Genomic DNA, 72,089 nt, shown 5'->3' on the forward strand with positions numbered 1-72,089 from the left:
GAGAAGTCCAATTCTACTGGAGAAAACATTGCTGGCTAAAATGCCTGGCTAAAAATCACATTGCCTAGTTGCAGCTCAGGTTGTTCGAGTAAAATATGTCAACGAGGGGAGGCCTGCTGGGGATATCTCAGAAGGTTTGTTTTCCTGTGATGGACAATATTCTTTCCTCCTTTAGCTCTTTTTGCTCTTCCTTATTTCCTTATTTCTTATAACTTGGATGAGATAGCTGGAGCTCTGGCAGCTATTTTGTGAGAATGAGGATGAGAGGGCTACCCTAGGATGACAGAGCAATAAGCTAGAACGAGCTTAAGTCAATGACAACATTGTGAAGCCACGGTATAGCTCCAGACTTCTCATTACCTCTTTCTTACTTAAGCCATGATTGTTTAGATTTTCTGCTACTTATAACAGCATTTTATCCCTAATCATACATACCACCACTGCCTATAAGAGCTAGAGCCACCACCACCTATCTCCGTGAAGCCCACAGGCAGTGAGCCAGATGAGCAGCTAGTGACTGGCCCCAAAGGAGGGTCACAGCTTCTCCATAGCAACAACAGAAGGAGAAAGTCCCCCCTCCCTGTCCCCATTCTTACCCCAACACTGAAGGGAAAGGCGGAGAGTGTGAATACAGACACCCCACCCTTGTCACCCAATGACTGCTCCACGCCAAGCCTCAAGAGACTTAAATCTGGCCGTGGGACAGTGTGTGGAATAAGTGTTTAAACCACTTTTCAATAACTGAAAATGACCGTTTTAATAAACAGAAGTAATTGTCAAGTTTTGGAGTCAGGTTGAAATGGTAAGGGAGCCACTACCCAGTGCAAAAAAGGGCTTGGATTCAGCAGAATTAGAGACAGTTTGGAAAACAACATTATTTCAATTCTGTACCCCTATAGAGTTAAAGTATCTCAATAAACTGCTTATAACATACATCTGCTTAATTTCAGTTCTCTTAGATCCACCCCCACATCTCCATGTACTGATACGGAAAGATTTCTAGATCTAAGTTAAAGATCCTAATTTAGATTCTTAGATCCTAAGTTAAAGGAAAAAGGAGGAAAGTACAACACAGCATGCACAACAGGCTACCTTTGGAAAATAAAAGGGGGCAAACAGGAATTGCCCTGGGAACATGTACCAGGTTATCTACAGGGTAGATGGCAATGGAGGAAGAGCAAGATTTCTTAGGAGATATTTCCTTATGTGGATTTGATTCTTGAATCGCGAATGTATTCCCTACTAAAAATTTAAAATTCAAAATGTTAGTGTCACAGAGTATTCAACTTTCTTACAGAAAATACATTTAGTTCAACAGATGACAAAAAATAGCAGACCGCAAAATTCTCCTTTCCATCCACTTCCAATAATGAAATCAGTGTTTGTTTGCTGCTTTTTTAAGACAAATCTCCCAGTTTTGTAAAATAGGGGAGTATTTTTTGTTTTACGAAACTGAGAGATTTAGGTGAGCTGCGAGTTAGTAGAAACATCCGGAACCATGTAAGGGAGCTTTAGCTTTTGTGTGAAGGAAGGAAAACAGTTTGTGACTTTAGCTGAAACAAATTATAATTAATATATTACTGTATATAATCTATTACTATAGTGTATATTATATTAATATAAAATATATTAGCATATTTATATATTAATATGTTAGTATAGACATATATTAAGTTAATACATGTAATATAATATATTAATACCTATATCACATATTATATATTGATATAAAATAGTATATTTTGATAACATATACTGTTACATATACATATGACTGTATATAATTTTATGTTAGTTTATTTTTCAAACTTCTTGTGACCAGATTTTCTATACCTAAGAGAAATTTTCTGTAACTAAGAGAGCTTTAGCTGCAGAAATATAACACTAGTGAGAAATCTAACAAGTTTGTTTATTTAAGGCAAAGTTTGGCAAACTATAGCCCATGGGCCCAATCCAGCCAGCTGCCTACTTTTTTACAGCCAGTAAGCTAAGAATGGTTTTGACATTTTTGAGTGGTTATGTTTTAAATGGTTATATAAATATCTACATAATGTCCTTGCTATGGCCTCTTGGCCTCCAAGTCTGAAGATGGGAAAACATTGCTCTGGGTTGGGTGTTTCTATTGTGCTAATGCCTCATTTGGTACCCAAAGCCCTGAAGCAGCAAGATTGAGTTGGGTCTCGTTCCAGCTGCCAGACGCGGAGAAGGCCTAGCATGCATAGCTCAGTATGTCACTGGCCCATGAATGTGACTCTTAAATACAGAAAAAGTGACACGTCAGCTCATTGCAGTGGGGTTCTGCGGCTTGCAAAAGATCTCTGTATTGTATATGTATCTTAGTAATTGGAACTTGGACTCATTACGTCTTTTTTAGCAATGACATTGTAGCAGCATGGACCCATCCATCATTGTGTCATCCTTATGAAAATGGTCTCCACTGGTCAGCTTGTCATAGTTAATTAGTCTTCCAATGTATGAATAGTCAGAAGCAAAGCGACTTTGAGGTTTTTTTTGACAATTTTAACAGTGAACTCCAGAGATATCTGATCTTTCCTGCCTTTTAATTAGAGCCTTTTCATTTGAGAAGGAGAGTGTCCTTGTGGTTAGAAGTACAGCCAGTCTAGTTCTGCTTCCCATTTTCAGTTCTGTAGGCGACTCATAGCAACCACAGGCAAGTCGGTGACTCTCTGAGTCCTCAAATATGTGCAGTCCAGGAAGTTCTAGAATAAAATGCGGTTAACTGATTGCTACTCAAATGTAGATATTGTTGAGATCTTAGTGAGACAGGGGTAGTATGTTAGATACCACTATGAAATCTCTAAACTTAGTAAGTAGTTTAAAAAAGATGAACAACCATTTGTTTAGCTCAAGATTCTGTAAGTCATTAATTTAGTGTGGGCACAGCTTGCTCCGTCAGGCACCCGCAGTCAGTGGTGTTGGTGTGTTGGGTGGGTGGGTGGCTGTGTTCATCTTGGCTGGGCTCTCTTATGTCTCGGGCCTTGGTTGGGACAATGGGCTATGCCTCTCTGGTCCATATAGCTTCTTCTCCTCCAGCAGGCTAGCCCAAGCAGAGACAGGGGTCTCGAAAGAGAGTGAATATGTGTAAGAACTCTTAAAGCCTAGGTTTGGAACTGGCAAAATATCACTGCACCATATTTTAGTGGTCAAAGCAGGTCACAAGGCCAGCCTGGAACCAAAGGGGAGGGAAACAGAGTCTACCTCTTGATGGAAGGGGCTTCAGAGTCACGTTTCAAGGGCATGGTTGCAGGAAGAAGAAGGGTTGTGGTTATTTTGCCATCTACCTCTGGAAGCTAATATATGAAGGAACACATGCAAGGTGTGAACTGGCCCTGCTACCATACCAGGTCGGGGGAAGAGGCCATGACCGTGAAGTCTAGATGCTAAGCTGTGAGAGAGGGACTGATCAGGGGAATTCAGTGACCTCAACTACAGCAGGGATATCGATGATGCTGCTGTTTGTCCCTGGGTCTCCTCTGTGGCAGAAGAAAGTGAGGGAGCCTCCAGGAGAGAAGTTAGACCTGCAGAGGATGAGTAGGTCTGTGAGCAGCACCATGGGGGGTTTTGGTTAATGCAGTGAAGAAAGAGGGTATTTTTCCACATACGTTGGGAAACCAGGAGTGAACACAGGCTCTGAGTTCGACAGGCTAGTGGAGAGGAAAGAAAACTTCTGCACAGAGGAAGGAAATCCCCTGAACCAACAGGCTGAGGTTTGATGCTGTGAGCACAGCCTTCCAAGGCAGACACACTTGACTTCTAGTTGTGGTGTGACACCTTATTAACTGTGTGACTTTGGGCAAATCACTTAACCTCTCTAAGGCTCAATCTCCATATCTGTAAGATAAGGATAATAATATATGCCTCAGAGGACTGTAGGGGTGACTAAAGTAGATAATCCATGTAACTTGTCTAAAGAGATACCTGGCAGGGTAACAGCTATCCATGAGTGTCCATTGTTATTAACCTTCTTACCTTTTGTTGCTATTGATTTTTCATGCATGGCCCACAATTCTACTTTGCAGTACTGGCCACACTGATGAGCTCTCCTAACACACATTAAGATAAATGAATTGTCCCTTCATACCATGTTCCTTTCCCAAATGTTTGTATCTGTTCATTCAGCACCACCATTTAGCCACCCAAAGAATCTGTGTTTCCTTCCTTCTTTCAGACCTCATATCCGGTCATCAAACTATGAAATATCTCTCACCCTGTACTTCCCATTCCATTCCCCCACTACCTGCAGAATCTGAGTTCTCACTTGACGCTCTGAGTACCACTTCAGAGTTCTTACAAGTTTCCCTGCCTCCGGGCTCTCTATGCTTTCATCCATTCTGCATCTTGTTGCAAAATTGATCTTCCAAAAAACAATCCCTTGCTCAAAGCCGTCAATGGTGCCTCCGTGCTTACCAGCTGACATCCAAACATGAAGTCTGACATTCAAAGCTCTCCACAACCTGACCCAGGCCTTGTTACTAGACTAATCTTCCAAGACTCCAGGCAAGGTCATTTGGCTTTACAAATTTTTCGTATCTCTATTTTGTGTTCCCAATAACAGTGTGAGCCTGTAGAGCAGAGGTTGGCAAACCATAGCCTGAGGACCAATTCTGTATGATCCACAAAGCCTAAAATGTTTACTACCTGACACTTCATGGAAAAGTTTATTGACTCTTGCTCCTGGGGGTAGAAGCATGTCATAAATAACTTTGTTCTTCCTACAGAACCCTGTACCCTTCAATGAACATTTATCGACCTCTAACTATCCTATTACTCATTCCTGTACGTTTGTTTCCTTCATAAAGGGCCTTCGTCTCTTCTGCCTACCTGGGTGAACCTTTTTAATCTTCTGGGGCCCACATCAAATCCTCTGGAAATTCTGACTCTTGCTCAATTCTGAATCCCAACAGCACTAAACCACACATCCTGTGCTCATCTTCTGCTTCCAGTTAGTTCTTTGCATCAGAGTAGGTCATGAACCTAATTGATACCTGTTGCTTAGCTACCAACTGGTTATCATCCACCCTTCAGTACTCGGTAGATATTGTCTGGCCTGGGAAGTGTTCTCTGGTTCTGTCATTCTTCTCCCCTACAACTGAGTTAGGAACCCTTCTTTGTACTCCTCCAGCGGCCTGGACTTTCCATCATGGCCCTTGTCTTTATGTACTGTGATTGTTGATTTACTTCTAGGATTCTCCAATTGGACTGTGACGTCCTTGAGGACAGGCTGGTGTCTAATTCACCGATATATTCCCAGCACCTGGCATGGTGCTAAAGACACTCAGTTCACATTTTTGAAAAAAATAATGGATCGATGTAATCAATAGTTGCTGATTAACTACATGCCTGATTAAAATATTTGTACTATTCCTCATGGCACCCTATTTACCTGCTTCAGTTCTCTAACTAGTCTATTATATATAGTCTAGTTATACACAGTAACTAGACTTAGTTATAATAACAACCTTTCCTTAGTTGTATATCTATGGCTAGTTTGTATCTCTCAGTATTAGTCAATGCCTATCAACTTTTATATGACTGAGGTTATCTGGCAAAACTGGGGGCAACCTGGGAGAAACCAAGCTAGGAGATCCGGTCTTTGGCAAGAGAGACATGTGCCTTTTTTCAATCCCAATTTCTCTCCTGGACTGTGGGCTACTAAAACAAATAGCAGCTCTCCCTCTTTATGAATTAAGCATTTCAAGGACAGCCTGGCTGTGAAATAAAACGATCCAGACAAATTATTGCACACTCATAGCCAGATTTCTGAATCAAGCCTGAGCCTGCCTAGAGCTCCACGTTCACCTAGCATAAAATAATACCAAATGTTTGGACTTGGAAACCATTTGCCAAATGTTGGGATAATATAACAAAACACACACACACATTATCAGAGACAGAAAATGGCATCCTGGAAACAGCTTAACCCACTGCAAATGAGAAGTAAGAGCCTTATTCAGCAGAAAAGTTCTTTCCCACTCTCGGGTTTGCCCTGGAGCTGTTTGCTGCTTGAACCTCTCTCATCTACTGGCGGTTTTTCCTGGGAGCACATCATATGTTGCAATTGCATGTCACTTAGCTGTCCATGATCAGTTTCTCAAACGCGAATATGTTAGAGACAGGTTGTGAATTGGCCAGCCACGTTAGCCCCGATCTCCTCGCAGTAAAATGGATGCAGAATGACCACATTTTCCCTTCTCTCTATGTACTGGTGGCTTCCACAGGAACCCTCTGGAAATGAAGCATAGAAAGAAGTTCACCTGACCGGACAGAGAATAGACATTTGGCATTTTAAAAAGCCTTTTAAATGTCTAGGTAGATGGTATACTACCCTGTAGCCTTTTCAAAATCTGTAAGACATGCTGTGAATGCCGTTGTCTAAAAGCACCAGCCCTGGAAAACCCTCTGGGTGTCCGGGTGAGGAAGGCAGCAACCTCACCACTTCTGGAAAGAAAAGGTTCCCACTTGCTTCGGGAAAAATCTCTTTCTACCAGATGACAGGACAAGGAAACGCTAGCAGAGTGTTTTGCTCATAATTTTTATCCGATCAATCACGTGTAATAAGCAATGCAGTTTGGCCACAAAAACAGTATGCAAGATGGGAGATTGAGTGCTTCAAGGGCTGGCAGGAAAGGGCACATTTCTTCAGGACGACATCAAAAGTCACTTGTTGCCTTGAGTGAGTGGTCAGAATTGCAAGTTCAGTGCCAATGGATGCTTTCATGTAAAGCCCCATGGCCTGAAGACAGCTCTCAAGTTGAGGCTCAATTGCCACGTGCACCTGAGACATCCCAAGGGGCCCAGCAAAGAGGGAGAGCAGTCCAGTATTCTCTGGGGCTGTGGTACCTAAGTCCAGAAGAGAAGGGTCATGAGGAATGTGGTGGTTGGACCCACAGAGGTCTGAACATTTGCTTTTGTTTTCCCTTCCCAAAGTTTATACCCAAGTTGCACTTGTTACCACTCTTTTTTGAGGAAAGGCAATCCAGAGCCCACAAGCCACGGAGAAGAGTCAGAGGAAAAAAAGAATGTGCCCACCCAAGTTGGCAGGCACCTGGGCCTCTTCAGCAACTTGAGGTCTGACCTCCCCTCTCAGCTGGGGAAAGCAGCGGAGATAAGATAGGGCTGACCCTAAGGCCTCATCAGCTCCCTTGACCTTGGCAGACGGCAGACATGCAGACGTGGTCCTTGTCTGCATGGGGGCGAGGGGTGGGAGGAGCAGGGGGAGTGGAGGAGAGCAGCCTTGCTTTTCTGCTGGAGACCAGCAAGGGCAATTCAGTAAACAAAGCAAAGTAAAGCAAATGACAACAGCAAAACAAAGTGTGAAAGGGAGGAGGGTGGATTTCTGTGGAGTTTCTGGCAGGTTGAGGTGCTGCCTTGCCCAGAAAAAGGCTGTAAGCTGCTGGTGTTTCCATGATGCCAAACAGGTGGGGACTGTCACAGCAGAGGCTGCAGACTTCCCTGAGCCTTGGGCGATTGGCCCTGCTCATCACGGTCCTCTTCAGTCATTAGCATTGCCTCGTTAGCTTCAGCAGACCTCTGGCTTCAAAAGTGGGAGTTAGCCTGAATCACGGATGTTGGAGAGAACAGAAGATGGGCAGTGTGGAGAAACACCTAGGGAAATGCACCTGAGAATCCCACTGCCATCCTCCCCAAGCCTGAATCTGTCTCCTTGCTCAATCATGTAAGGGAATGTTCCACCTACTTCATCGTTTGGCTTTGAGAACTTCCTGTCCTGTTTTCTTTGAGAACACTCCAGGCTTCCTCTTGTTCTTTTGTTGTTCGTATCTCCCCTAATTTCCCAGGCATTCCCATACCTCAATGCTTCTCAGAACGTGGTTCCCTAGCCCTAAGCTGCCGTGAGAATCCTGACTGGAAGCTTCCTGCTCATCCATTTGAGGACCCGTTACTTCAGTGGACTGTTCTGAAGAAAAAAAGAGAAAGCAACAGGGTTTACTGCTCATCAGTGTAGAGTTACAGAGCAATTCCAATCAGCCTGTGGTGTGGCACAGTTCTTCCTATGGGTGGCTGTGCAGCAAAGCAAGACTCTCCATGGAGACAGCTGCAAGGGATGAGGAGGAGGCCAAGGGAATCCAAGACCTTCCTGACTTCCTTTGCCTTTTTTTAGCTTCTCAGAGGCTTTTAGGGAGAAGTCCTGTCCCTGCTTTTCAGATAATTCAGTAGCTGTTCTTAGATGGCCACCTTAAAATAAAAAAGAAAGGTGATGGTTCTCCACTTTTATGTAGTGTTTTACAGTTCTGAGAGCACTTTTTATCTCCCTACCTAAACTGTGTCACTTTAGGCCTAGGATGGAAATTAACAGGAGGAATCACAAAACTTGGTTATTCCAATCACAAATTTCGGGTGAGAATGTTTGTCTTGTCCTGGTCGGAGCTAATGTTGACCTCTCTGTTAGCATATTTTGGATCAGATTCCAGTGCACCTTTTTGCCTGTAGAAATGAATGAACTCTGTGCTATTAGCCTGTTGCAACCATTGGCTTGCTCCCCACACCAACCCTAACCCCTGTCAGTTCCCATTGAAACTGGTGATTTCACGGAATTCTGCACCCAAATGTGACATGCACTTCTTTCTTCTCTCTCTCTCCTGTTGCCCCCTTAGCTCTCTTCTCTTTCTTTCCCTCCTTTTTGTTCTCTTCCCTTTCCTTTCCATTTTCTTCCCTTTCTCTCTCTGTTTCTGTCTGTCTTCCTCTCTGCTAGATATTGTTTCCTGTCAATCAGCATTCATCAGCAATTGCACGTATACCCTTCTTCGTATATCAGGGGCTGGAAACCTGGAGTTCATATTTCTCAGGCTTCCTTGATTCCAGGAAGGCAGAAAATAGGGTCTTCTTCCTCTGGCAGAAAGAGGTATGGCAAAGATATGGGCTGCACTGGATATGAGTTTTTGTAGCAGACTCCATATTCTACTGTCAGTCACAATTTCAGGGCCAAGAGGCAGCTATGAAGCCAGCAGAGTTTTCCTGCAGTTTTCTGACCCTGGGATATTAGTATATCCCAACTTCATAATCTCTGGATCATGAGATTACAAGTTACAGGTTTCAGGTTACAGTGGTGTAACCTGAAAACTAGTGGCACCTCCTCTAAATTACCTTCCTGTAGCACAGCCAATAATTTTGCTGACATTTTATCCTCTTCTTGCATTGCTTAAAAGTCAGACTTTATGCATAAAATACTTAGAGTAATGGTTCTCAAAGACTGGCCCTGGACCAGCATTATCATCATCATCATCATCATCCGAGAACCTGTTAGAAATGTACATTCTTGGGCCCCATACCAGACCTACTGAATCAAAAGCCCTAGGGATGGTGCCAAGCAATCCAGGTTAACAAACCCTACAGGCAATTCTGATGTAAACTAGAGTTTGAGAACCACTGACCTATTGAGATGTTTATTTTCTTATCATAAACCGTGACTGATATACACACACCTTCTCAATGTGTGCTGCTTTTTGTGTAATTATAAAATACTATGTTTCATGCAGAAAATTTAGAAAACTACAAAAAGTGTGAATAAGAAACCAACCCCCACAAAATCTCACACTGAAAGTTAACTGGGCCAGGCATGATGGCTCACGCCTGTAATCCCAGCACTTTGGGAGGCCGAGGCAGGTGGATCACGAGGTCAGGAGTTCAAGACCAGCCTGGTCAAGATGGTAAAACTCCGTCTCTACTAAAACTACAAAAATGAGCCTGGTGCAGTGGCAGGTGCCTGTATTCCCAGCTACTTGGGAGGCTGAGGCAAGAGAATTGCTTGAACCTGAGCAACAGAGGTTGTAGTGAGCCAAGATTGTGCCACTGCACTCCAGCCTGGGCAACAGAGTAAGACTCTGTCTCAAAAAATAGAAAATTAACTATTATTACCCTTATTTTGCTTCTAGTCATTTCTCCATGTGTACACATTTATACATATAGTTACATAACTGGTTCATCAGTTTTTAATCTGATTTTCCCTCCACATAACATTATATTAGGAGCATTTCTCTGTGCCATTATATACTCTTATTTAAAATTTACTTAATGTTCCATGTTATGTAAGTACCATAATTAATTACCGACTCTTCCAATGATAAATGTTCATGTTATTTCTGGGGTTTGCTGGTATAAGTGAATGCTACACTAGATATCCTTATATAAAATATTTCTCCAATCCTTATTGCTCCATTAGCATCAAAGGATAAATGAGGATATGGAAGAGAAGAGAGATTTAGGCAGGACAGTGCTGGACCCTTTCAGAGCAGTGGCTCCTTGTGTGTAGGGGTAAGCAGAGACCTCATGAAACTTACCAGTTAGGAATCAAGGTGGGAAAGAAGAGAGGAACTTAAGAAAGGTGCTTTCTATTTCTGAGCTTAAATAACGGTTGTGAGAGTAGAGGCATCTCAGAAGGAAGGACAAACAAAATGAAGCAAAGCAAGTGATTCTTCTTTTGACACCCTAGATATTCACCCAAAAGGTAGTAGCATTTGAGGCCAGTCTACACTTGTTGTTTACGAAGACACAAAGACTTCAGTTTTTTCCCCCCCGATTCAAGACATCAGCCTGGGGAGACTGAGTCCATTCTCATGTTATGGTGGCATTTCCATCTATGATAGATGGGCTGAGGTCACCCCAAAAAGTCCAGGCCTTGTTGTGCTAAATCCCTATCAACCTCAATGGGGACGGCACCAGGATTAAGAAGCCAAAGAAGGGACCCAGAGCCAGCAAATGAGACATGCCGTTTTATTGGGAGCTTACATACAGGGGAGAGAGTGCAGTGGTGGAGATCTGTGCAGAAGAACCACATCCACTTGCAAAAAGCATGCAGTTTATACAGTATTTTCACTTTGGACCCTCCCCCTAAAACCTCCACCTGGCAATTTTCATTTAACCCCAAACTCAGGGCCTGAATCCCCTGTAAGGCCAGTGTTTCATAGGCTGGGCTGGGGGCTCAGATGTTTTTCATAGATAAGGAATTAATTTCTTAACACACATTCAGGTGCATCTGCCATACAGGGTCACTCTCAGGGTATGCTGAAGTCACTACTGTCAGGTGAATTTATTGTACGCTCCACCCCAAAATGCTCTTAAATGGCCCTCATGTTCTTATCATCTATTTTTCTGCAATTTCCCTGGGGCCAGGCACGCAGAGGAACACTGTGGCCAGATGCCACGCTGCAATACAAACTACAGAAACAAAAAGTCCTTCCGTGTGCTGAGAGTTGATCCTGGATGCCCATAGCAGTCCCACTGTGGAGGAGAGGGGCTGGCTCTCCACAGACCCAACAATCTGTTTTGTTCTGGAGAGAGGCCACCATCTATGCCCAGTTGGTGAAGAGGTTTGCTGCACATCATCTATGGGCAGAAGATGAGATGTTTAGTGGGTACAAAAAAGGGCAAGTCATAACCATTTAACAAGACACAGGAAGTCGTGTCATTGAGAGAGCACTGCCCTTGGCAAGGACCTGGTACCTGGTTTACAATATCAATGGGTTGGCTCCCCTCTGCGACTTGTGGTGGGAGGCGGGAGCAAGACACCAGGGCACCCAATGTTTCACAGTAAGAGGGTAATCGTCCCCTTGCCCAAGGAAGGACCAGGACTCACCATTCTAGAAGTACAAGAGGGAATAGGGTGCAAAATAGGTGTGACCTGTGTATCCTGTTCCAGTCCCTTCCCCCATGGAGTGGGAAAAGTGAACCTTCATGGGCTAATTTGTCATTTCTAGAGCCACATAATGATGTGCTCCCTAGACGGTAGGTCCTGAGGCAAGGGCAATAGCAGGTTGTCTCCAATTCCAGGCTAGTGCAAAGTCATGTTAGGAATGGGGTCCTGTCCCTCCTGTATGAGGGAATCCATGGAGGTCCAGCAGCCTCTGTCAAAGACTGCTTCAGCTCAGGTGACAAGGCCAAGCACTGAATGGAGCTCAGTGCTCAAGGGGCTACCAGTCAATGTGCTCCCCTGTTGGAGGCATGCATGCCATGTGGCCACAGTCTGCATCCAGGGATTCCCAGACCTCAGTCTCTGGAAGGTATCCTGTAGCCAACCTGCCACGGGATACTGGGCAAGCACCAGCACTGGGACCCCCTCTGCAATGTCCTCCACCTGTTGCAAGGCACAATATGCAGTGCAGAGCCACTGCTCCATGACGCTATCATCCACCTTCAGCCTCCTGCCATAATTGGGACCCGAATCCTAAAGGCACATATTCATTTCCTTGCCCTTGCCACAGGCCCTGCATAAACCCCTCAGGGTAACCAGCTATATCCAATTCACAAGGCTGTACCTGCACAAGAGTCCCCGCATCCTGTGTTTCACTGCAACTTTAGTTTATTCAAAGGCCTCATCCTTCCTTGTGGACCCATCCCAGTGGGCCCCCTTTTTGACTAAGTGGTATGGGGGCCTAAGACATTGGGCCTAATGGGGAATAAAAGACCATAGAAGGCCTAGGTAGGTTTGCAGCTGCTTTGGTGTGCTACGACATGGGTAGACCTGCACCCTATCCATAACGGCAGATGGAATGACTTTAGTCTTCCCCAACAAGATGACATCCAAGTATTTGACTGCCAAGCCTAGACCCTGGACTTTGTCTGTACTAACCCTATTGAGACAGCAGAGTGTGGGCTGTAGTTTGTAAACTGGAAAAAGACTCAGAAGTTAACTATCTCTGGGGCAGATGGTAAAGGTCCATTATTCTCTTTCCCAGGTGAATGCAAATTGGCCTTGACACTCTGGGGCAATGGGAATGCTTAAGAAGGCACTGGCTAAATCGATAACAAAATGGTACATGCCAAGTACCTCTCCTACCCTCATCTGTAGGGAGATGATACTCAGAGGAGGAACAGCTGCATACGCTCTGGGAGGACCACCTTATTTAGTTTCCAGTAATCCACTGCCATTCTCCATGTCCATCAGGCTTCCACACAAGCCATACAGTGATACTGTATGGGCTGTGCACTGGCCTTATAATGCCTACCCAGGCCAACTCCTCAATAGTCTTGTGATTATATCACATCCCTCTGCCCCAAGGCAGGTGGTATTGCTTCAGGGCTACTTTTTGCTGCGGGGTTGGCAACTGTGCTGGTGCCCATTTCATGTTCCCCTGATCACATGCTTCACCGCCCCAACTTTCAGTCGGAGTTCCCTGGCAGTTGTTTGGGGGCTCATAAAATATCCATTTCCAAGATGTATTCTGGGATGGGAGCTATGTATATTAATAGGGTTTTGGTGGCAGTCTCTCAACTGGTAATACTAGTTTAACCTGTCTGACTTTCATGGCTCCCCGGCCCCATAACCATCTATTGTTATCACAGGCCCTTGGAACACATGAATGTTACCAAATGTATTAGTCCATTCTCACATTGCTATAAAAAAATACCTGAGACTGGGTAATTTATGAGGAAAAGAGGTTTAACTGGCTCATGGTTCTGCAAGCAGTATAGGAAGCATAGAAGCTTCTGCTTCTGAGGAGGCCTCAGGAAACTTCCAATCATGGCAGAAGGCAAATGGGGAGTGAGATGTCTCACATGGCAGGTGCAGGAGCAAGAGGAGAGGGGCAGGTGCCATACACTTTTAGACAACACGATCCCATGAGAACTCAACGATGGCAAGGACAGTACCAAGAGGATGGTGCTAAACCATTCATGAGAAATCCACTTCCATGATCCAATAACCTCCCCCCAGGCCCCACCTACAACATTGAGGATTACATTTCAACATGAGATTTGGTGGGGACATAGATCCAAACTATATCACTATATATGAGAGTGCATTGGCACCAGTATCCATGAGGCATGCACAGTTTGTTATTTTTAGGTGACCAAAATATAGCTCTACATGTGGCCTCTGGTCCCTGGACAGCCTGGTCATCATTGCTTTCATTGGGATCCTGGGGCTTTGGCCTGCATCCTAGTTAAAGAGGTTGGTGCTTGCCATCTCTCTGTAGGAGGGGCAGTGGGATGCACCTGAGGCTCCTTAGTGGAGCTGTTCCAACTTGAGCTTCTGCCCCAGTCTGACCAGAACAGCATTAGACTTTTTATCTGTTTTCACAGCAGATGTCCCTGCCACTAAGAGGTTGTGCCACATTTGTTGGTGGGTCACTGTGATGGGCCCCATTGCTGTTTCCTTTCCTTTCATGGGTGAAGGGTGTGTACCCTTCACCCATGTAGCACCCCACCCCTGCCACCATTTCCTCCAAGTCAGTGTCTGCTTGGGCCACAAGAGACACTGGCTGTTCTACCAAGGGGCTCAGGATAGACACTAGTGTGCCATACCATTGGCAGGTGCCAACTATAAGATGGTGTCTTTCATGTTAGCACTGAAAAGCTCATTGTTGGGACCTCCGTAATGCCCAGCATAGACAGCATGCTTCATCCTTAATTCCTAGAGAATGTCCTGCAATTCTTCCACAGTCTGTCATTGCAGAGGAGATGTGGGGACATCTCCCATACTTGGCAAAGCTGCCTTGCAGCCTACAAAATCACCCAGCCAATGGCACAGCCTGATCCGCATTACCAGCACCACAGAGGTGCTGCCTCGAGACCCAGTGGTCTATAATGGATGCCATTTCACTCACGGAGTATACAACACCCTCTGCCCCCATGTCCCAGAGACAGAGAAGCCACTCCACAGTCACCTCTCTCCCTTTCTGCCTGAATCTATTTTCCAGTTCCACCAGTTCTACAGCTGTGTGGTCCCACATGGTGGTGCACTGTGGTCTTCCAGGCAGAGGCAAGTCTTGCAGGGCTACCTGCTATGGGCACACTTGGTTTGCTTTTATCTTGGTGGTGACCATCAGATGCACAGAGGGGATGGGAACCTCTAAAAGTTCATCCCAGTCTTCACTCTCCTCCCCACTAGAGCTCTCCACAGGGTCTCAGGCCTTAGGGTCTCAGGAGGATTTAGTCATGATAGCTCAGACTCATTGATGTGGCAGCTGGTGACTGTTCAAATGGGTTACCTGACAATCCGGGGTCTCCATCTTGTCATCCTGTGCCTGCAGGCAGGACAGTAAGATCCCCAATGTTTCAGCCTGAGCTAACCTGGCATCTCTTTCCAGTTGCGGTTCATCCTGTAACTGACAAACACTTGCCCGTAATGTGAACTGAGCTTCAGTGGCTACTCTGCAGAGCAACCAGCCAATTGCAGCTGCCACCACTTGGGCATCTAACCCTTGTTTAGTCAGATCCATCTCCTGCAACAACTCTTCCAGATCCTTCAGAATTTTGGGGCATCCCTGTGCTCACATGTTGAACCCCATCCATCATGGATAGTGGCTTTCAGGTCCCACATAGATGTGGACAGCCAGTGCAGAATTTCTGCTGTGGATTCCCCTTCCCTGATCCCATAATGTTGGTGCTCACAGGATTTTCTCCAGCCTTCTGGATAACTCACCAATTGTGCTGAATCCCTATCAACTCCAATGAGGACGGCACCAGGTTCAAGAGGCCAAATTAGACACCCAGAGACAGCAACTAAGATATGGGGTTATTGGGGGTTTACATGCAGGGGAGAGAGTCCAGTGGTGGCAGGCTGGCAGGAGAACTGCTAGTCCAGTGGTGGTGGGCTGGACTGAAGAACCACACAGCCCAGCAACCTGGACAGGAGAACTGCATGGCTCAGTGACAGAAAGCTGGGCAGAAGAACCACAACCACTTGCAAAAAGCATGCAGTTTATATAGCATTTTCACTTAGCACCCTTCCCCTAACATTCTCCACCTGGCAATCTTCGTCCAACCCAAAACTCAGAGCCTTGATTCTCTGTACAGTCCATGTTCCGCAGGATGGGCTGGGGGCTCAACTGTTCCTCATAGATAAGGAATGAATCCCCTCCAAACACACATTCAGGTGTGTTAGCCATACGGGGTCATTCTTAGGGTATGCGCAAGTCATTGCTGTCAGAGGTGTTTACCATACATGTCTGGGCACATTATAAGTGTTTCAGCAATACTTGCTGACTGAATAAAAATAAATTAAAAAACATAGATGGATAGATTATTTCTGAAAACCCAGGCATATATAATATTATCTCAAATGCCCCAGATTTAGTGATTCCCTATAAAATCCCATGCCTAGAAATGGATCCACTTCCCAGCCTGCATGGCACAAATAGGCATTCTTCCCTCTTCTGCTCTTGCCAATTAATCAACAAATATTTATTAAGGATCTGCCACATGTCTAGCACTATTCTTGTGCAGGAAATAACAAAGTTCTCCCTGCCTTCAAGGAGCTTATAGTTTATTTTTTACTTTTTATTTTTAATTGACAAAAAAAATTGTGCATATTTAAGGGATAGAATGTGATGATGTGATGTTTTGATCAATGTATACACTGTATGAGAAAGAGTCAGTCAAGCCAATTAATATATCCATTTTCTCACCAACTTATTTTTTGTGGTGAGAATGTTAAAAATATATTCTTTTAGCAGTTTTGAAACATGTAATACATTATTATTAATTGTGGTCACCACGCAGTGCAATAGATCACTAAAACTTGTTACTCCAGCCTGAGACTTTGTACCCTTTGATCAACATCTTTTTCCATCTCTATTCCTCTCCCCTAGCCTCCGGTAACCACCTTTCTACTCTCTGTTTCTTCATGAAATATCTTTTTCTATCCTTTCACTCTAAAACTTGTTACTCCAGCCTGAGACTTTGTACCCTTTGATCAACATCTTTTTCCATCTCTATTCCTCTCCCCTAGCCTCCGGTAACCACCTTTCTACTCTCTGTTTCTTCATGAAATATCTTTTTCTATCCTTTCACTTTCAGTCTATTTGTATCCCTAGAGGTGAGATGAGTTTTTCTGGGCAGCATAGAGTTGGGCCTTGTATTCTGATACATTCAGCCACTCAATATCTTTTGATTGGATAATTTAATCCACTTACAGTCAAAGTAGTTATTGACATGTAAGAGCTTATGATTGCCATTTTGTTAAATTTTTTCTGGTTAATTTGTAGATCTTTTGTTTTTCTCTTCCCTTGTGGTTTGACGATTTTCTGTAGTGGTATGCCTTAAATTCTTTTTAACTTTTGTGTATTTACTAAAGGTTTTGCTTTGTGGTTACCATGAGACTAACATAAAACATCTTGTACTAATAACAGGTTATTTGAAGCTGATAATAATTTTGATCACTTGCACAAATTTTCCACTTTTACTCCCTCCTAATTTGTTTTTGGTCACACATTTTGTGTCTTTTATAATTTGTGTCCCTGAACAAATTACTGTAGCTATAGTTGTTTTTAATAGTTGTCTTTTAACCTTCATCCTAGAGACATAATTTATTTTCAGATGACCATTATAGTATGAGTGTTCTGAGTTTGACCATATATTTACTTTTACCAATGAGTTTTATATTTTTATATATTTTTATGTTGCTACTTAGCAACTCCCCCCCTTTTAAGTCTGAGAAAGTGATTATCTCCTTTTTGTTTTTGCAGAGTGCGATTTCCAAGTATAGTATTCTTGGTTGGCAGGCTTATTCATTTTCTAATCTTTCAGCTTTTTGAATATATCATCCCATTCCTTTCTGGCCTGCAGGATTTCTGCTGAAAACCCTCAGAGAGTCTTGTTAGAGTCTCCTTATATGTGACTGTCATGTGTGTCCGTGTGAAGAGACCACCAAACAGGCTTTGTGTGAGCAACAAGGCTGTGTATTTCACCTGGGTGCAGGTCGGCTGAGTCCGAAAAAGGAGTCAGGGAAGGGAGATAGGGGTGGGGCCATTTTATAGGATTTGAGTAGGTAGTGGAAAATTACAGTCAAAGGGGGTGGTTCTCTGGCTGTTAGGGCGGGGGTGGGTCACAAGGTGCTCAGTGGGGGAGCTTCTGAGCCAGGAGGAATTTCACAAGGTAATGTCATCAGTTAAGGCAGGAATTGGCCATTTTCACTTTCTTTTGTGATTCTTCAGTTACTTCAGGCCATCTGGATGTATACATGCAGGCTTGGGCTCAGAAGCCTGACAGTAACTGTCACTTTTCTCTTGCAGCTTTCAATATTCTCTCTTTGTCTTTATGTGTCTTGATGTGAGTCTCTTTGGACTCATACTATTAGGTGTATGTTGAGTTTACTGGATTTAGGTTTTTATTTCCTTCCCCAGAAGTAGGAAGTTTTTGCCATTATTTGTTTGAATATGTACTCTGTCCCTTTCTCTTTCTCCTCATCTTTTGATACTCTGATAATGCACATGTCATTCCACCTGATGATGTCCCATAGTCCCTTAGGTCGTCTTCACTTGTTTTCATTATTTTTTCTCCTCATATTGTATGATTTTCTATAACCCATCTTTATGTTCACTACTTCTTTATTCTGCTTGATCTAGTCATTGTTAAAGCCTTCTATTGAATTTTTGAATTCAGTTATTCTTCAGCTCGATTATTTTGGTTTGTTTGCTGCTTCTGCTTCTGCTTCTTTTCCTCTTCTTCTTCTTCTTCTTCTTCTTCTTCTTCTTCTTCTTCTTCTTCTTCTTCCTCTTCTTCTTCTTCAACATTTTTCTAACTCTCTGTTGAAGTTGTCAGTTTTTTCACACATTGTTCTTACCCTAGTGAACATCTTTATGACTGTCCTTTTGAATTCCGTGTCAGGTAAATCACATATCTCCATTCCATTGAGTCAGTTTCTGGAGATTTATCTTGTTCTTTTATAACATGTTTTCTTCATTTTCCTGTTTTTTCATTTTCCTTCACTCTCTGCATTGGTCTCTGCACATTAGATTAAAAAAACGACTTTCCCTAATCTTGTTATACTGCTCTCTTGTGGGAGCTGCTCCTGCCCCATTTGCCTGGCCAGACATTCCAGGTGCCTCTAACTGTTTGTGCATGTCCCCAACCTGATGTTTTTGTTCTTAGTGGCTTCCAAGAAACTAAAGTGTCAGGTGGGCGTGGTGGCACACACCTGTAGTCCTAGCTACTCGCAGGGCTGAGGTGGGAGGATCACCTGAGCCCAGGAGGTTGAGGTTGCAGTGGGCGATGATCATGATCATGCCACTGCATTCCAGCTTGGGTGACAGCATGAGACCCTGTTTTTTTTTTTTTTTTTAAAAAAAAGGGGGGAATTAATGTATCAAGTTGTGCTATTGTCTTAAGAGAGGTGGGATAGAAGCCAGTCTTTTGAGATGCAGATGGAGACATTTGGGTGTTAGATGTGTGTTCTAGTTCCTTCTTCCTTTGCAGAGAAACTGAGAGCTAGAGTTTATCTCCACTCATTCTACTCTACATCAGGGAAAGAGTCTGAAGCAGATGCTTGTACTCTTGATCAGACTACTCACTTTGAGACGACTGCTGAACATTTATAAGTTTAAAAGTCACCTTTTTGTTCTCAGTGGTCTAGGAGACTTGGGAGTGCAGAGTCTGTCAACTCCCATAGTGAGGTGATTTAGGAACTAGTCCTTCAGGTGAAAGCTGTAAAAGTTGGGGCATGCAGAAATTGCTTCCACGGTCTGCAGATTTGAATTCATTTCTGGAGCAAGCCAGGGAAGAAGGTGTGGGGAGTTTCCACTCTCCTGTTTGAGCAAGCAGAAGTTTCACACCTTCCTAGCAAGGGGAGACTTCTGGTCTTATCACTGAAACAAGCCAGAGAGGAAGGTGCAGGGAGTACTCACACCCTCTTTCAGGCATGGAGAGGTCCCCCAACATCCGCCCAATGACAGATTCCAAGACTTCAACTTTAGAGTAAGCCAGGGAAGATGGCACAGGGAGTGCTGTCATTCTTGCCAGTACAGTTCTCCAAACTCTTTCTACAGAGAGATAGCAGGGCTGGGATTTTCACTGGAGCAAGCTGGGGAAGCAAGTGCAGAAAGTGCTCACTCTCCTGTTCAAGAAAGAAGTCTCAGACCCTCCTTGCAGAGGGAGCATCCTGGCCTGGAGTTATATGCAGTAAGCCAGGGAAGAAGCCACCAGGGAATGCTAACTTTCCCTTTCGGGCATGGAGAGGTTCAACAGCCTCCCTTTAACAGAGATTGTAGAGATTTGCAGCTTATTTTTTTTGAAGACAGACAATAGATATCTATAGTTCTATGAGAAAATTAAAAGAGTTTAGCTTGACACGCAATGACCAGGTTTAACCAAACTCAGATCTGGCTGCTTGCTGCTTGGAAGCCAAAACACGAGAAGCAAGATGGAATGGAGGAAAGCAGTTTTATTCAAATGCTAGCCATTGAAAAGAATGGCTGGACTTAGGTCTCAAAGAACCATCTCAAATTTTTAGACTGAGTGAAGGGGGTTGAGAAGGGAAACTTGGTATGCAAAGCATGTGGGAGTGGTGCAGGATGGAGGCTGGCGTATCTTGCTCCAGTGGCTATCTTGAGTTGTTGTCCACCTGAAGTGTGGACTGGAACCATTTTGACAATGGTTGGGTTGTAGATTAACCACCTTGGGGCAATTTCTAGTTGAGGGAGACTTCCGCAACTGGATCTCTATGCCTGCTTTATTTCAAGATTAGCCCCTGGAACTTCTAAGCAAGTGCATCATTAGACAAGCAAATATGGTGCAAGGGAGTGTCTGGAATAGAAAGAGGAAGAAGGGTTTTCTTGAGATTAAGAAGAGAGAAAATGAAACTTCAAAATACATTTTGAGGTTAAGATACTGGGTTACATATAGTGTGAAGAGTGTATGCTACTTTCGTCATTTTATAGTTCCAGCTATAGCAGTGGACGCTTACCGGGGGATGGTAGATGGCCTGTCTTAGATTCATTTGCAAACCAATAGTCCAGGCTCAGCATAGATTTCTAATCACACCCAGCAGAGGGTGTGGCAGGTCTGGATAGGGTTTATTTTTTAATTAAAAAAAATTTTTTTTGAGACAGGGCTTTACTCTGGAGTGCAGTGGTGCAGTCATGGTTCACTGCAGCCTTGACCTCCTGGGCTCAAGTGATCCTCAGCCTCCCAAGTAGTTAGGACTACACACGTGAACCACCACACCTGGTTAATTTTTTATTTTTATTTTTTGCAGAGACAAGATCTTGCTATGTTGCTAAGGCTGGTCTCAAACTCCTGGCCTCAAGCAATCCTCCCATCTTGGCCTCCCAAAGTGCCAGGATAACAGGTATGAACCACTGAGCTCGGCCAGTTTTATGCCCTGAGAGGCTTCACGTGTTAGTGTCCTGATTCTAGTGATGAGGAGTAGTGGTTAGCACTTGTCATGACTTGATTAGGAATGAAATAATATAGTGACTATATAGTAACCAATGTAATCAAAAACAGTTTCCTCAAAAATACCTGGCTGGGGTGGAAGCTAGGTTCTTCTCTCCTGCTGATTCTGGTGTAAGAAAGTTTAAATTTCTCCCCTGAAGTTTCGATAATTTGAATCTATAAAACAAATTGATAATAGATGAAAGAAAAAAGGCATACACATTTATTGACATGCATATGGGCATGAGAATCACACACAAAATATGAGGCTTAAAGGTGGGGGGTTGATGATTGAAGTTTTTATACCATCCTGAGATTACGGAAAAAATAGAGGCTTGGAGCATGGCAAGACAGATTACAAGAGGGAGAGAAGAGAAAAAGGCTAGCATAAGACCACTAGCCTGGCTAGTGAGGATGGTCTTGTCATGCTGATAAACCTCACAGGTAGCAACCCTTAAAGAATAGATAGATAGTAACCTGTAATAACAGCTTCTCTGTCAGACCTTCAAAGGTGTCAGACTCTGAGTCTGACTCTCTCTTTCTCTCTTTCTCTCTCTCCCCATCAGTTAATCTTTCCTAGATGTGGACAAGGGGTTACCTCAGAAAAGGCCTATTTACATGTCCTAGTTACTTCACTTTATTTCCTCCACAGATGCAAATCTCCTTTTCCCCCAAAAGGGAGGAAATTGCAAGGCTATTCTTGTGCTTGCAGCCTCTCTGAATAGCCATATCAAATTATGCCAAAGAAGTATATTTGGCTGGGCTCAGTGGCTCATGCCTGTAATTCCAGAACTTTGGGAGGTCAAGGTGGGTAGATCACTTGAGGTCAGGAGTTCGAGACCAGCCTGACCAATATGGTGAAACCCCTTGTCTACTAAAAACACAAAAATTAGGAGGGCGTGGTGGCAGGCACCTGTAATCCCAGCTACTTGGGAGGCTGAGGCAGAAGAATTGCTTGAACCCAGGAGGTGGAGGTTGCAGTGAGTCAAGATCACACCATTGCATTCCAGCCTGGGAGATAGAGCAAGAGTGAGACTCTGTCTTAAAAAAATAAAAAATAAAAGAAATATAAAATCTAAAAAAGTATATTTTAGGGTAAAATATTTTTTGTTTCCTTCACTGGTCAATTAGTAGAGGCTGTTTAAATCACTGTCTTGAGAAGAATTCTTCAATGGGAATTCCAATTTCAGAAGGAGTTAGAAACAAGCTAAAGCAAAGCGAGTGATTCTTTTTTTTTTTTTTTTAGATGGAGTTTCAATCTTGTTGCCCAGGCTGGAGTGCAATGGTGTAATCTCAGCTCACTGCAACCTCTGCCTCCCAGGTTCAAGTGATTCTCCTGTCTCAGCCTCCTAAGTAGCTGGGATTACAGGCACATGCCACCACGCCTGGCTAATTTTTGTATTTTTAGTACAGACGGGGTGTCATCATATTGGTCAGGCTGGTCTTGAACTCCTGACCTCAGGTGATCCGCCGGCCTCAGCCTCCCAAAGTGCTGGGATTACAGGCGTGAGCCACCGTGCCCGGCCGCAAGTGATTATTCTTTTGGCACCCTTGGAATCAAAGAACAGTATGTTCTGAAGCAAATCGTGCTTGTGTTTTCTGAGGACACAAGGACTTCACCTAACGTCTTTTTTGATCTGATCTGAGCCATTAGCCAATGAGAAAGGCAACTGAATGGTGATGTCTTCCATGAGTCCAGTAATAAGTATGCTTGCGTCCATCTGTGATGGTGCTTAGTCCTATCCAGGCCCAAATCCACAATGGGGCATAACTTTTCAGTAACTGCCTGAGGCTTAGGAAATTAAGTATTATACTAAAATGTCCAAAACACAGGAGCATGAACCTGTAGTGGATGGTAAGCCTTAGTGGCTTACAAATACAGCATAAATTAGAAAGACTGCTGGACTACTGGATAGCATAATCCTCAGAGTCTAGGTTTTTTTTGTTTTTTTTTTTTTTCCGGAACACTCACAAACTGTACGAACTTGAGAAGGTCAGTTTCTTTCCTAAGCATCAGTTTCTCCATTTATTTAAAAAAAAAAAAAAAAAGCCCAATAATTCCTGTTCTTCCTACTTCACAGGGATTTTATGACAATCAAATGAGCTCATACTTGGGAGGGCACTTCACTCGGTGCTAGACAAGAACAAGCTATCATCGTTAGTTTGCTGGTGACAGGGAAAGCTGCTACTTCCTTTCCCTACCTTCTTTTTTCTTTTTTTTCTTTCTTTCTTTCTTTCTTTTTTCTCTTAACAGAGGTAGTCATTTATGCACCAGAAAGAACAGTTAAATTCCTAGGCTGTGTGCTTCTCTTAGTGAAATGATTTAGAGCCATGTGTAAATAGCACATAAATTTATTATGACTCAGGTCCAAACTGGGGAATGTGTCTGTATATACACACACATGCAATGACCTCTCAACATCTAACCATGAAAAATATTGCAGCCTTGTAAAAAACAAAGCCACCTTCTTCCTGACTCCTGACAGCTAAAATGTCCTTAAAATAAATGGGAAAGAAAGTTTACTCCACACACCTGTGCAATGGAGTTTTTATGAATCAGACAAATTTTGAGTCTCGCAGATAACGTCAGACCTGAGAGTGATGTTTACACTCCTGGTATTTCAAGCCTAACTACTTGCTGCTGATTCGCCCAGATGGCTCTCCCGGCACAAGGATGTGGAACCTCTATCTATTTACTCCGAAGAAACAAACAAACAAAAGGTTGGCCATTGGACCAAGATAATCAAAAAGTTTTTAATAGAGTCTTTGAAGGACCAAGGCAAATGCTTGGAGCCATAAACAGGTGGCACAAATCATTTTTAGTCTTGTTAGAGAATGCGGAGAGGGCTGCTGCAGGGAGATGATTTCCTGCCTAATTAATCTGCATGTTGCCACCCTGGAACTTATTCATTTGGGGGCATGAATCCCATCTGTAAGGCCAGTTGTTAGAATTGGTGAGAAAAGACTTTCTTTTTTCCTTATTTATTAGAGGAGAGAGGAAGAGAGAGAGAGAGCTCATGTAGTTATATTTCAGCTTGAAGCAAATCAAATACTCTGAGTCTTCAGTATTTGAAAGCAGCCAAATGGCTGATGCAGGATGGCCTGTTCCTTTCGTATTTATGAAGGAAATTATATGTATGTGTGTATCTATATCACGTTTCCTTCATAAATGTATATATTACAAAAACCATGTATATACTACATTATATATATGTGTGTGTGTATATATATATACAGTGTATATATATATACAGCAGTGCTCAGTGTATATATATACACACACACACACATATATATATATAAAACTTTTTTGTTTTTAGTGACAACATCTTAATCGGACAGAGCTGCCAGTCACTAAGGGTGAAGTGAGATGTTTTGATTAGCCAATCAGGCAACGCTGCACTAGTCTAAATAATGTCTTTGTGAAAGTTAGAAAAGGCACCCTTGCTCAAGACATTTTACTTCTATTTGCTGGGAAATTGTCATACTACATTGAACATGTTAGAGTAAGACACTTTACTCCCACCTGCCAGAAAGCTGTCATTATACAAACTGAAACCTACAGTGTCTTCAGTGCGAAGACTATCTCTTTAGATGCATTGCTCTTGTGTACCACATGGCCTAAACAATTGTACACCCGGCACCACCACTGATGCAGCACTTAGCAAGCTGCTGGGGAAGGCTGGCTGGCTTATAAGGTCCCTGCCCTCAGGCAGCTCAGTCTAGCTGGGAAGACAGATATTAGTCAAAATAATCATCCAAATACATGTACGATGACAAAATGGGAAGTGCTTTGAAGCAAACCTTCGGGATGCTAGAAGTGTTCTTAAATGCAATGATAAATGTGTATCTAGTGTTTAAAATAGTTCTTGGCGACACGGTGAGTGCTCAACTGATGTTTATAGGAGGAAAATTTCACCAATTACAACCATCCACAAAATGGAGGTGTGTGGAAATAGAGCTTTCTTTGTACAACTGATTTTAATATTTGATTCTGAGATCCACCAAGCGGACAGTATCAAACAGTGATGTTTGGGTAAATCAGTTCAATGTAGTGACTTCTGGTCAAATTCAATCCCCATGCTCTTCCAAGCTCTGTCTGTAGCCAGTTTACGTCTTCAGAGAGAGACAGATGATTCCCTGACTCTTTGTAGTTGGGTCACAGGCGGCCCTTGGCTGCTCCTTCCCTCACCCCTCCAGGCAGCCTATTCAAACTGGAATGTCAATGTCCCTGCTTATATGTGGGCCTCTTTCTGAATGCCGAAAGCCTTGTTGGTCCCCTCCAAGCCATTTTAAAGGTAGGGCCCATCACGACCAAGGGCAGCCAGCTGCTGTTCCTCCAGCTTGTCCTGTGCCCATGTGTAGGGTGGGTCTTTGGTGCTTCCCCTCCCAAGCTGCAGCCAGGGGACAGATTGGTTTAATGCTCTATTGTCACCATCTTGAAATTCATAATCATTTTATCTTTGAATTTGTCTTTTGTGAAGTAGTGCACGCACCCGAGCAGAGGAGAGGTGTGCATAATGCTTGTTGCCATTTCTTCCTGTCCCATTTGCACATAGCATTTGTGTTAATTCCTTGTATTGACCAACCACTTAAGTGAAAACGGTGACATAGAAGGAAAGAGAAAGAGAGAGACTTTTGTCTTCAGTCCTTCCTTAAATCATCAGTTAGTCAAAGGTAGAGAATGTCAGTAGAATGTGTGTATGTCACAAAGGGAAATAAAGACAGCAACTCCCCTGTTCTGGAAAGGACAAAATACATATGCACGCTCAAGCTATGAAATACAAATTGTGCAATGTCAGGGCTTCTGCATATGAGTTAAATGCTCTTAAATTTGCATTTAAAGCTGGCATTGCACAATATAAATAGAATGGTAAAATTCAGGCTAATAATTTTAAATTCTAATTTTTCTTTACTTAGAACAACATTAAATAGCAAATAAAAAGCTCCATGACAAGTCGAGCAAGAGAGAAAGACTGCAGAAGAAAGTGAAAAGCTTTCAGTTTTATGCTTTGTCCTGCTTTTTGAACAAGGAGTCTTACGTTTTCATTGCACTATGTCCTGCAAATGATGTAGCTGGCCTTGCTCAAGCTCCACACGTTGGGTAGAGCTCCTTCCCTGCTTTCCCCACACCCAGCAAAATGCAAGGAGGTGGGGAGGGAGGGCAAAAGTTACACAGCTTTGTGCACTTTATTTTATTTTTTTCCTAAAACTACAACCCTTTGTGTCTTCCCAGCATGTGTTTCCAGCTCCTCCAAAGGCAAATCATTGACAGCCAGGTTTAGTTGTCTCTTTACACTTCTGGGAAAACGGCTGTGGCCTCTAGCTGGGAGCCGTGTCTTCTGAACGTAGTAAGTCTGGTCTTAGCTTTCGGGCTGGCCTGTCTCCACAGCTATTTATTACAGTTCACACTTAGTTGGGGCTTTTGGGAAAGAGGGAGAAGCCGGAGCCAACAAGAATGCAGAAGGGATAATGCAGGAAGACAGGGCACAGTGCTTCTGCATCTCTCATGATGTGGACGGTAGAAACTTCCTGAGCACCTTCTGCATAGGGCATGGCTCTGTTGGGGCTCAGAAAACAGTACTCCAAAAGGAAGGCCTCAGCAGCAGCCTCAGAAGCAAACGTTTCCCTCTGACCGTCTCCTGCCCTCCTCTCAGTCCCATTTTCTCCCAAGGTCAGCCATTGAAACTAGAATCCCTCTTTCTCAAGGCAGGTTATAGAAACCAGAACCCCTTTTCCCCAAAGCCAGCCATAAAATCTGAAAATATTATCTGTGAAAACTGACCGTAAAGAACGTATCTGACCTACCTGGTTTGACTGTGGGTCACAAGACTCCCATTCCAGAGAGGCCCTGCCCCACACCCAGAAGGAAGGAATGCTTTAGAGAGGCCGAGAAGAATCTAGACAGGTCTTGCTGGGTTTTCTGACTCAGTCTATTAACATTAGATCATCCCCCCTTTTGTCAAATCAGACTTCTACCTGGCTGTCCATACTTTGTTAAGCCTAAACATAAAAACAGACAATCTCCCCCGTGTCTTGGGGTCTTCATTCTGAAGCCTCCATGGACACACATTGAATGAATTAGTATGCTTTCTCTCCTATTACTTGGTTGACCTCATGTCAGTGATTTTTCAGTGAACGCAGTCCCCTCGTTAGTGGGCTGCCATGTCAGGCAGGCAAGCGCAGTGGACTCTAGGAAGGAAACGGCAAGGACCTCTGGGGAAGGAGCATCACTCAGCAGCAGAGACAGGAAGCCGCAGAGCCGGGTTTTTCGGTCCTCTGCTCCACAGTGCACAGGTTTCAGAATCCTTCCTGAGAATTCTCCATTACCACCACACTTTTTAATTTCAGGAAATCAGCATGTTTTATTCATTAAAAAGATAAAATATCTTTGTGCAAGGGAGGCCCCAGAGGAGAGCAGTGCTCAGAGTGGCTAATGGATTTCTTTATAATGCAGTTTAATGCAACAAGGCAACTCATGTCTTTATGGTTGGGAGAGTTTTCTCCTCGGATGGGGAACGAGGGGCTGAGAGCCTGAGACCGGGCGTACTCCAGAATCTACACCCAGTCCCTGGCTGGAGGCAGCCGCTCTTTGCCTGAGCTATAGCCCTGAGGCTGAGCCATTACCCTGAGTGACCCATCCCTGAGAGACCAAGAGGGAGTGGGGCTGACCCATGCTTTAGATGTCACCCTCAGTCCCAGAAGGGACACCCTGCAGGTCACCAAACAAGAGTTGAATTGTACTCTGTGAAAAAGTCAACCTCTTGAACATGAAAAAGCCCTAGCACTGGTGGTAGAAACCAGCTGAAGCAGGGGTGGCTAAGCCTTCTGTGAGGAGGAAATTCTTTTTATTTTCTAGAATCTGCGATTCCCGAGGAGACTGTGGAGGGAAGGCCTCCTCTTCTGAGAGTGGGGTGGTGAAATAAGGAGCCTGTGAAGCCGAGGCTCTTCTCACTGGGAGCCCTGACTAATCAAGAACAGCCAGGGCAACAGCTCCGTCTGTGGCCAGCAGAAATCTTTCTGATGCCCCCTGGCTTAGAGAAAAGAGAAACTGTGGGTTTACAGCTATCCCATAAAAAAAGCAAAATTCATCTTTTTCACTTTCATCTGTGGGTCAGAAAATAGACAGGAGGGCTGAACGTCCTTCCACAATGGGTTGGCCAGGATAGCATCTGGTGTCTAAGGGCCAGAGGCAGGTGAGGGGAGTGGAGGCTGAAAGCGGCTCTGAGGGAGGAGGGCCCCACTGTTGGTGGCTGCTTCCCCTCCTCGTATTTTCTCCCTCTTCTCTCTGTTTTGATCTACTAATACTTCCACGTTTCTGTTTCCCTTCCTAGCCTGGCTTTTCTACTCTTGGAGAGGCACTCAAAGAAGGCTCACAGCAGGTGAGCAGAAGGCAAGAGATACGAAAAGAAGCCAGGTAGTGGGGTAATCAGGAGGTCATGTTGTGGAGCCAGAGGTCAGAGCACTTTGAGGTCAGTGTTTCTGGTATGGGGGATCCTATCTCTGCTAGAGCATAAAGACACAGAAGATGTTTTCTGAAATCATTCTTTCCTCCAGAGCTTTCTAGTTTGGTTGAAAACAAAGCGATGAACAAGCTCCTAGAGGAGAAAATAATTTCACCTTCCACTTTACAAAGTAATTTCAGCTTTTATTTTAGATTCAGGGGGTACATGTGCACATTTGTGACATGGGTGTACTGCATGATGCTGAGGTTTGGGATATATTGATCTGTGATATCATCACCCAGGTAGTGAATATAGCACCCAATAGTTTGTTTTCAAACCCTTTCTCCCCTCCCTCCCTCCCACCTGTACTAGTTCCCAGTATCTATCATTGCCATCTTTATGTCCATGAGTACACAATGTTTAGCTCCTACTTATAAGTAAGAACATGCAGTATTTGGATTTCTGTTCCTGAGTTAATTCGCTGAGGTTGATGGCCTTCAGCTGCATCCATTGGGTTTGCTAGGTTTTCTTCTAGGATTCATATAGGACATGATTTTGTTCTTTTTATGGCTGCATAGTTTCCATGGTGTATATGTACCAGTTCTTTATCCAGTTCACCATTAATGGACACCTAGGTTAATTCCATGCCTTTGCTATTGTGAATAGCGCTGCAATGAACTTGCGAAGTGCATGTGCATTTTGGGAAGAACGATTTATTTTCTTTTGGATATATACCTAGTAATGGGATTTCTGGGTCAAATGGTAGTTCTGTTTTATGTTTTCTGAGAAATATTCAAACTGCTTTCCACAGTGGCTGAACTAATTTACCTTCCCACCAGCAGTGTATGTGGTTCCTTTTCTCTGCAGCCTCACCAGCATCTGTTGTCTTTTTGACTTTTTAATAACAGCCGTTCTGACTGGTGTGAAATGATATGTCATTGTGGTTTTGATTCACACTTCTCTGATTGTTAGTGATACTGAACATTTTTTTCATATATTTGTTGGCTGCTTGTATGTCTTCTTTTGAGAAGTGTCTGCTCATGTCTTTTGCCCTTTAATGGGGTTGTTTGGTTTTTGTTTGTTCAATTGTTTAAGTTTCTTATAGATTCTGAATATCAGATCTTTGTGGGATGCATAGTTTGCAAATATTTTCTACCATTCTGTGGGTTGTCTGTTTACTCTGTTGATGGTATTGTTTTGTTTTGTTTTGTTTGTTTGTTTTGCTGTGCAGAAGCTCTTTAGTTTAATTAGGTCCCACTTGTTAATTTTGTCTTTGTTGCAATGGCTTTTGAGGACTTAGTCATAAATTTTTTCCCAAGGCCAATGTCCAAAATGGTATTTCCTAGGTTTTCTTCTAGGATTCTTATAGTTTGAGGTCTTACCTTTAAATCTTTAGTCCATCTTGAGTTAATTTTTGTATACAGTGCAAGGTAGAGGTCCAGTTTCATTCTTTTGCATGTGGCTAATCAGCTATACCAGCACCATTTATTGAATAGGGAGTCCTTTCCATATTCCTTATTTCTATCAACTTTGTCAAAGGTCACATAGCTATAGGTGTGCAGCTTTATTTCTGGGTTCTTTGTTCTGTTTCACTGGTTTTTGTAGCAGTGCAATGTTGTTTTGGTTACCGTAGCCTTATAATATAGTTGGAAGTTGGGTAATGTGAAGCCTCCAGCTTTTTTCTTTTTTCTTAGAATGCTTTGGCTATTGAGGTTCTTTTTTTGTTCCATATGAAGGGATAGTTTTTTCTAGTTCTGTGAAAAATGTTATTGATAGTTTGATAGGAATAACATTGAATCTGTGGTTGCTTTGGGCAGTATGGCCATTTTAACAATATGGATTCTTCCAACCCATGAGCATGGAACATTTTTCCATTTGTTTGTGTCATCTCTGATTTCTTTCAGCAGTGTTTTGTAGCTCTTCTCATAGAGATCTTTAATCTCCTTGGTTAGATATATTCCTGGGCAGTTCTTTATGTGTATGGCTATGGAAATGGAATTGCATTCTTGATCTGGTTCTCAGCTTAAACATTATAGGTGTATAGAAATGCTACTGATTTTTTTACATTGATTTTGTATCCTGAACTTTACTGAATCAGTTCCAGGAGGCTTTTGACGGGGTCTTTAAAGTTTTCTAGTTACAGAGTCATATCATCAAACTTATTTCTTTCTCTTGAGTGATTGCTCTAGCTAGGACTTCTTTGCTTTACCCTTTGCACAGTGTTTTGCTTTCTGTTCTCTACCTTATCTTCTTTTTTAAGTGTAGATAGTTGTTGGGGCTGGAAAACTAGACTTGGGAGCCAAGGCAATGGCTAAGTTGCATAAAGAAAAGACACAGATATCTAATGAAGTAAATCTATAAAGACAATAGGAAAAAAACTGAGGATGATAATAATGGTTGTTATAGGTTCAGAATCCAATATATTCAAAGAGCTTTCTGTATATCACCTCATTTAATCATCTCAATAATTTTTGACCCCATTAGGGGCCAAGAAGAAATCATGCGCCCAAGTAGAGAAAGAATAAAAGGAGAAACCAAAGAGAATAAGAGAAATCAAGATGTGGGGTATAAGAAGGTGAATGCCTAGAATATGTGCCACTTCTCTCTTTTTCAGGCCTGTGACAGGCATGTTAATCAGTCACAGCATCCTAGATGTAACTTGAATTTTCTTCTCCACACAACACTCCAAGCAACCATTACTAACTGGTAGAAGCAAGCACTCAATTTTAAATGTATTTGCTATGCTTAGTGTTCTAAGAAAATCAGACAAAGTTCTAAAAGGGGAAGGGTTGGGAGATGCCAGCTGCTTCAGAGGGCCATGCTGAATAGCCCTGATTGTCCGGGTAGTACCTGGTAGTACCTGCAGTGAGGGTGTTTTCTGTTAAGGGGCGGGAGGGTGGTGGGATCCGTGCTGCGAGAGGTTAAGAAGGTAATGGAAAGAGAAGTAGAGGCTGCGGGTGCTGGCCACCTGTTCCTTGAATTTGCAAGCAAAATAGGTTCAAAAGTTGCTCTGACAGGTAGTAGGGTCCAGCAAGAGAGAGGAACTGGATATCATGACAGAGGCCATAAGGAGAGAGAAGCTGAGAAGCCTAGAGACCACAAATGTGAAAATGCTTCAAAGACTATGAAGTGCTATACAAACATGCAGAAAAGAACATAAAATAGTAAAATATTTGACTCTTACCTTTTCCTAATTAAAAATAATAGGTGTATAAGCCATTTTCTCCCAATGTCATACACATCAGGTACTTAGTCTCCATTGAACTGATAGGATCAATGGCATTAAGCAGCCAGGATGTGGGATGTGTGTTCCAAAGGCCTGTTTCTTATTGTCTCAGTTGTCATTTTTATATTTTAAGGACAGATCTTGCTGTGAGTAATTGGAAAGCGTGGGCTCTCTCATAACCACAGTTCCATCACTGCCCCTCAACTTGACCACGAAGTCCATACAGACTCCGCTCCACCTTGGCTCCTTCAGAGCTCAGCTTCGATGTACTCCCCAAATTGCTGCAACCACCTCCTCCCTGTCCTGCTGGTAAATAACACCCGCCCCCCACCCACCCGAGGCATTTTTTCACAAACACTATCGCTACAAAATATTTCTACTAAATGCTCACAAAACAAACAAAATCCATCTGCTATTACTTTCAGAAAATCGTGCCACAAGCAGGCTTCCCACATCACACTCTACGGCTGTGTTATCTTGTAGTTAAGGTGAGTTTCAGCATCATTCAGCCACAGACAGGAGGGGAGAAATTGTTTTAAGGTCCAACTAACATGGATGATATTTTCCTTGAGACACATCCTCCAGGAGTTACCACGACACTTTTCCTACCCATGCTCTGTGTTGAATAACAAAAGCTACAATTTATTGTGCAGCTAATTTGTGCCAAATACTTACAAAAGTTATTTCTAATCCTTCTAAGTTGAGCAGGGGAGGATCCTGTGGTAGACATAGAGAGACGTCACTCAGGATTTGTTCACCAGCAGTGGGGTGCGGCCAGCAAATGACCTCAAGCTGTCAGCAACTTTTGGGTCTTCCTCAGTTGCAGAGGACTGCCTGTCTTTCTCAGGGCAGCCTGCATCCTTGTAAATGCCCAGCCATTGTAGCCCGAAGTGGAACATTCCATCAGACAATTCTCATGCCCCAAAGCTCTGGGGTCAAGGCTTTGTTTGGTCTTCATCAAAGTTCAGCTTCTTCCTCTGCCTAATCTTGTGTCTTCCTGCTTTTTCTCAAAAGTTCCGATCCCTAGTAAACATCTTGTACTACAAACTCAGTGTTTGCTTTGAATTCTGTTCCCAGTCTATAAAAGGAGATAGCACCTCCTATGGTTATTATAAAGACAAAACAAGATCATGCGTAGTAGAGTGCTTTTCACCATGTCTGGGATATAGAACACACTCAGTAAATACTTGGCCATGTCCAAAGTCACACAGCTAGAAATTGTCAGATCCAGGACTCCAACCCCTCTGCCTAACGCCTTGGCCCCAAGGTTGGTTTGGAACTCTCTCATGATACTTCTCTTCTGCTGCTTTGTTTCATGGTTATTTGCCTGTTATTATATCCCTGCCATCTAGCTGCTAAGTTCTTGGAACAGAGATTATGCTGTATCCACCTGCGACCCCAAGGCCTAGCAGGGGCCTTACACAGTGGGTGATGCTCCATTGTTGTTTAATGAGTGAATGACTGTATGCCTGACTAAATTGCCAACTCTTTTAAACTTCCTGTGGGGCCTGGAAAAAAAAAATTAGATCATTTAAGATGCCCAGGTTTTACTTGATGTTTCTGGGTTTCCCAGTCTTACCTACGCCTATTTTATGGGAACCTCTAAACTAATAAACCTAAACACCAGTCTGAACAGGACAAGGGAGTGACTGTGTTGGACCAGGTTGCAGGGTTTTGAGTGAGAGGCTAGAGCTGGAATCACACTGGGGAGCTGCCATGTGCATAGCCCAGATCCCTCTGGGGTTGTTGGCCGGGCAGGGGACACTGAGCTGGCCCTGCCGCTGCTCTCAGCATGGGCCCCTGCTCTGGGGTGAGGGGTAGGCAGAGAAACCTCCCTACCCTAGCAACTTCTGTCTATCAAAACAGGCTTCCTGATGGGTTTTCTCACTCACTTTCATGAGCCAAGTACTTGGATGTAAGACTAAAAGGATTTGTCCAAATTCTGAAAACTTGGATGTAATAGTTTCTACAGAACACTCTGGCAGAATAATCTGAAAAAGTATTTCTTAGTAGAAAGTAACACCAGCATATCATGAAACAAGTCCGCTTGGGTGAGCCAATCTCCTTTCTGATCTTCCCAGGATTCTTCCTTGCCACGAGAAGAGCTGGGAATTCACTGCAAGGTGGGCCTAGTCCAAAGTCAGAGTACGTAAAACTGTTTTTCCTTTGTCTACCTCCTCAACTCATTTTCACTGTGAGGGAGATTTTAAACAGAATTCTTTGATGTTTAATTACCTTCCAGCAGAATTAAATCTTTAAAGAGGAACCCAGAGAGGAAAATGCTTAACCTAAAGGTTTTAATGGTGGAATTTGAGACCATATGACACTGTCCTATCCCAGCAACTGCCTCCACTGTGTGTTAAAGGCAGGTCTTGCTCACAACGTCTCTGCCATGCTCTCTGCCAAGGACCGTGGCAGTGTGGGATGCCACATGTTTAAGTAAAGGTGATAATCTAGGTTCTATTGGGCCAAAACACCACATGATTGGATGATATAGGTAGAGGAAACAGAGCAGGAGAAATTAAGACATACACTATGAAGAAATGGAGGAAAAATATTTTTTTTCAGATGAGAATTGAAGTAAGATGGAACTCATGGGGCAGAAAGCAGTTTGGATTGGCAAGAACTCTCAGGCTAGTTAGAATGCCTCCTCAAGGAGGTGGGAGGTAAGGTAGAGATGCTGGATGGGTCTGGGTTTCTTTTTGTTTGTTTGTTTAAAGCATTTCTCCCCTCAATTATAAGTAGTACATGCCTATTGTAGAAATTTTGTAAAACAGATAATTATCGAGATGAAAGTTAAAAGCCATATATGAAGATTCTACGGCCTAGAATCAGCCATTCTTGACATTTTGGAATGTTCCCGAATGGTCTTTAGAAATTATACACACGTGTATTAATTTTTTTCCCAGAAATGTTTTGGTTTAATAGACTGTCCATGTTAGTATGTAAATCATAGTAAATTTCATATCTACTATCTTTTGATTTCCAGGCCTGCTCTAACAATGTGACATGATGTGCCCTTCTAGACATGGGCAATATTAATGATGACACGTGAGTTTGCATTTGTATGGTGGCTGTATTTAACATCATTGCTGAAATCTTTCCTAATTCTGATAGTCCATATGGAAATTTTCAAGGATTTTCCACATCAAGAAATCATAGTACTTGTGAATAATGCCAGCGCTGTCTCTTCCTTTTTAGTCCATTTACTTCTGAATTTTTTTTCTTGATATACTCTGTTGGGTAAGATCTCCTGTAGAACAATGTTGAATAGAACTTGGGACAAAGGACCGGGTATCCTGTAAAGCTTCTAATGTTTTAAAAGTGTAAAATTAAAGACTTGTTCATAATAAAAACTGTTCACCAACTATAAATGAAAAATTTTTTCAAAACTTGATGACAAACATCTACCAAAAATCTAAGGAGAATATTCTACTTTTGACACATATTGCCCATGTCTAGGAGGATAAATGCATATTAATAATTGAATATGCATGTGAATGCATATTAGTTAGGAAACCTAGAAATCAAAAGGTAATGAATATGATATCAATATTATGCACATATTAAAATGGGCATCCTTCTAAATCAAAGCCTTTCTGGAAAAAATGTAACATGTTTATGTAATTTCTTTAAGGCCAGTAGGGAGCATTCTAATATGTTAAAAATGGTTGACTCAAGATACTGAAATTTATGTTTATAAAAGACAAACAAGTTTTAAGACAAAAATAATTTATAGGGAAAAAGATAAAGCATGAAATAATGATAAAATGAAAAATTCACTAGGAAGATAAGGCATATATATATATATATATATATATATATATATATATAATTTTATTTTATTATTATTTTTTTTTGAGACAGAGTCTTGCTCTGTCACCCAGGCTGGAGTGCAGTGGTGCAATCTTGGCTCACTGCAAGCTCTGCCTCCCGGGTTCATACCATTCTCCTGCCTCAGCCTCCCAAGTAGCTGGGACTACAGGCACTGCCACCGTGCCCGGCTAATTTTTTTGTATTTTTAGTAGAGATGGGGTTTCACCATGTTAGCCAGGATGGTCTCTATCTTCTGACCTTGTGATCCGCCCGCCTCGGTCTCTCAAAGTGCTGGGATTACAGGCATGAGCCACTGCGCCCGGCCAATAAGGCATATTTTTAAGAAACAATTTTGTAATCTCTGTCTTTTTGTGGGTAAACTTAATATAATTATATTTATTTTGAATATTTATATTTTTAGAAGTACATATTCAATTTTTATTCTTTTAGCGGTTACCCTTGAATTTTTAGCCTACATACTTGATTTAAGAAATCTAACATTAAATCAACACATCCCCCCTCCATGGAACAATACCAGAGCCTTAGAATGTTTTAATTCTGGTGACTCTCACTTATGATCCATGTCATTATCTAAAATTTTGGTTCTGTTTTGTTTTTAAATGCCCTGAAATTAGTCATTGTATTATGTATAGAGTTTTTGTTTTGTGTTTCTTTCGTTTCTACAGTTGGTACTTATTTGGACTTCCCTTTGTATTTACCAACTTATTTGCTCCACAATGTTTTATGTGTTCCTCTTCTACTTTCTAGGTTCAATTTATTTCTAAATAAATAACTCTCTTCAGTAGTTCTTTCAGCAATGACTTGTGAGTGATAAACTCTCTTTGCTTTGTTTTGCCCTCACTCTTGAGTGATGGTTTCTCTAGGTATACAATTCCTTGTTGACGATTATATTCCTGAATACCTTGAGGATAGCATTCCACTGTATCTGGGCTCTATTTTTTCTGATGAAATATCAGTCCATTTATTGTTTCTTTTTTTTTTTTTTAAAGATATCCATCTTCCCTATCCTCCAAATTCTTAAAATTTCTGTATCATTTTTCATCTCTTTATTTTTCAGTGCTGTAAACACAACTCTTAATGGCAATGTGTTTAATTTTATAAACATACATAATTTACTCAATTGTCTCCTTAACTGAACATTTATATTTGTTTGCTTTTTAAAATTAACTGTTCATGCTGGGATTGACATTGAGTATACATATATTTTTCCATACATTGCATATTAAAAGTTACATGCAATACAAAGTAATGAATTGAGTTAGGAGGAAGGGAAATTATTCGTAAGAAAACAATAAAACAAAGTACAGGGTAAGCACAGAAAAATTAATTCTACTTTTTCCTTGAGGTAAGCAATGAACCTAAGGTGCTTAAGGGGAGATGGGAACATGGTTTAAATATGTTTTACATTGTCCATAAAATAAAATTGAATGAATCACTCAAGAGAAGCAAACTATTTTCCCAACACTGTTATAAGTGAAGAAGAGACCCATGGCATGATACTGACATGCAATTCAGTCATGGTGATTCTAAGAGGGGTTGAAACAATGTGTTTCATATATACAACTTCCTGAGAGTCTGGCTTCCTCTATGGGTAATGTTCTAAATATTTCCTACAGGGTCTTTTTTTTTTTTTTTTTTTTTTTTTTGAGACGGAGTCTTGCTCTCACTTAGGCTGGAGTGCAGTGGTGAGATCTCAGCTCACTGCAAGCTCCGCCTCCTGGGTTCACACCATTCTCCTGCCTCAGCCTCCCAAGTAGCTGAGATCACAGGCGCCCGCCACCACGCCTGGCTAATTTTTTGTATTTTTAGTAGAGACGGGGTTTCACCGTGTTAGCCAGGATGGTCTCGATCTCCTGACCTCATGATCCGCCTGCCTCAGGCTCCCAAAGTGCTGGGATTACAGGCGTGAGCCACCGCGCCCGACTTCCTACAGGGTCTTAATTGGCAGACTGTGAAACTTCTGGAATTGTCTGTCAAGTTTGCATGTTGCATTTTGGGGTACAGGGATTCGAGGCTGTTGCTGTTAGTCCTGTCTGATCTTGTATAGGGATCCACTCCAGCATGAGACCTGAGTTGGCTCAATTATCATATGGTGAAGCTTGTTTATGCTCTGCCTCTTTCTAGATCTGCACAGGAAGCACAAAGCTCTGGTTACCACTGGAAGCCATCTCACCCCCATAAACCAGCCTTAGGATGCCACTGATGCTGGATGGCAGAATGGAGTAACAGAGAGAAGTAAGTTGTTGATGACACCATTCACTGCTGATTGTACCATGTCTGGAATCTGCTCTACATCTAGATTTCAGCTATTTCCAGATATTTTAATCGAATGTAAGCCAATGTGAATCATGTTTTTATGACTTGCATCAGTAAGCATTGTAACTGATACAGAGATGCATAATTTGCCATTGAAGAAACTATGACTAAACGGATGTAAGAATCAGTTAACTATAAAAATGGATGACAGACTGGGTGTGGTGGGTCATGCCTGTAATCTTAATGCTTTTGGAGGCTGAGGTAGGAGGATCACTTGAGCCCCAGAATTCAAGGTTACAGTGAATTTCGATCGTGCCACTGTACTGCCGCCTGGGCCACAGCAAGACTCTGTCTCAAAAAAGAAAAAGAAAAGAAAGAAATAAAAAGGAAAAGAGAAAGAAATAGATGACAGGTCATAAGAGTTGTCACATAATGTTTTCTAAGCACTAGGCAGTGGTCTTCGTATTCTATATACGTTAATTTATCATCATAAGAACTCAGTACGATTGGTATTATCATCCCCATCATTATCTCATTATCATTTCCATTTACAGAAGTAGAAAGTGAGTCACAAAGGTTAAATAACTTGGCTGAGTTCACTCAGCTGCTGAGCTCAAGCAGCCTGGCCCCAGACCCTGGGTGCTTAACCACAATACTATATTGCCTCTCAGTGAAGTACACGGACCACCTACAGAGGTCACATTTCTTCCAACCTGGGATTTTGTGTAAACATTGGACAGCACAGAGGTCATGATTTTAAACCTTGGCAAGAACCTGGAGGACAGCTATTCTGAGTTGCCAAGGAATTGGCAGTTATACAACTTCAGTAGTCAGTGGGGAAGGGAGGACAGCATACAGGTTAAGAGCAGGAATTGGTACTCAGCCTGAGTTGAATCTAGCTCTGCTGCTTACCAGCATTGTGATCTAATCTGTGGGAGTTTTATTTTCTGCAGCTATAAGGTGGGGGATAGTAATCTCCAGCTTGCAAGGTTTTACAAGGTTTAAATAAGATGATGTGTACAGAGGATGGACTTCCTACCGAGAGACCACAACTTAGAATGGACGGTCTCTGGCCTCTGTATGAGTGTGGGGAGGCCTGGTGGTCAGTCTCTGTACAGCAGGGTATCAAGGCACAGTGCCTGATTTGGAGAGTAGAATAAAAAGCAGATGCTGCTGGGCGCGGTGACTCATGCCTGTCATCCCTGCACTTTGGGAGGCCGAGGCGGGTGGGTCACGACATCAGGAGATCAAGACCATCCTGGCCAACATGGTGAAACCCCGTCTCTACTAAAAATACAAAAAATTAGCTGGGTGTGGTGACGTGTGCCTGTAGTCCCAGCTACCTGGGAGGCTGAGGTAGAAGTATTGTTTGAACCTGGGAGGCGGAGGTTGCAGTGAGCCGAGATCACACCATTGCACTCCAGCCTGGTGACAGAACGAGACTCTGTCAAAAAAAACCCCAAAAAACAAAAAGGATGCTTTATTGGTATGAGACACCTGGAATAGCAAATTCACACAGACACAAAGTAGAATAGGGGTAATCAGGGACTGGGGTAAGCGGGAAAAGGGAGTTTGTGTTTAATGGGTACAGTGTTTCTGTTTGGGGGGGGATGGATGGGGTGATGGTTGCACGACAATGTGAAGTATTTAATGCCACCGAAGTGTACACTTAAAAAATAAACTGACAAATTTTATGCTGTGTGTACAATAAAAGAATGAGGAAAAAAAAAAAAAGCAAGAGCTCATGATAGTTACTGGTTAAGGGACAGTTGGGATGATGATCTCTGGCTATGAACACCATGAACAGAAACTCTGGTATGAAAATTTAAAACCCATAAAAATAATGAGATGATATTTTTAGAGCACTTTTTATACATAATATCTATTTGATCACAATCATTAGTTTGCATAACAAAAAAAGTAAAAAAATCATGAGGTAGCGAGGATAGCAAAAGGTCATTTTCCATTGCCTTGCTGTTTGGAAACATTATATTTCAACCCCTGCCATGGACTTGCTCTGTGGTGAAAGGGCTCTGACCCACACATATTACCAGGAGGCAAGAAGCTCATAACATGTGTCCCTCCAGCTCTACAGATGGAGGTGAGGCTTTCCTCGGAGGCCCCATTCAGTTCCCATAGTCCTCACTGAGCATGCTGTTAAGCCTCAGCCTTAAAAATAAGAAGTGTCTAATAAAAAAAAGTGCATGACCTCCTGTGACTAACAGAAAGAAAAAAAATCTAGCTCTAAACTTTTAAAAGAAAGTGCATTTTTATAATAACAATAAAATCCTCCCAATCAAGCCTTTAAGAGGCAGACTGCATCCCCATCTTTGCCTGGGGCCCATAACTATCCTTAGCTAATCTTTCTCTGACAGATAAAGAGCTGCTATATCCGTTCTTATAGCTCAATTTTAAACTTTATTCAGAGAAGTGGGGAGAAGAAGCCCTGGATGAGAATAAAGAATGAATGTTTGAGAGTGGGCAAGGGGAAGAGAAAGATGGGATTACTTATTTGCAGAATAGATGCTTGTAGGGAAAGCAAATCTAAGATCCAAAGCCCTGTGGTTTGTTCAGGGATACTTTAGACAAATCTTTGAGGCTGCAGGGTCATATCTAGGTCAGTTATCTACAGAATTCCATATTTACTCCAATCCAGCCTTGCTGGAGGTGTACCTTCAGGGAGGGTTATTCTGACAGATAGAATGGGTGCCCAAATGACTGCCTTCTGAATGAGGAGAGAACAAGAGGAGTTTTTCACAGGCTGTGACAAGTGCAAAGGTGAGAAACAAGCAGAAAGCATTTGTGAGAATTCTAAGTCCCCACCAATGGTCCCCAAGGAAAGCTATGAAATCTTCTGTGCAAGATATCTCAAAAAATAAGAAACATATTTATCAGCCTAAGATGGCTTCCATTTAACTCTGTACTAGAGGTAGATCATTCTAAAGGGCCATTCGAGTCCTACGGTGCTGTATCTTCATGAAATTGATATTCTTAGTCAATATGGACCTTGTTAGAAGGCTCTGGGAGGGTGTCCCCTCAGCTCACATAGACCCCTTTCTCTATGACCTGCCCTTTTCTTATGGATGGGCAGAGGCAGCCATGTTTGTACTCTTTGGTTTCATCCTCCTGGCTATAGCTGATTGGACCCTGACCCAGGAAAAGCTGGTTAAATTCTTACTCCCAGGGTGTTAAGGGTATCTAGATTGGTATTGTTTGTTTGCTAGAAGTAAAATGAACTCAGAATCCTTGAAGATACCGTCATTTGTCATGTCTATGGAAAAGTGAAAAAAGTGGTCTGTTCAGAGAAAAAGAGCTAAGAGTGTTGGTGGTTCCTGTAATCTTTCTAGTCCTCAGTTCTAGCCCTTTTAAAAGATCTGGCTATACTTGGGTTCTATGAGCTGTGTCAATCCTTCCAGTAAATTATTATGTCTTAAACTAGCCAGAGTTGGTTTCTGTTACATGCAACTAAAATAATCTTAAGTATTTTCAGCTCAAATGTGGGGCAAGAAATCTGTGTCTATACAGAAGACTATTAGACTGACATTTGTGGTATGCATCGTCTCTGAGTTTGCTATCTCATGGGTAGTTTCTTATGTCAAGGATGTCCCAATCTCCTTCCATGGGGCCCACCTCCTGTTTCTTCAGATCCCATCTAGATATCTGGGGAAATCACCAAAGGATCCCAAACTAGGCATTACCTTAATTATTCTTTTCTCAACCTCTCTCCCAATCATCCAATCCCTCCTCAAATCTTTTTGGTTCTACTTCCAAAATTGATCCCAAATCTATTCACTTCTTTTTATTTGTATAGTGGCTACCCTAAGCCATCAATGCCTTTAGTTTGGATTACTGCAATGGCTTCTGAGCTGGCCTCTGGCCTCCCTGTTTGTTCTCTCTCCTCTCCCAATACATTATCTACATGGCAGCTAGATTGATCTATTTGAAATGTAAATTAGATCATGTCACCTTCCTACCTGAAACGTCCTGTATTAGTTAGGATGCAGGCTGAGTTGATATAACAAAGAAACCAAAAATGCAATTGCTCAAGCAAAGGAAGGCAGATGATTCAGGGCAGGCAGGTGACCAAGTTGTGTACAGCCATGAAGGGAACCAGAGTCCTTCCATCTTGGTGCTCACCATGTCATAAGGTGCTACCCTACACTCTCCAAAGTCAAAGCTGGTTCTCTAGCTAGATGCATGCACCAACCACTGAGATGAGGAAAAGAGAAAGTGGAGGGCACATGCTCAAACATTTCAAGAACTAGGTCCGGAAGCAGCATACATCACTTCTGCACACGACGTGTTGACAGGAGCATAATCCTATGGCCTCACATATATGCAAAAAAGACTGGAAAATGGACTTTCTAATCGTGTGGGCATTTGCTGGCTAAAACTCAAGCATTCTAGGACTAAAAAAAAAAGGAGAAACTGGATGGGTGGGGGCAGAGGGAGACAACTGATAGTCTTTTCCACACTCCCTAATGGCTGCCCATGCTTGCACAGTGAAGTCTAAACATTTCATGATGGCCGCCAAGGGCATCTGGCCTTTCCCTATGTCCTCTTGCCGCTCTTTCCTTTGCTCGTGGGGTGGCACAAGGACCTCTCTTCTTTCTGCTCCTGGAACATGCCAAGCCTGCTCTTGCCCTGGAGTATTTGCACTTGCTGTTCCTTCTGCCTAGAAAGTTCTGAAATCATGTCACCCCACGCCTAGCTCCTTCTCATCCTTTGGATCTCAGCTCAAATGCACCTTCCTTGGAGAAGCCTTCCCTGCTCTTTCTGTCTGCATTGTCCAGGCTCCCGTGGCTTACCCTTCTCCATCACTTTCCATCATTGTTCTTTATTTTGTTGACTTTGTATCATTTTAAAATTTATCTGAATTTATCTTGAGTGTTTGTTCATATGGTCACTTATTTGCTTATTTATCTGTTTCCCCCACTCCTCACCTTAGAATTTGAGCTTCCAGAGAGCAAGGACTTTGTCTGAACTCTTTACCACCCTAGATCAGTATGGGGGACAGTACCTGGCTCATGGTACAGACTCAAGTATTGGCTAAGTGAATCAGTGCTCAGCTTGGATCTGGTGCCAGCATTCCTAAATAGAAGCTTTTCTCTTAAATTTTGGGAATAATCTCCCATCCCTATCTTCTGCCTCCAAAAAGTGTCTTACCTTGCTGGAGACATGGCCCCTCTTTAATGGGTCCTGGTTCCTTGCTGTGGGGCCAAGTCAGTGTCATTTGTTCTATAACCTCATCACCCACTGGGCCAATTCAATCTGCTTTCCATTCCTGAGATGTCTACGAAACCTGCCTGCCACCTACATCCCTGGAAACTTGGGGAATGAATCAGTTACCTGAAATAAGGGAATAATTTTTTATAACTGATTTAATCATGTGCAGGATGACTTTCAAACTGACTTTGATTAATGGATCTTCCAAACAACACCATCTCCTAACCCCCACACAGCCCTCCACCACCTTGTCCCCTGTGCACTGGGAGGAAGTTGAAGGGTATAGTATTTATAACAAGCAAGTTGAGTGCTAGAATTCCCGGAGAGTTACACAGGATGAGAACCTGGCCCAATAATAATAATCCTAAACGTTCTTTATATGTTATTTCTCTGCCAAAGTCATCTAGGGAGCTACCAAAAGGACCATGCAGGAAAATTCCACTGTCAGCATGTGCCAAAAGTCTTAATGAGGAAGGTTCAGGGGTTTTAATTAAAAAGGGTTCATTCAGTGGCCTTTCTGCAGTCAGAATAAAGTCTTTTCCTAATGTGTGTGCCGTGGCAGTCGATCCTGGGAAGATGATCTTGCCATCTTTAGGCCCATTTATCTAAGGCAGGCAGACTCCCAAGCCTATCCTGAGACATTGCTCTGCCCAAAATGAAATTCCATCCTCAAGAGCCAACTTTGCTGAAGTATTGTCAGCTCCTGTGGAGGGAGGGTGGCAAAGGTCCTGAACACCTGGAGAAAGCCATCTGTGGGGTGTTCCTTCTCAATAGTGCTTAATACAGTATTAAGCAAAGATTTCTCTGGATCACGAATAAGTGTGGCTGTCAGTATAACTGCCACTGTTGAGTTAAATAAAAATTGAAACATCAGAAAGAGCATTTTAAAAAACCCCAGTAATCATTTTACCCATTACTTTACAAATAGGTTTCTACTTACTGATTCCTATGAGAATAAAAATGCCATAAGGGGGAGAAAAAAGCTCTTCTTTTTAAGTCAAGCTGGAGAATGAGTGTGTCAGAACACCCAGGAGAGATATTCAAGCTTCTAGCTCCATCTTAGATCTGTGGTCTGATGTCTGATGGGACCTGGGTCTCACTAGCAAGACATGGCAGGTACTTTTCAGCTGTTTTCTGATGGGAAGCTGAGCTGCGCAGTCGGGAGAGGAAGCTATGTGTACCTGCAAGTTCTGGTGGATGAGACCACAGGCGTTTGCAGATCCTGCATGTTAAGCTGTTGACCTAGAGACCTGCAAAGTTCCAAGGAGCTCGTTTCTGCTCAGAGAAAACAGCTCTGATTGGCAATAGCAGCTAATGAATTCTTACTTGGAGGCAAACATTGACTTCACCTTTGAACCACAAAGAGCCTTTGGGAAGCTCAGAGCATTTTAAGGAATTCTACTTTCAAGCTGAGGATTTAGGCCAGATAACGTCAGTGGGATGATGAAAGGTCAGCATCCTAGCATCCTACAGACAGAGGACTTGAGGAGTATTGGGCCAGCAACCTGCCCCTCAAATGGGGTCAGTGCTCAAGCCAGCTGCTAATCCCATTTAAAGACATTGCTAGCACTGAAGGTTCATGTGACCTCATAGATGCCATCGATGTTAGAATCAGAGGGACTTGTGACCATTTCCTCTTTTTTTTTACTGAAGAAGAGGATGAGGATCAGGGAGGTGCCCATGATCATGATCTTGTTTACAACACAGCTCAAATATTTCCTGGTCAGAAATATCCAGGACCAGCTTTGGTGATGTGACAGATAAATAGAGATAAATATTTTGTAGTGAAAATGACCAGAAGCTCTGAAAACCAGAGGCAGATGCAAGTCCACAAGAAGCATGATTGGAATGCCCCTGGCACACCTGCTGTGGAACACAAGGTGGGAGAGACGCAGGTGGACGCATTCCCTACCTCCCACTAGGAGCATCTGCCCAAGGACTGATGCCTGCCTGGCCAGAATGTCTTGACATGAACTTCCAAGCATTGAAGGGAAGGCTGATGGCCCTGCAAGAAACCGAAAGGAATGCCAGTTGTAGATTGCAGGCTCATCAGTGAGCGCAGGACTGTCACCACTCAAGCACCACCACCACCATGGCCAGATGTTGAGAAGCAAGAAGACAGAAATAAAGAGGCAGAAAGAAGGACACGAAAACCTACCTGTTGCAGCAATAGTGAAAAGTCCAGAGAGGCTTGCTCAGAACTCTAGCCTTTGTCACTTTGTAGGTTTATAGTTATTCCTTTAGGAAGGTTTTTATTGTGCGTGTGTATATTAACAATGAATATTGAGCAAGCCTTTCCTGGGTATCAATTTTGTCTAAGGCACCATGCTGGAGCAGTGAATAGGACACAATCCCAGACTGGAGAATCTCTAGACAATGCCATGTGAAAAGTGCCGTAGAAGGAGTCTGAGGTGCCATAGAATGAGAGTGGGAAGGGAGTACCAATGTCTAATTGCAAGAATCGAGCACTGCTTTACAGAGAGTGACATATGTACTCAGTCTTCTACTTCACAGGGTGAAAGAATGGGGCTTTGTGTTCTAAGCCAGGAGTCAAAAGGCAGACTTTTTCTCTAAAGAGCCAGATGGTAAATATTTTAGGCTTTGCAGGTCATAAGATCTCCGTTTCAACTACTAGAGTAGTTGCAAAAGCCACTACAGGCAATACATTAATGAACTGGTATGTCTGGGTTCCAATAAAACTTTATTTACAAAAACAGGCGTCAGGTCAGAATAACCGAAAGTCACTTTTGTCAACTGGTATTCTAACCCTTTGATGAGCCAAATCCCGTTTAATGCTCACAACAACCCACTCGGGTAGGTACAGATGAAAGAGAACTTAGGCAACTTGCCCAGAGCAATACAGCCAGTAAAGGGCTGAGGCAGGATTTGAACTCAAACCATCTGCTTTCAGAGTCAAATCCCCAGCCCCTCATACTTCCCTTATTTTTAAGATAAACTTACAAATCATTATCACAATTCCCTTATTTTTAAGATAAACTTACAAATCACATCCCCCCAACCCCATTTCTTCCCTCCCTGTCCCTTCTGTCATTTCCTTGCTTCTGTGTCTTTTGTCTTTTATTTTTCAAACACAAACAAACATATTTTTTGAACTTCTATAATTTGCCCAGCACAGAGCCAGGCACTTTGGAGAAAACATCAACAGAAGATAACACAGAATCCCTGCATTCTGTTGGTTTATCATCCCATCAAGGACACAAGACACATAGAAAAGAATAAGAAAGTCCCGGGGGAGGCAGGAAGCCTCCTTCCCGCTCTGGGGGGCTTGTCCCAGTTGGAGGAGGTCCACCTGTGCGACTCAGCTGACCACTCTCCATCCAGTCGTCCCCAGAAAGGAGGAGGGTCATGTTTTAACTGGAGAGCCATGAAGAGGAACAGGGCTCACAGAGCCACGCTCCCTTCCTTCCGCTTCCTGTTAGGAGCCAGGCTGCCCACAAGAAGTGCTTGCTTTGCTCTCTCCTCTGTGATCATTGGCAAGGGCGGGATCTGTGCCCCAGGGAAGAGCTGTCCCCAGGGATGCCTGTGACTGTGAATTCTGCTAGTCTAACAGCACATTTATCAACAATGAAGATGTTATTTTGGTCTCCACATGCCCTATTCTTTTGTCTTATTTCTCAATTAGTTTGTGACTTGCTGGGGATGCCTGGCATTATTAAGCAGGCCTATTGAATCCCCCAACAGCTGATGCCAGAGAGCATATGAGAAGTGCCCTCTGCTTCCTCCTTCCTCTGAAAAAAGGACACAGGGTGCTGGTCAGAGTTTGGAGGAGGGAGAAGAGGTCTCTGTGGCCTTGGAGGAAGGTTAGGAGGCTTGGATAGCTTCACTGAGGAAACAGACAAGTCTTCAGGGAGAAATATGGTTCAGAATGGCTAATCTTAGAGCACATGTTTGTTGCTGTTTGGAATCAGGACCTTGAGGTCCCCACGCTTTGAAGAATTTTCCTCAGGGCCTGTTCTCGGGGAAGAAGAAAGTCTGGCTCAGAAGCTTTATATGGACACAAAGGATGATTTCAAATGTCCAGTATGTGCATTGAATGATAGAAACTTAGAATTAGAAGGAACTGTAGAGATAATTCTATCTAATTCTACAGCAGTGAATCTCAAACATGGGCTGCCTCAGAATTACCTGGGGAGTTGAAAAAATATGGATATTCAGTTGCCACCCCTGGAGATTCTGATTCAGTTCTGGGGCAGCCGTGGTGATGGTGGTGGTGGTGATGGTGGAGTGGTATTTTAATAAGCTTCCCAGGTGATCAGGCAGTGAGGTTTGGCACACCTGGCAGGTGATCATCCAACATTCATTTCAACACTCCCAATGATTGGACTCACTGAAGTGGCATTGTCGTCTGGAAGAAATACCCGAGGTTCATTGTCTCTCACCAAGGAAATCAAGTACACGACACACAGGAAGTGGGTTTAGGAGTGGAGGTTTAATAGGCAAAAGAAAGAGAAAGGAGAATAGCTCTCTCTCCTGCGAGAGAGGGGCACCTGAGTGGGACTTCTGGCCCACTGCCAAGTGCACAGGATTTTATAGACAGGCTTGAGGAGGTGGTGTCTGATTTACAGAGGGCCCAAAGATTGGTTGGACCAGGTGTTTACATAGCATGCAAGGAAGCTGGCTGCCCCACCCTAATCTTCTGTTATGCAAATGAAGTCTTTGCCTGGCCCATGCCATGTTGCCTGCTCCTTACTGTACACATGGTTGACAAAGAAAAGGGAAGATGTAGCTGCCATTTTTAACATACCTAGTCCCCTTACTATTGGCACAGCTGCTGGTATTCATTTATGCAAGCTTCTAGCTTGCCTTTCTCTATCTGTAGCTAGACTTTACAGGCTGATCTTTGTTAGAAAAGAAAATGATTTGGGGGCTGCTTTGTATTAAAAGGAAAACCTTACCTTACCTTTTTGTTTTGTTTTGTTTTGCTTTCTTTGTTTTTTTTTTTTTTTGAGACAGAGCCTCACTCTGTCACCCAGGCTGGAGTGCAATGGTGCGATCTCAGCTCACTGCAACCTCTGCCTTCTGGGTTCAAGTGATTCTCCTGCCTCAGCCTGACAAGTAGCTGGGATTGCAGATATGCACCACCACGCCCAGCTAATTTTTGTATTTTTAGTAGAGATGGGGTTTTGCCATGTTGGCCAGGCAGGCCTCGAACTCCTGACCTCAAGTGATCCGCCTGCCTCAGCCTCTCGACGTGCTGGGATTACAGGTGTGAGCTACCCACCGCATCCAGCCAATAATACATTTTTTAAAAGGCTGTTATTAGGAGATTCCACAAAAAGTCTCATAAACTGTTATATATGATACACAGAGCGGGCTTCGTGTCATGTTAGTCACACCAGTGATGCCAGTGCTCAGTCTGTGTGTGCATGTGGTCTCTCTTTCCTTAGACTCTTTCTTTTTTCATTCTTTCACTTTCTGTCTTTCTCTCTGCCCTTCTTCCTCTCTCTTTCCCTCCTTTCCTTTATTGTATCTCCTCTCTCTGTTGTCTCTTTTTCATTTGCTTTTTCTCTTTCCTTCTTTCTTCCTCCCTCCCTTTCTTTCTTCTTTATTCTTCTTTATTCTCTCTCTCTCCTGCCTTCCCTGCTGTTTCGTGTGTGTGTGTGTGTGTGTGTGTGTTGTGTGTAGAAAGAAGAACCTAGGAGACAGAGTTTTGTTTTAAAGAGTATTACTCCTAGCATGTACATGTACTATGTTTTGAAGAGTCTTACCTCTATCATGTATAATAGGATGTCAAATGTAGCTTTTATTTTGTTCTTTTTGAGTTTTGAGTTTTGGCCAAGGACTCAAAGTCTGAGAACAGGAAATGTCCAATCACCCATAGAAGAAATGTCAAGGGATTGTGAAGCAGATTTTGCAACGCTGAGCTTATGGCCCACCTTGGGGTGTATAAGAAATCCTTAAAGATACAAAAGTCAGAGGGAGACGATTTCTTTTGAGCGAGTTGTCAGGGTGCTGGGAACCTCCCTCAACTAAAGTCAAGGGAAGATGACCTCAGGTACTTCTCAGGGGGCTGACATGAGTCCCTGGACATTTAGAGTCTCCAGGCAGATTCTGGCTCCTCATGCGTGTCTGCAAATCAAAAGCTAGAGGCTGGCTGGGCAGTTGGCCAGCGGCAGAGTGGAAAGAAGGCTGCTTGGCGAAGAGCTCACCACTCAGAGTTGTGCTTCCTGAGCAGCAGTGTTGACCATACTGAAGATATCTGACTGCCAGTCATCTTGAGGGACTCTGGTCAAGGTGACCCCTGGATGGCAGCGTGCCCCAGCAGAAGTGTGGGGGACAGAGTCGGGGACTGCCTGGTGGTGACGATGTCGTAACAGGCAACATTGCTCAAGTTAAGGGAAACAGAATCTCCTTGCTGTTGGCTCCAGAATCCATGTTCTGCCAGTTTCTTTTATTGCTTTTTTGTTTTGTTTTGTGTGAGATAGGGTCTCACTCTGCCACCCAGTCTGGAGTGCAGTGGCACCATCTAGGCTCGCTGCAACCTCTGCCTCCCAGGTTCAAATGATTCTCATGCCTCCGCCTCCAGAGTAGCGGATTTGCTGTCTTGCCCGGCTAATTTTTGAATTTTTAGTAGAGATGAGGTTTTGCCATGTTGGCCAGACTGGTCTTGAACTCCTGGCCTTAAGTGACCCATCCGCCTCGGCCTCCCACAGTGCTGGGATTACAAGCATGAGCCACTGCGCCCGGCCATGCTCTGCCACTTTCTAACTGGGCAAGTTACATACCACCTTGTGCTTTAAAACCCCCACCTGCACTATACAAGTCTGTATCCAGGGAGCATCAGCACTAGATTACACCCATACGGGTCTTTCCAATTTTTCCCTTTAATCCTTTCTGCCCTGGGCTTAAGCCTGAGGGCCTTGAACTAGACCCTGTGAGTTGGAGGAGAAGTTAGCGAGAAAGGGGGCTTCCTCCTCACTGTGATGCTTCAGGCTCCTCCTTCTTCCCCCAGCCCTGCCCCAACAAGTTTCCCAAACTACAGCAGGCCCAAGCTGGAGGCAAGGGGGAAACATTAAATTAATACAATAGAAATCAAAAGTTAAAATACAGGCAAGAGATCGCGTTGGTCTGGCCTGGAGTTGGTATCTGGGTGTGACTGGAGGAGTTGTAAGATCTGCCTGGATGTTACCAGAGTGGAGAGGACCAGGGCCACAGGGAGCTCAGGTCAGCAGATTTCTTCCTGCTTGCAACCAGTATATCCAATAAGCTCCTTCAATAAATGTAAGCGTAGAGACTGTTTTGAAACTGGCTTTTCTGGCAATTACTTTTAATTCTGCCCATAGGCCTTTGGAACAGAGAAATATCTTTTAACTCTTTCACTTCATGGATTGGGTAAGCAATGATATTATTTCTGGGAGTAGTCACTTCCCCTCCATGACATGCGAATATTACTAGAAATACTGGAGTTTCTGATTTCTCTAGGAGAAACTGGGCATTTTCTGGAATGGGGAAAGATGAGACATGCTGGCCTCAATGCAAATTATCTATGAGGCGGACGTTCAGAACCGTTTTGGTAGCTCTGATTTTTGACAAAATCCATTCCCAGGTTATTCTGCAAGTTGTGGGAATCTTTCTGTTTTTTGTTTTTTTTCTTTAAGTGTTTGGGCAACTCCTTATTCTTGGGCAATTTTCTAATTTTATTTATTATTATTTTGTTGTTGTTGTCATTCCTATTTTTTTAGGAGATCCTCCTGTGGCTTGAAACTTCTAGCTAATGTTTAAAGTTGCCCCTGAATCACATGCCTTCCTTTTCTAACTGTTCAGGTATCTTTCATTTTGGCAAATGACAGTTACCAGCTGTGATTAAAATATGGAGCCAATGCTTTAGGACTGACACAGAGGATGGTCTTCCTGCAGGACAGATGGCACCTCCGGCATTACTCAGACCGACCATCTAAGCCCATGTTGCTTTGGACGTGTGCCTGAGGTCAAGGGTCCAACCAACTCGTGAGTAGGCCCCAGGCCAGTTTACCAGATGGATGAGGATGAAAACAGCCGACAGACCACGCAGGGCCTGGAGAGAGTCTGTGCAGAGGGAGCAGTTGCAGCATTTTACTATCTCCCTGAAGAGGCCCTCATACCTAATGCAAAAACTATGGTTTACCGCGAGACGTAGGCATTTAGAGAGAAATCTCTGCCCGTTCTGTCAAATGTCCTCAGACGCGGAATCAAACGAGAGAACTGAATCTTAGCCTTTATCTGAGTTGACCATAAAAGGCTCTTTGGAGACAGAAAACTGGAAGTTTGAATAGTCTGCTAACTATCCCTGTCATGGAAAATCCTGAGGGTAGAATGAGCACGCAGACTGCGTGGACCTGGCCATTGGGACACTGGAGTGATGGCCCCAGATGGCTCTGTGGACAGATTGGGGAGTATGGGGAGGGCATCCTCGGGCAGAAGAAATGGGTCTTCAAGACTGTGCTTCTTCCTGTTTTAGGGCATTTTTCGCCTCTGTCTTCTACAAAGTGTTTACGCCATAAAAACCCTGTCTTTTGCACAGCTGACATTGGAGTTGCCTCTCTTTGTGGCAATTGGCTGGCCCTGAATCCTGCCAATGAAGTATCGTGGCGACCCTTGCAGGGAGGCAGGGCTGGGATAATAAGAACATCACGTGCTGATCTGTGGATCTAAATTTATTTTTGTTGAACAGCAACATGCTTACCTGGTCAGGAAAGTTGGAAACGCAAGGTTGATGGCACGTATTCTTCCCCATTCCAGGTGACAGAAAAGAAGACAAGAAGGAGAGCTGAGGAAACTGATAACTATGCTTTTCAGAACTAGTTCTGCCTTAGGCTGCATATCTGAGTTTGAAAGACGTGATTTCCTCCACCCAGAGAAGGTGTCTTACAACAATGTGAATCATGCAATAGGATAATCAAAGAACCATTTGATAGAAAAGTCAGGAAGCTGGTGAGCCCCAGCATCACAAGTGTTCCCTAGCTGGGCATCACCTTTATAGAAGTACGGATGTGTGGCAAGGTACTTACGCCACATTCAATGCTGCACTCCTAGCCCTGATTCTTTGGATCCTATGCAGAACTTATCAAACAAACCTCACTATTTGCTAGACATTATCCTCAGCACTTTACAATTGTCAACTCATTTAGTTCTCATAGCAACCCTATGACATAGGTACAATGATCATTCGTGTTTTACAAATGAGAGATTAAGTAACTTCCACAAGGTCCTGTTATCCCAGAGCACATAGCTAGTGCGATGCAGACTGGGATTTGAACCTGGCTCCATAGTCCAAATTCTCAATAATTAGGCTTTGTTTTATACCCACTGACTATAGCTAATTAGCAACGCACATGTCTTTAGGCCTTTCTCCCCTATGAGATGAAGAGCTGCTATGGACAAGAATCATGTCTGGTTTAACCTTTGTTCCTCCCAGTGAGTAATACCTGGTACCTATTTGGCAGTCAATGAATGTGTTTGCAAACCACAACCCTAGGCACCACTGGCCATGCCATTATCTCCTCCAGGGCACAGGTTGTAGAATGAACAGCTTCTGCTCTTATTTTGCACCCCAGCTACTGCTCAGATGGTTTGCCGCAGTGCTTGCACTGTATACCCTTGACTTCTCCTGACTGTTTATTATTGCAGGAAGCAGCTTCGGGCAAACAGTTGGCTGCCAACTAGATGACCCACCTCTCGGGTCTGTCTGTTCTGGCCACAGATAGCCGCCCATGGCAATCCACAGCGCTTCCAAAAGCACCTCCTCCCTCAGGATTTCTCTCTCCTGCCCCTGGGAAGTTGCCTAGCAACCTCCTTCTTCCCCACTCCCCATGTGCAGCTCCACTCTCCTTTTCCTCACCCCATCACCACTCCGCAAGCTCTCTTCAGTGTCATTAACTCCTCCATCTCTCTGCTTCATCATCCCATTATCAAACTTTGCAGGGACTCCATTTTCACAACAAGCTCAGCCTGACCCAGAAAGCATCCTGTCATTTTCTTGTCTTTTACGGTTTTGTAGGATTCTTCATAGCATCCTTTTAATATTAACCTCAATATCAAACTGCCAGAGAAAGAGGCAAAGGTAACATGTAAACAAAAACAAAGAGAAAATAAACCAAAACAAAAAAAAAATCATGATTGGAATTTCCTAAGGGGGTTATTCAAGCTTCAGATAAATTTTCCCCCTTAAAAGAGTATTATATCATCCTGTCACATGTACCATATGATATGACATAAAGGTGAGATGGCATATGATATGATTAATTAACATAATATAAAACAGTATGACATAATATAGAATAGTATAGTACAAAAAAATAACATGGAACATTTTTACTTATGCTGGCACCATAATATATGCTTCCCCTGTTGCCCTGCTTCAGAACCTGGAAGAAAGGAGAGCTCCTGATTTTCTTTCCCTCTTGAAGGCCATCCACCTACAAGTAGCATGGTGTTGCTGGCACATTTGCCACGGTTTTGCCTGCTGTTGGCCAAGGGCATAGTCATTCCAGGCAGGCAACAGGTGATGCATTGCCAACCCCACCTCCTCTATAGAGAAACACAAGTTATCTGAAAAATAGAGAGTCTCCCTTTTCTATATTGGGCCAGGACATCAACTTGACATCAGCCCTGAGATTTCAGTAGCAAGTGTGCATCTCTCATTTCTGGCTTTAGGCTGTATTCCATCTACTAAACAGAGAAAAATGCAGGGTACCACCACAGCCATGCTGTCAGGAGGAGTGAGCCTGCAGGGCCCAGGGATTTGTTTCACCAAGAACACAACCCTCTGTCTTCTATGGCTTGTAACTGGCAGCCTCCAGAGTGCGAAGTTGCTGTAGAATAGGACTCAAAGGAACAACAATACTATAATGGTCCCCAGTGCTGCCTGCTATCTAGAATGATCCTCAAACTTAGGAGTCCCTTTGAGTTTTCCAACCCCATGGGGCTTCAGGCTGGACCTTGTAACCTGAACAGAGCAGACTGGGAGGGAGGCATGGATACCTTTGAGATAGCACAACTAGGTGTGCCTTTGACATTTGTGGAAGTAAGCATATGAACGGGATTTTAGACCCAATCAGGATCATCATGTACAGTTGTCTAGGTTGCACACTGCACAGCCTCTACAATCAAATTGGGGTAGCTCTGGACCTTTAGAAGCTCACTGCTGTTCAGTTATAGGGAGTGTCTTTTACTCCTCCATTTCATCCTACCATTTTTTCTTTCAGATCTGTTCTACCTGAACAAATAGCCATTTGTATAACTACATTTGCATCACATTCAAATGTAAAATCAACTCAGAAACTTTTCAATCTGTATCTCTTATTTTTACTGAGGACTAGTAGAGAAGAGGTAATGCAGAATGCACTCAGACCTGAGTCCAGCCTCACCTTTCCCTGGCTAAATCTAGACTCCCAGTTCTCTTTCTCTCTGGGTGCATAGTCCCATGTCTAAATCCAGATCAGACAGCAGAAGTATAGGAGCGGGCAGCTGGGAGAACCTGACTCTCAGGTCCAAAGAGACCGCCACAATTTACTAGTAAGAGTCTTTATCCAAATTCCCCCTCCTCATGGTAGTTCGTTTCAATGGACTGTTATTCTTTATCTCTCAGGCTCAGAAGACTGTATTCTGTTAAAATTGCTACCTTAATCCATGCGAGGAGAGTTGGAGGGCATGGATGTGGCAAGTAGTGATTGTTGCATACAAATTTTATATCACATGTTATAGAATTCATTATTCACTTGGCTGGGCGCAGTGGCTCACGCCTGTAATCCCAGCACTTTGGGAGGCTGAGGCAGGCGGGTCACAAGGTCAGGAGATCAAGACTATCCTGGCTAACATGATGAAACTCCATCTCTACTAAAAATACAAAAAAAAATTAGCCGGGTGTGGTGGTGGGCGCCGGTAGTCCCAGCTACTGGGGAGGCTGAGGCAGGAGAATGGCGTGAGCCCAGGAGGCAGAGCTTGCAATGATCTGAGATCACACCACTGCACTCCAGCCTGGGCAACGGAGCAAGACTCTGTCTCAAAAAAAAAAAAAAAAAGAAGAAGAATTAATATTAATTATTCACTACAGTTGTTCATTCCTTCAGAATTTCTTTCAAGGTATAAGTGTCAAGTTTTGGGAGAAACTTTGCTAAATGCCACAAGATAATGGGAAGAAATGTCTTGTCACCCTTGGGGAAGGCGGGTTTAATATGTTTTATGTTGTTATTATTATTATTAGGTTAATAGTAGTAACTACTACTTACTGGTGCCTGCTAAATGAAGGAGGCTTAGATAAATGGTTTATATTAATTTTCTTACTTAGTTTTCACAACAACCCTATGAAGTAGGTGCTCCTTTTCCCATTACACAGATGAGAAAACCAGGGTTCACAGAGGCTAAGTAACCTCTGGTGGCTGCTAGTCATCCAGATGTCAGAGCCTAAATGCCTCTTTCCAGATGACTTAAAGTTAACTTTAATAATTCATTCTGCTCTGAAGCAATTATATTCCTAAAGCAGAAAAATCCACATCCAATTTTATTTTCTAGATTAAGAAACTAGAAACACTGCTGATTATGAATATGGGCAGCAGCCGCTGGGAATTCTACTTCCCTCAACCTTTCAAGTTCTCTAGTTACTATATGGGAGTTTTTTTTTCTATAACATGATTTTTATTTTACTTTTGAAGTTGACAAATAATAATTGTACATATTCATGGGGTACATAGTGATATTTTAATACATATAATATATTGATCAAGGTAATTGGCATATCTATCATCTCAAACATTTATCATTTATTTGTGTTGGGAACATTCAACATCCATCTTGCTATTTGAAACAATGTATTATTGTTAACTAATAGTTTTTAACACTATCTCATCTCCTTTCTTCTCAGACTCCACTTAATACACTGCCTTGGTGAACAAATACATGTTTGATTCATTTAAGGATACACCAGTAAACCCATTTTCCCTCATTTCTCTTTGCAGTTTGCAGAATAAAGAAGGGACAATGCAGTCGCCAGGTCAGCATTAAGGGAAGGTTTGGCTGCATCGTCTGCCACTCTGCTGCTGCTGACTCTGCCAGTGGGGACAGCGCATGCTTCCTTCTACGCTTGCCTGAAGTTAGTAACTTCAGAGCCCCACAGCATTTCCGGAAGGAGTAAAATGAGCTACATGGTCCAGGTAGCTACTCCTAGGTAGAGTTCGCAATCAAAGGAATAGAAGCTGGGGAAGACAATAAAGCAGTCTTCTTCTTGAGTCATCTGTGACAGGTTTTTTTATTTTTTATTTTTATTAGAATAGGGAGACAGAACCACCAAACTCCTACAGAAAATGAGTCTTCTGAGCACCAGTAGCTTCACTATAGACCAGTTGTATTCAAACCTGCCTCAGAACCTACATGACCATTTGCTGTTCCCCCCGCCCCCGCCCCAGGACAACTCCACACAGTTGTAGGGGTTGAACACTGAACAACTTAAGGAGCACTACCATGTACATTATAGATAAAGATATAGATAAATATACAGATATAGATTATTGATATAGAAAAGTTGTGTGTTTGTTCCAACAAATTTCTGGTAGATATCAACAAAGTGTCTTGATGTAGGGGTCCTTGTTCTAATTCATACAAAGGTGCCATATGGGCTTGCAGTGACTGTGTTACTCCTGGTGAAGAAGGCAGATGGCTCAGTGGCAGAGAAACCTTGAAGTGTGGGACAGCAGTAGATGGGAAGTCTGTACAGAGAGATGAAAGAGCACCTGGGTCTGAGGCCTGCTTTACCACCTCCTGACACTGCATAATTCCTCAACTTCGGATCCTTGGTTCTTATGATAGTAATACCAATATGACAATATGATAGTCATACCAATATCACAGGTTTTTTGTTGTTTGGATGAAAAATGTGTGTGTGTGTGTGTGTGTGTGTGTGTGTATGGTGTAGTCTGGCTGGCCTATTTTATGTATTTGATAAATGATAGGTATTATTATAAACCAGAAGGGTCCAAGTTGAAACTAGGGTGCTTGGCAACCTGCCACAGCAGTTCTTAGCCCCCAGATAGGAAAATGACTTACAGGTGATGAAATTGGTCAAGAAATCTAATGTAATATCAAGGTGATCTATGATCAATACCCAGAACATTCAATGCTGACATTAAAGGTTTTAATGGAGCATTTATTGTTTGCTATAATGAAATTCCACTGAGTTGCTAGAAGAAAGTGAATAGAATACAATAGGATGCTCAGACAGACAAATATCTACTGATTCATTCTTTGACTAGTTGCTTACTTTGTGATGAGCACTGGGCTAGGAAGTAGGGAAGTACAATTGAACATGTTAGTGCAGGTTAGGCTGAGGCCACAAATAGACCACACGGGCAATGCCTCAACACCATAGAAGACTGTATTTCTCATGTAGCTATTCTGAGAGGGAGCACAGGTTGAAGGATCAACTTTTCTCCCAGGTTCCCTCTGTCTGTGGCTTCTTCATCCCCAAAGACCTCACCAACATCTGCAGCTAGCCAAAGCAAGCGGAAAGAACATGAAAAAGCAAGTGTGGAGAGTTTTTATGGGCCAGAGCAGGAAGTGACCCATATTACCTCATCTCCATTGCAGAGAACCTAGCCATGTGGCCAAACCTCACTGCAATAAAGGTTGGGGAATATACTTTAGCTTTGTGCTCAAGGAAGGAGAGAACAAATATTGTTGAGTGGCTAGTGATGACTTCAATGGAAAGATAATTCTAGGTGATGGGACCATGTCATAAGATGACTGACATAAGATTGCTGGACATGGAGAAAGATTCTCTGAACAAACTGTGATTGGAAATTGAGAAAGAGGGGAAGGTGGTGCTATATTCTGAATAAAGTCACTGGGAAGACTATTGATATGGTTTGGCTGTGTCCCCGCCCAAATCTCATCTTGAATTTTAGCTCCCGTAATTCCCATGTGTCATGAGAGGGACCTGGTGGGAGATAATTGAATCACGGGGAAGAGTCTTTCCCATACTGTTCTCGTGATAGTAAGTCTCATGAGATCTGATGGTTTTACAAAGGAGAGTTCCCTTACACACGCTCTCTGGCCTGCCACCATGTAAGATGTGACTTTGCTCCTCATTTGCCTTCCATCATGAATGTAAGGCCTCCCCAGCCATGTAGAACTGTGAGTCAATTAGACCTCTTTTCTTTATAAATTATCTGGTCTCAGGTATGTCTTTATTAGCAGCATGAGAACAAACTAATACAACTATGAAGTGAAGAAGCAAAGGATGGCAGCTCCTCAAAGGGAATCGGCAGCCACAAGCAGACTGGCCTGTCTATCTGTGTACTGGGTGAAAAAATGCTGTTGGCAACCCAGGGAGCGTGGCACCATCAGTGGCGCTGTTTTCTGGCACTCAGGATATCTTCCTGAGCCACCTCAGACTTGTCCAAACTAAGGTCAACTCATCTGATCCAGGTCCTGCTGAATATGCTTCAACTGTGTTTTCTACTGGGGGAACTGGGGACTCACTGATGTTGACAAGGAGCTCTACAGGGGAAATAGATGTGATAAAGGGTGGGTGTATAGGTGCTCAAGGCCTCTTGATGACACATCTCTTAAACACCCATGGAAAACTGTTGGATCATCTAGACCTGCATTCTGATCCTTACAGTTTATTATCTGCAGATCTGTGAAGGGCAGGATTCTAAGATGGATCCCAAGATTCCTGCTCCCTGGTGTATACACTCTGTATAGTCTCCTCCCCTTGAGAGTGTGTGGGGCTCATTAATATGGTGGGATAGTGGCTCCCTTGATTAGTTTCTGTTAAATGGCAAAGGTGCTGGGTTAGTCACTCCCATTGCTTTACATTAAGTAAGACTCCATCATAGCTGACTGGAGAGTCTCCTGCTGGGTTTGAAGAAATAATCTACTGTGTTGTGAGATGGTCGTGTGACTAGGACTCAAGGACAGCCTCTAGGAGCTGAGATGATCCTAGCGGATAGCCAGCAAGAAAACTTGCAACTCAAGTTCTAAGACAAAACAGCAACTGCAAGGAACTGAATTCCTCCAGCAAGCACGTGAGCTTGGAAGAGAAATCAAAGCCTTACATGAAGTTGCAGCCCCTGCCTTGATTTTAGAGCAGAGGACCCAGTTAATTCATGCCTGAATTCCTGACTCATGGACACTATGGTATAATAAATTAGTGTTCTTTTAAGTTGCTAAGTGTCTTAGTCTGTTTCCTGTTGCTGTAACTAAATACCCAAGACTAGATAATTTAGTTTTGAAAAGAGGTTTATTTAGCAGTATTGGAGGCTAGGAAGTTCAAGATTAGGCAGCTGAATCTGGCAAGGGCCACATGCTGTATCATAACATGGTAAATGGCATCACATGGGGTGGAGGCAGCACACTGAGAGCCGACCTGGCTTTTATAACAGAACCATTCTCGTGGTAACCCGTTAATCCATTTAACTCATTAATCCACCCACGAAGGCAAAGTGGCATGACCCACACACCTCTTAAAGGCCCTACCTTTTACATTAGGGATTCCATTTCAGTGGAGGTTTTGGTGAGAACAGGCATTCAAACCATAGAGCTAACGCTGAGGTCATTTTTTACACAGCCATAGCAAACGAATAGGGGCTGCTTGGATACGCTACTTAACTTTTCTAAGACTCCCATTTTTTGTTTTTTATTAATCTTTAAAAATGGGCATTCCTTCTACATTTTTTGTTAATTTCTAAAAATGGGCATTGCTTATAGATGTAGTGCGATAATGCCGCTAAAAGTATTTTATAAATTATCAAGTTGTTAACACTGATGAAAAGGGTTTATTAATCACAGGCAGTAACACGATAAATTAACATTGACGGGAAAACAAGGAAGTAAGCATTGTTTTTAAAAAGTGTATCTAATTAGTGTTTATTTTTAGAAATTGTTCTGGTCTTCCCTGCTATTTAACGTTCTATATATTTTTTCCTCCTTAGCAGAGTTAGCCAGGCCCTCTGTCTTGTACGAGATTGAGTGTGATTCTGGGGATGCAAATCAGGATGTCTCTGGGAAGAATTGCATTGTGTAGGTTATTTCTATTTAAGAAGTAGCTGCAAGAACATTCCAAACATATTTTGCCTCCAGTCACCTCAAGTCTCTAATCTTCCTGCTGGAGCTGCCTTTGCAGTGAACGTAAGAACTGGCCTAATGATGTGAAGACAAAACCAACAGAAATTACCAATGTTATTGGGACATATTAGCGGAATGGCCTTTTAATTTGTAAAATCCTCCAAAACTATGTTTATTTGACTGGATGTAAATGTAGACATGAAGTATTTTGGAGAATTTGTTGGGGGAAGGATAGAAAGAACATATTCTCACTGGGCAGTCTACAGTGCTTTTAAAAAAATAAAAAAAATTAAAATCCCCATCATTGCTGTTGAAGAATTTGCCATCTTTATTAAGAATTAAAAACACCTCAAAAACCTTGGAAAATATTTACAAAACTACTAATCAATGATTGGGAAGTGTATGCAAGCTAAATCCACATGGCCTGAGATTTTTTTGGCATTCAAGTCACTTTTTTTTCTTTTTTTTTTGAGACCGAGTTTTGCTCTTTTTGCCCAGGCTGGAGAGCAGTGGTGCAATCTTGGCTCACTGCAACCTCTGCCTCCTGGGTTCAAGCAATTCTTCTGCCTCAGCATCCTGAGTAGCTGGGATTACAGGCACGCACCACTACACCCAGCTAATTTTGTATTTTTAGTAGAAAAGAGGTTTCAGCAAGTTGGCCAGGCTGGTCTCAAACTTCTGACCTCAGGTGATCCACACACCTCGGCCTCCCAGAGTGCTGGAATTGCAGGCGAGAGTCACTGTGCCTGGCCTCAAATCACTTTAGCACATACTACACACCTAATAGAATGACTGAACTTTAAAAGACTGACCATACCAAGTGGTGGAGAGGGTGTGCAGAAACTGCAATACTCACACACTGCCAGTAGAAATGTAAAATAAGACAACCATTTTGGAAAAACAGTTTGGCAGTTTCTTAAAAAGCTAAACACATGCCTGTTATATGATCTAGCCATTCCACACCTAAGTATTTACCCAAGTGAAATGAATAGATATGTTCACACAAAAATTTGTATGTCAATGTTGAAAGCAGCTTTATTTATAATAACCAAAAGCTAAAAGCAACCCAAATGTCCCTCAACAGGTGAATAGATAAACAAACTATAGTATACCCATACACTGGAATACTATTCAGGGATAAAATGGAATGAGCAACTGGTACACATGACAGCATGCATGAATCTCAAAATAATTACGTTGAGTGGAAAAAGCCAGTCAAAAAAAGAGTATCTACAATGTAATTTTATTTATATAAAATTCTAGAAAATGCAAAGTAATCTATAGTAACAGAAAGTAACTTGGTCGTTGCCTAGGGATCAGGGAGTGAACATACGGGGAGGAGGAACAGGTTACAAAGGGACAAAAGGAAATGTCGGGCATGATGGATATGTTCATTGTGTTGACTGTGGTGATGATTACACAGGAGTATCTACGTGTCAAAACATCAAGGCATGCTTTAAATATGTGCCGTTTATTTTATGTCAATTATACCCAATAAATATGTTAAGAAAAACTTATTTTCACACACATAATTGAAGTTTTATTCTCATAATAAAATTCTGAAGTGGTTAGGAAAGATATGATTTTCATCTTTCAGATAGGAGAACTGTGGTTCCAGTGGAAAAAAACATAAATTGCAAAAGATTTAAGTTAGGACTAGAACCTTGTCTATTCCAGGAATATGTTTGCTATCTGGAGCTGCTTCTGTGGTCTCTACCAGTTAAAAAGGATCTGGATCACCTCTACTTGAGTCCGTGTCTCTTGGGATATTGGTTTCTCCATGGCAGCAGCTCTCAAAGTGTGATGTGTAAACCTCCTGGGGATTCCCAAGACCTTTCAGAGAGTCTGTTGAGGTCAAATCTATTTTCATAATAATACTAAGATGATATTTGCCTTATTCATGTGTTGACACTTGCCCCAGTGGTGCAAAGGCAATAGTAGGTAAGCCTACTGGCTCCTTAGCGCCCATTGGGGTAGTGGCACCAAACCATATGAAATGGTATGGCTGTGTTCCCACCCAAATCTCTTGTGGAGTTGTAGTTCCCATAATCCCTACTTGTTGTGGGAGGGACCCAGTGGGAGGTAATTGAATCACAGAGGCAGTTACCCCTATCCTGTTCTTGTGATAGTGAGTGAGTTCTCATGAGATCTGATGGTTTTATGTGGGGCTCTTCCCCCTTTGCGCAGCATATCTCTCTCCTGCTGCCATATGAATAAGGACATGTTTGCTTCCCCTTCCACCATGAGTGTAAGTTTCCTGAGGCCTCCCCAGCCATGCAGAGCTGTGTGTCAATTAAACCTCTTTCCTCTGTAAATGACCCAGTCTTGGGTATTTCTTCACAGCAGTGTGAACATGAACTAATGCAATAAATTTGTTTATTGGAGAGTGGGGCACTGCTGTAAAGATACCTGAAAATGTGGAAGCAACTTGGGAAGTGGGTAACATGCAGAAGCTTGAACATTTTGGAGGGCTCAGAAGAAGAGAGGAAGATGTGGGAAAGTTTGGAACTTCCTAGAGACTTGTTGAATGGCTTTGACCAAAATGCTGATAGTGATGGACAATAAAGTTCAGGCTGAGGTGGTCTCAGATGGAGATGCCAAAGTTTCTGAGAACTATAGTAAAGGTCTCTCTTGCTATGCAAAGGGACTGGCAGCATTTTGCCCCTGCCCTAGAGATTTGTGGAACTTTGAACTTGAGAGAGATGAATTAGGTTATCTGGAAGAAGAAATTTCTAAATGGCAAAGCATTCAAGAGGAAGCAGAGCATAAAAGTTTAGAAACTTTGCAGCCTGATGATGTGATAGAAAAGAAAATCCCATTTTCTGGGGAGAAATTCAAGCCAGCTGCAGAAATTTGCATGAGTAATGAACTGAATGTTAATCACCAAGACAGTGGTGAAAATGTCTCCAGGACATGCCAGAGACCTTCATGGCAGCCTCTCCTGTCACAGGCCTGGAGGCCTAGGGAAAAATGGTTTTGTGGATCGGGCCCAGGGAGCCCCTGCTGTGTATAGCCTAGGGACTTGGTGCCCCGCATCCCAGGCACTCCAGCCATGGCTAAAAGGGGCTAAGATACAGTGTAGGCAGTGGCTTCAGAGGGTTCAAGCCCCAAGCCTTGGTAGCTTCCACATGGTGCTGAGCCTGTAGGTGCATGGAAGTCAAGAAATGAGGCTTCAGAACCCCCACCTAGATTTCAGAGGATATATGGAAATGCCTGTATGTCCAGGTAGAAGTTTGCTGCAGGGGTGGGGCCCTCATGGAGACCCTCTGGTAGGGCAGTGCAGAAGGGAAATGTGGAGCTGGAACTCCCACACAGAGTCCCCACTGGGGCATTGCTTAGTGGAACCGTGAGAAGAGGGCCACCATCCTCCAGACTCCAGAGTGGTAGATTCACCGACAGCTTGCATAGTGCACCTGGAAAAACCGCAGACACTCAACACCAGCTTATGAAAGCAGCCAGAGCGGGGCAGTGGGGGACAGCTGTACCCTGCAAAGCCACAGGGGCAGAGCTACCCAAGGCTGTGGGAACCTACCTCTTGCATCAGTGTGACCTGGATATAAGACATGGAGTCAAAGGAAATTATTTCAGAGCTTTAAGGTTTAATTACTGCCTCGTTGGATTTTAGAATTGCATGGGGCCTGTAGCCCCTTTGTTTTGGCCAATTTCTTCCATTTGGAATGGGTGTATTTACCCAATGCCTGTACCCCCATTGTACCTAGGAAGTAACTAACTTGCTTTTGATTTTATAGGCTCATAGGTGGAAGGGACTTGCCTTGTCTCAGAGGAGACTTTGAATTTGAACTTTTGGGTTAGTGCTGGAATTAGTTAAGACTTTGGGGAACTGTTGGGAAGGCATGACTGGTTTTGAAATGTACAGACATGAGATTTGGGATGGACCAGGGATGGAATGATATGATTTGGCTGTGTCCCCACCCAAGTCTTATCTTGAATTGTAGTTCCCATAAGCCCCACTTTTTTGTGGGAGGGATCTGGTGGGAGGTAATTGAATCATGGGGGCTTTTACCCCCATGCTGTTCTGGTGATAGTGAGTGTGTTCTCATGAGATCTGACAGATTTATGTGGGGCTTTTTCCCCTTTGCTTGGAACTTCTCTCTCTAGCCACCATGTGAAGAAGGACATGTTTGCTTTCCCTTCCAACATGATTATAAGTTTCCTGAGGCATTCTCAGCCATGCAGAACTGTGAGTCAATTAAACCTCTCTCATTTGTAAATTATCCAGTTTCAGGTATTTCTTCATATCAGTGTGAAAACAAACTAATACATCATACTAGTCGCCATTATATTCCTCACTGCCAGGAACTCACAGCAAAACAAATGATTATAAAAAACACCATGTTACCAAAGATATTTCCATTTAAGAACAATCTTGAAGAAGCAATAAGAATTATTAATTTTATTAATTCTCAACTCTTGAGAATTTCTGTTTTATATTCTGGTGACAAAATGAAAAATGTGTTATGTTGAATACCAAATTATGGTGACTGTCTCAAGGAAAATCACTTGTATGATTGTTTGAGTTAGAAGCTGAACTAGCCACTTTTTCCCCATGAATCACCACTTTTATTTGAAAGAATTGCTGACTAATTATGACTATTTAGACTTCGGTATTTGGCAGACATCTTCTCAAAAATGAACTAGGTGAGCCTGTTACTTCAAGGGGAGCAACTAACAGTGTTGCCAATGATAACGCACAAGTTTTCAAGCAAAAGTTAGAATTTTGGGAAATATGTTGACAGTTTCCCAATACTTAAAGACTTTTCTAGTAAAATATCTGGTGATATTAGTGAGTATAATTTTAAAATTTTATATAATTAAATGTGTCAATATATGGAAGACCTGCATAACCTAGTGAGCCAATATTTTCCAAATGACCAGTATTGTAACATGATATTATAAATTCATGCACAAATTAAAGAGCCTTTCAAAGTAGACCAATGGATTTTACTGTGACAGAATATGAAAAGCTCATGAATATGCTTTTAGATTCCACACTGCAACTAATCTTTAAGATATTGTCACTTACTGAGTTTTGGTGTAGTATCAAAGAAGAATATGCACAACTGTACTGAAAAGGTTACTAAAATATGATCTTCCTTTTCCAATTATGTGTCTGTGTGTGAGGCTGAATTTTCTTTATACATTTCAACCAAAAATATATATACACCCATAATATATATGAGAATCCAGATGTCTTCTGTTAACCTGGACATTAAAGAGATTTGCAAAAATGTGATGTAATGCCACTCTTACTACTTTTTGTTGTTGTTTTGGAAAATATAATGATTTTTCATTAAAATACTTATTTAACCTACAATAAATGTATTATTCCTATTTTAAAGTGAATTAATAAACACATAATGATTAAATCTCTCAGTTTTAATTTTGAACATGGTAGACATTGATAAATATAAGCCACATAAACAAAACCTCTTTGAGGTCTGTGATAGGCTGAGTAATGGTCTCCTAAAATCGTCTATATCCTGATCTCCAGGACCTGCAAATGTGACTTGATATGGCAAAGGGACTTTACAGATGGGATTAAGTTAAGGATCTCAGGATGGGGAGAGTATCTCGGAAGATCTGGATGGGGTTGATGTGCCTGTGGCTCTTGTGCCTCTAAGAGGGGCCAAGAGATGAGAGTAAGTGGTAGGAGAAGTGATGCCAGAAGCAGAGGTTGTGGTGATGTGAGGAAGGGATCGTGAGCCAAGGACTGCAGCTGGCCTCCAGGAGCTGAAAAGGACAAGGGACAGACTCCCTTCAGAGCTTCTATAAGGAACCAGGCCTGTTGACACATTTGCTTCAGCCCAGTGAGACTGATTTTTGATGTCCTACCTCAAGAATTGTAAGGCACTAAATTTGCATTGCTTCATACCACTGAGTTTTTGGTAATTTGTTACAGCAGTAGCAAGAACACTAATACAGGGTCCTTGAACATTTTTAAGTGTAAAGGGGTTCTGAGACCAAAAATTCTGCAAGCCATTACTCCATGGTAACCAGAGTTGACAATGGAAGCAGACTCTGGACAGACTGGATTGGCCCCAGTACGTGCCCATGTTCCAGAGGGATTCAGTCTTCTCCAGAGTCCCATGGTGATCCTAGAGAACCTCAGAGCTCCTTCAGGACCTGGTATGTAGGAAGTGCTCCATAAAATATGTATTAAATAAAGGATTAATAAATACATGGCCCTCCTACATTTCATTACTTCAACAGGCCACTTAAGACAATAATATAATTTACGGAGCTCCTACACAGTGCTACAACTGCTAGGTGAGGGTTTTATTCCATACAACACTGTCTGTTAAGTCCAGAGTGGCCCAGGGATTGCCTGAATTATGGAATTGGCAGGTGGCAGCCCTCGTGTCAAATCTAAGTCTGGTTCTCAAGCCTATGTTCTCAACCCCATATTCTTGCCACCATGACCTCTATGGATTTGCATGAACTTTCCCAAGGTCAAATAGACACTAAGCTACAGTTGGTGCATATATACTAAATCAGATTCATTTTAAGTATCCAGAAAATAAGGCTGAACCTAATCCTAACGACAGGCTGGGTGGGCCAGGGTAGATAGGGAGGGTGAGTGGGTAATCACTATTTCCTCAGTGTCTGCTGCGATGACCACCTGCTTTTATTTTACCAGGCATCACATCTTCTGCATTGGCAAAACTCTCAGGTAATTTATCCAAAAAGCGATTTGTTTTCATGTGGGTAAGTTTCTTCCTCTAAGATTTTAAGTGAAAGAAATAGATAAGTTATAGTATGGAAACAATGGTTCCCCTGCTTGTACCTCTGTGACAAGCATTATATCTAACACAATTTACCAGAAATTGTCATTATCATTTGTCTGCTGGATGTGATTTGGCACTTGGAATGGAGGGTTACCATGGTGCCTCTGATCTTTAGCAATTTTTCTTTTTGTTCTTTTTCACTTGGTAAATGTTTTCCTGCCTCATCCTTCACCTAAAATGAAACAGCAAAGGACTGACCAGTCCCTAAGTGACCTTTAGCAGTTTCTCCACCGTTGGATGGCTAATAAGTTAATTAAGCTTCCTGTTAATTAACTTTAATAATTAGCTTCGATATGGTCCTACCAAATGGTTATTGCCTTGGCTACGGACTGTTAACTCAGCCTGTCAATCAGAATGTGGGCCCACATTGCCAAGGGGCAACCTGACCCCGTTGGGCAAGAAATAATAAGACTTTGCCAGATGCTTTTGTCTTTGGGAGAGCAGAGTTCCAGAAATGGAAGAACACTTTGTATCCAACCTCAATGTCCAAACTTCTGGCCTCCTTAAGGTATCTCTATTTTAATGAGGCATTGGCAGAGTGAGTCATCTTGTCTTAATTTAAATCCAATTCCAAAAGACAGATCTGGTTTCTTAAAAAATGTCGACAGATTTCGGAGGTTTTTTTTTTCTTTTAAAGGAGGCTTTCCTCTTTTAGAAAGACTGACTCACACAGAAGCCATCAATGGTAAATCATTGTCTATGCTAGGATTGCCTTTCAAGTAGAATATTTTCTGACCCCACGTTCACTTGCCTTGTCCATGTCTAGAGACTATAACTGCCCTGCAAGAGCACAGGCAGAACAAGCCAATGAATAATGAACATGGGCTTGAAAGCAGCACGGAGCTCTCTGGCCACAACGCCCTGCTAATAACTTTGAGCACCGCTTGATGTCAGGCGGCACGTGGAGTGGAGATGATACTTGTCAGCTAATTTGGCTTTAATACTCGGAACATTCTGACTGCTCTGAGGTTTTTCTGTAGCCAAATTGTCTTGCCTGTTAAATTTGTAATATATTTAGGGAACTTCATTTTACATGTTTAGAAAAATGGCCTTGGAGACACGTGGTGCTTTGTCGGGAGGCCTGTGGGCCTCCGAAAACCGGCAGATGACACTGACACAGGGTGTCAGCGTTGGTGCAGGAGCCAGACGCCACTCCCCGGCTCCCTCGGAGATCTTGGGGAGGTTCTGTTCAGGGTTTCAGAAGAAAAAAGAAGAATAAAAAATGCTGATATTTTTAGTTCCCACTCACTCTTTGACTATGAATAGGAATATGATTGAAATTTCCACCAGAATCTTCAAAGCTGACTTACCTTTAAAGCAAATGCCAAGGGTTTGAAAACTCATTCTAGGTGGAATAACGTTGGCATGGACACAGAAGGCTTTAAAAAAAGAACCAAAGAAAACAAAGCCCCAGGGCTTTCAGCGGAGATGGGTTAAGGTCTCTCTCCCCCAACCCGCCCCTCTCCCATCCCCACACCCGCGGGTGCCTTCCAGCCATAAGGGCCTGCGCTGTGCGATCCTGAGGAGAAGCAGCCTAAGTGTGGCTGGCACAAATGGCCTGGGGGCACGTCCAGCTCTAGGGTCATCAAAGCACTTACTCAAGGAATGACCTACGGGACATGCTGGGCTTGATTCAAGTATTTTCTTGTTACCTTACAGCAACAGGGACTCGGGGAAGCAGGGATAGGGAAAAGGGAAGGAGGAGAGGGGAAAAGGGAGGGGAGAAACTCAGAAAATAAAAACAGGACCCAGGAGCAACATATGCTAATGGAGACCTGACTAGGGAAAGAGGCTGCTTAAAGCCCTTTGGCTTTTAGATGTCTGTTGTCATTTCTAGAACAGCTGAGTGCCAATTGCGAGAAGCCTTGTAAACTTTCATGACCTCAGTCCCTTCCGAGGAAGGCACCCAGGAGCTCATTTCAGTTGCCTGTGAAGCCTGCTAGAAACCTCTAGCTAATGTCATTTTCAAAATATATATATATATATTTCCTGGCAATAAATAATAGCACCAACACTGGACACATTAATTTTCTTTTTCAGGTCACAGACAGGAGAAATCACCATATTGTATGTATTAATTTAAGAATCTGAAACATGTGAAAAGGTTCCAAAAATCATCTAGAGTCCATTATATAATTTGCCATATGGTCTAGGGTTTTACACGCTGTTAGTATCCTCAGTTCCCTTGCTCTCTTGTCCTTCCAGACCTATTCAACAAAATCCCAAACTTAGATCAGATCTGCTGTCAACATGACTTGTTCCTATATCCAGTCTGCAGGAAACGTCACCATCACGCGGCTGGGGGCCACTGGAAATCACAGCCTCTCCCTTCAGCTGAGCCTTCACTGGGGCTTTTCATTCCCTTTCCTAAGTCTTGGTCCTCAGCTGCTCCCAGTCTCCTCCGTGACCCCTGCAACCCCCACCAGGCTTCTCAGGTCCTGCACTCCTCCTCAGTTCCCAGTTTCACCCTCTGCCAGTCAGAGCAGAAGCCAGCGAGATATCCCTTGTCTCCCTCAACCTGGAGTCTGCATAATCCACCAATGCTGTCTCCTAAACAGCCCTCCTACCGGCTCCCTTTACGCCATCTGTATAACCTTTGTCTGAATTCAGGTCCTTACCACCTTTTGCTAGGTGACTGCAATGGCCTCCAAATTGTTAACCCTTCCCCCTGACTCATCACTGCACCGGTGACCTCTTGAACCTTGCCTCTCATCCTTTGGTCCTCCTTTTACATGAGTCATTGCTGTAAAATGCAGCATCCAACAGCACCTCCCCTAGCTGCCCTAAGGCTTCTCTCACCCAGGGTGTTTGGTGCCTGCTGGGAAGCGCTTCACTCAGGCACATCCACTGAACTGGGAAAAGTCAGGGATTTATTGCACCCTGACCAGTGAGGGGTGGAAGCCATGAATGCATGCTCCCCTTACACACTGGTGACCACCTCAAGCACACATCACTCCTTTATTGGTCTCCCTTCCTTTCCTGTGTCTCCCTCCCCACACCCCTTCCCTATCCCTGCGATTCCTCCCCAAAGTAAAGTATCCACACCAACCGCCAGCACTTGTCTCAGCCTTAGCATCACGTACAAATGCAATATGCATGCCTAAGTTCCTTCCCTCTAGGACTCATGTTCTGTAAGTAGAAACAGACTCACTGTCAGATAAATGTAAAACACCATGGTCCGGGCAGGCATTTAATATGCACAGGGCTCCTACACAAGGCCTGGGGAGGGCACTGAACTCAGCCTCAGTGGGTCTGGGAAGTGTCCTCTGCTGAGTCAGAAGCTGGACGTGGTGGTGGTGGTGGAAGTGTGACCCAAAGGGTGGGGAGGATGTGCAGTTAAATGTTATTGAATGAATACATTTAATGTCTTTAGGCATCTGAATTTCTTAATAAAGAAAAAAAGCTCCAAGCTGCATGCTTTATTCCATAATATACTCTCTGACTTGCCCATATTTTAGGCTAGTTAATTCCCACATGACAAGAATGTTACACACCTCACAGAGCTGGTTACTTAGTTCGTGTGTATTGGAGTATTTTATGGCAATTTTGCAAGAGTGAAGATGACTTTAAGGAGAATAAAAACCTGGCTATCTTGTGAATCACCTTAGCATCAGGGTGTTTGCTATCAAAGGAAAGCAAAGTGGTGGCCTATTAAGATGAATAAGAAAGCTTCCCCATTTTCTTGAGGCCTCTCTCACTATGAGGGGTCAGTTTCTAGATGAGTGAGACGCTAAGTATCACTGCCATATGGGTTCAGAATGGCAGCAGGGAGATATCAGGTACCCAGCATCTGGCCAACTGGAGTTACAGGATTTCCCCTGGCAACATGGCTGTACAACAATCCTAGCTGGGACTAAAGACTCCGGCTCCCCTTCACCAGCATCTGTAATCCCCTCCAGAGATGAACTCAGTTCTTACTGGTAACCTTGTTCTGAGTCTCCTCTCATTTTTCTCTCTTGAGGTCTAACTAGAAGGTTTGACAAAAGATGAGCATAATTTATGGATACATTAGACCTTGCCACCTTAGTTTTAGTCTTCTATTCTGTGTCAAGTGGGGCTGACCTTTAAGATTGGCCAAGAACATAGTTTCCTTTCTTTTCTTTCAAAATTTTTGTCTTGTCTCTTATTCTCACTCCATTTGGAGTCATGTTCTCTCTCACACACACATATGACTGTGTGCTATGGTTTAAATGTTTATGTCCCCCCAAAATTTGTATGTTAAAACCTAACCCCCAAAGTTATGACATGAAAAGATGGGGCCTTCGGGAGGTGATTAGGTCATGAAGGCTGTGCCCTCATGAATGGGATTAGTGCCCTTATAAAAGAGGCCTGACGGAGCTTGTTCATCCCTTCTGCCATGTGACGTCATAGCCAGAAGGCACCATCTCTGAGGAATGGGTCCTCACCAGACAGGGAATCTGCTGGTGTCTTGATCTTGGACTTCCCAGCCTCCAGAACGCTGAGCAATAATTCTTTGTTGTTTATAAATTACTTAGTTTTAAGTATTTTGTTACTGAACAGACTAAGACACAATATTTAGACTGTCATAGATCCATGCAGTTTCAGGGTGCTGGCTGGCAGAATATTATTTGGGAAAAAACATTTTCTTTTTCATGATTTTTTTTTTTTACATGGAATGTCACTCTGTCACCCATGCTGAAGCGCATGTGGTGGCACCATCTTGGCTCACTGTGGCCTCTGCCTCCTGGGTTCAAGTGATCCTCCTGCCTCAGCCTCTCAAGTCGTTGGGATTACAGGTGCTTGCATTTTTAGTAGAAATGGGGTTTCACCATGTTGGCCACGCTGGTCTCGAACTCCTGACCTCAAGTGACCCACCCACCTCAGTCACCCAAAGTGCTGGAATTACAGGTGTGAGCCACCATGCCCAACCTTCATGTTTTTTTCTATCCCAGTTTGCAGCTAGGTAAAGGCAATGTTGAATACCAAGCTGTGCCCTGGTTATACCTACTTAAAAAAAAATAGTTTTATAATCTGAGTGGTGGTTATAAAATAGGTCCACAAATTCTTTGATACTCCTTCCTTCAAAAGGTGGAGGCTAATTACCCTCCCTTTGGGTGTGGTCTGTGTTTAGTGACTCACAACTTATGG

General features: G+C 43.0%; 2 long non-coding RNA genes across 3 annotated transcripts; one reads left to right on the forward strand and one right to left on the reverse strand.

Annotated features, from left to right (window-relative positions):
- Positions 1–1,897: 1,897 nt before the first annotated feature.
- Positions 1,898–25,783, reverse strand: LOC140712110 (uncharacterized). Its single transcript, XR_012093559.1, has 5 exons — positions 25,623–25,783; positions 21,214–21,303; positions 6,084–6,246; positions 3,452–3,539; positions 1,898–2,720 (listed from the first exon to the last, which is right to left on the reverse strand). It is a non-coding gene; the product is annotated as an uncharacterized lncRNA (long non-coding RNA).
- Positions 25,784–28,443: 2,660 nt separating this feature from the next.
- Positions 28,444–56,337, forward strand: LOC140712111 (uncharacterized). 2 transcript variants are annotated; one of them, XR_012093560.1, is made up of 4 exons: positions 28,444–28,598; positions 31,931–32,106; positions 37,759–37,869; positions 56,070–56,337. It is a non-coding gene; the product is annotated as an uncharacterized lncRNA (long non-coding RNA). The 2 variants fall into 2 exon arrangements; XR_012093561.1 differs by lacking the exon at positions 31,931–32,106 and adding an exon at positions 55,185–55,278.
- The last annotated feature ends 15,752 nt before the right edge of the window (positions 56,338–72,089 follow it).

Source organism: Chlorocebus sabaeus, chromosome 7 (assembly GCF_047675955.1).
Source record: "Chlorocebus sabaeus isolate Y175 chromosome 7, mChlSab1.0.hap1, whole genome shotgun sequence".
NCBI classification, from domain to species: domain Eukaryota; kingdom Metazoa; phylum Chordata; class Mammalia; order Primates; family Cercopithecidae; genus Chlorocebus; species Chlorocebus sabaeus.